The 66,665-nt window shown below is 46.2% G+C and overlaps 1 protein-coding gene across 1 annotated transcript; it reads left to right on the plus strand.

Annotated features, from left to right (window-relative positions):
* Window positions 1–42,577: 42,577 nt before the first annotated feature.
* Window positions 42,578–60,697, plus strand: LOC140406638 (immunoglobulin superfamily member 1-like; the record flags this gene model as incomplete). Its single annotated transcript, XM_072494643.1, has 4 exons — window positions 42,578–42,673; window positions 44,678–44,971; window positions 59,233–59,529; window positions 60,602–60,697. Coding segments are annotated over exons 1-4 (718 nt in total), but the record flags the coding sequence as incomplete, so codon positions are not given.
* Between the last annotated feature and the right edge of the window lie 5,968 nt (window positions 60,698–66,665).

The following is a 66,665-nucleotide window of genomic DNA, read 5'->3' on the forward strand; positions in this document are numbered from 1 at the left end:
GGTAGAGAATAACAGAGGGAAGCACATAGGACAGGCACACAGATAGTGACAGACACACAGAAAGACAGAGACAAACAGAGGTAAGCACACAGGGACAGGCACACAGAAAGTGACAGTCACACAGAAAGGCAGAGATTAACAGAGGGAACCACACAGGGACATGCACACAGATAGTGACAGACACACAGAAAGGTAGAGAATAACAGAGGGAAGCACACAGGGACTGGGACACAGATAGAACAGACACACAGAAAGGCAGAGACAAACAGAGGGAAGCACACAGGGACGGGCGCATAGAAAGTGACAGACACACTGAAAGGCAGAGACAAACAGAGGGAAGCACTAAGGAACAGACACACAGACAGTGGCAGACACACAGAAATGCAGAGACAAACAGAGGGAAGCACTAAGGAACAGACACACAGACAGTGGCAGACACACAGAAATGCAGAGACAAACAGAGGTAAGCACACAGGGACAGGCACACAGATAGTAACAGACACACAGAAAGGCAGAGAATAACAGAGGTAAGCACGCAGGTACAGGCACACAGATAGTGACAGACACTGAAAGGGAGAGACAAACAGAAGTAAGCACACAGGGACAGGCACACAGATAGTGGCAAGCACACAGAAATGCAGAGATTAACAGTGGTAAGCATACAGGGACAGACACACAGAAAGTGACAGGCACACAGAACGGCAGACATTAACAGAGGGAAGCACACAGGGACAGATACACAGTTAGTGACAGACACACAAAAAAAGGCAGATATTAACAGAGGGAAGCACACAGAGACAGGCACACAGAAGGGCCGAGACAAACAGAGGGAAGCACACAGTGACAGGCAGCCAGATCGTGACAGACACACAGAAAGGCAGAGAAAAACAGAGGGAAGCAATCAGTGACAGGCACACAGATAGTGACAGGCACACAGAAAGGCGGAGACAAACAGAGGTAAGCACACAGGGACAGTAACACAAAATGTGACAGACACACAGAAAGGCAGAGATTAACAGAGGTAAGCACACAGGGACAGACACACAGTTAGTGACAGACACACAGTTAGTGACAGACACACAGAAAGGCAGTGATTAACAGAGGGAAGCTCACAGGGACAGACACAGAGTTCGTGACAGACACACAGAAAGGCAGAGATGAACAGAGGTAAGCACACAGGGACAGACACACAGAAAGTGACAGACGCACAAAGGCAGAGATTAACAGAGGGAAGCACACAGGGACAGACACACTGATAGTGACAGACACACCGAAAGGCAGAGATTAACAGAGGTAAGCACACAGGGACAGGCACACAGAAAGTGAAAGACACACAGAAATGCAGAGACAAACAGAGGTAAGCACACAGGGACAGGCACACATATAGTGACAGACACACAGAAAGGCAGAGATTAACAGAGATAAGCACACAGGTACAGGCACACATATAGTGACAGACACTGAAAGGGAGGGACAAACAGAAGTAAGCACACAGGGACAGGCACACAGATAGTGGCAGGCACACAGAAAGGCAGAGATTAACAGAGGTAAGCACGCAGGGACAGGCACACAGAAAGTGTCAGGCACACAGAAAGGCAGAGATTAACAGAGGTAAGCACACAGGGACAGGCACACAGATAGTGACAGACACACTGAAAGTGAGAGACAAACAGAAGTAAGCACACAGGGACAGGTACACAGATAGTGGCAGGCACACATAAATGCAGAGATTAACAGAGGTAAGTACACAGGGACAGACACACAGAAAGTGACAGGCACACAGGAAGACAGAGATTAATAGAGTGAAGCACACAGGGACAGACACACATTTAGTAACAGACACACAGAAAGGCAGAGATTAACAGAGGTAAGCACACAGAGGCAGGCACACAGAAAGTGACAGACACACAGAAATGTAGAGATTAACAGAGGTAAGCACACAGGGACAGACACACAGAAAGTGACAGACACACAAAGGCAGAGATTAACAGAGGAAGCACATAGAGACAGGCACACAGTAAGTGATAGACACACAGAAAGGCAGAGATTAACAGAGGTAAGCACACAGGGACAGACACACAGTAAGTGACAGACACACAGAAATGCAGAGATTAACAGAGGTAAGCACGCAGGGACTGGCACAATGAAAGTGACAGACACACCGAAAGGCAGAGATTAACAGAGATAAGCACACAGGGACAGGCACACAGATAGTGACAGACACACAGAAAGTCAGAGACAAACAGAGGGAAGCACATAGGACAGGCACACAGATAGTGACAGACACACAGAAAGACAGAGACAAACAGAGGTAAGCACACAGGGACAGGCACACAGAAAGGCAGAGATTAACAGAGGGAAGCACACAGGAACAGGCACACAGATAGTGACAGACACACAGAAAGGCAGAGACAAACAGAGCGAAGCACACAGGGACTGGCACACAGAAAGTGACAGACACACAGAAAGGCAGAGACAAACAGAGGGAAGCACACAGGGACAGACACACAGACTGTGGCAGACAAACAGAAATGCAGAGACAAACAGAGGTAAGCACACAGGGACAGGCACACATATAGTCACAGACACACAGAAAGGCAGAGATTAACAGAGATAAGCACACAGGTACAGGCACACAGATAGTGACAGACACTGAAAGGGAGGGACAAACAGAAGCAAGCACACAGGGACAGGCACACAGATAGTGGCAGGCACACAGAAATGCAGAGATTAACAGAGGTAAGCACACAGGGACAGGAACACAGATAGTGACAGACACACAGAAAGGCAGAGACAAACAGAGGGAAGCACACAGGGACAGGCACACAGATAGTGACAGACACACTGAGAGGCAGAGACAAACAGAGGTAAGCACGTAGGGACAGGCACAATGAAAGTGACAGACACACCGAAAGGCAGAGATTAACAGAGATAAGCACACAGGGACAGGCACACAGATAGTGACAGACACACAGAAAGGCAGAGACAAACAGAGGGAAGCACATAGGACAGGCACACAGATAGTGACAGACACACAGAAAGGCAGAGACAAACAGAGGTAAGCACACAGGGACAGGCACACAGAAAGTGACAGACACACAGAAAGGCAGAGATTAACAGAGGGAAGCACATAGGACAGGCACACAGATAGTGACAGACACACAGAAAGGCAGAGACAAACAGAGGTAAGCACACAGGGACATGCACACAGATAGTGACAGACACACAGAAAGGTAGAGAATAACAGAGGGAAGCACACAGGGACTGGGACACAGATAGAACAGACACACAGAAAGGCAGAGACAAACAGAGGGAAGCACTAAGGAACAGACACACAGACAGTGGCAGACACACAGAAATGCAGAGACAAACAGAGGTAAGCACACAGGGACAGGCACACAGATAGTAACAGACACACAGAAAGGCAGAGAATAACAGAGGTAAGCACGCAGGTACAGGCACACAGATAGTGACAGACACTGAAAGGGAGAGACAAACAGAAGTAAGCACACAGGGACAGGCACACAGATAGTGGCAAGCACACAGAAATGCAGAGATTAACAGTGGTAAGCATACAGGGACAGACACACAGAAAGTGACAGGCACACAGAACGGCAGACATTAACAGAGGGAAGCACACAGGGACAGATACACAGTTAGTGACAGACACACAAAAAAAGGCAGATATTAACAGAGGGAAGCACACAGAGACAGGCACACAGAAGGGCCGAGACAAACAGAGGGAAGCACACAGTGACAGGCAGCCAGATCGTGACAGACACACAGAAAGGCAGAGAAAAACAGAGGGAAGCAATCAGTGACTGGCACACAGATAGTGACAGGCACACAGAAAGGCGGAGACAAACAGAGGTAAGCACACAGGGACAGTAACACAAAATGTGACAGACACACAGAAAGGCAGAGATTAACAGAGGTAAGCACACAGGGACAGACACACAGTTAGTGACAGACATACTGAAAGGCAGATACAAACAGAGGGCAGCACACAGGGACAGGCACACAGATAGTGACAGACACACAGAAAGGCAGAGACAAACAGAGGGAAGCTCACAGGGACAGACACAGAGTTCGTGACAGACACACAGAAAGGCAGAGATGAACAGAGGTAAGCACACAGGGACAGACACACAGAAAGTGACAGACGCACAAAGGCAGAGATTAACAGGGGGAAGCACACAGGGACAGACACACTGATAGTGACAGACACACAGAAAGGCAGAGACAAACAGAGGGAAGCACACAGGGACAGGCACACAGATAGTGACAGACACACAGAAAGGCAGAGACAAACAGAGGGAAGCACGCAGGGACTGGCACAATGAAAGTGACAGACACACCGAAAGGCAGAGATTAACAGAGGTAAGCACACAGGGACAGGCACACAGAAAGTGAAAGACACACAGAAATGCAGAGACAAACAGAGGTAAGCACACAGGGACAGGCACACATATAGTGACAGACACACAGAAAGGCAGAGATTAACAGAGATAAGCACACAGGTACAGGCACACATATAGTGACAGACACTGAAAGGGAGGGACAAACAGAAGTAAGCACGCAGGGACTGGCACAATGAAAGTGACAGACACACCGAAAGGCAGAGATTAACAGAGGTAAGCACACAGGGACAGGCACACACATAGTGACAGACACACAGAAAGGCAGAGACAAACAGAGGGAAGCACATAGGACAGGCACACAGATAGTGACAGACACACAGAAAGGCAGAGACAAACAGAGGTAAGCACACAGGGACAGGCACACAGAAAGTGACATATACACAGAAAGGCAGAGATTAACAGAGGGAAGCACACAGGGACTGGGACACACATAGTGACAGACACACAGAAAGGTAGAGAATAACAGAGGGAAGCACACAGGGACTGGGACACAGATAGAACAGACAATCAGAAAGGCAGAGACAAACAGAGGGAAGCACACAGGGACAGGCACACAGATAGTGACAGACACACTGAGAGGCAGAGACAAACAGAGGTAAGCACGCAGGGACTGGCACAATGAAAGTGACAGACACACCAGAAGGCAGAGATTAACAGAGGTAAGCACACAGGGACAGGCACACTGATAGTGACAGACACACAGAAAGGCAGAGACAAACAGAGAGAAGCACATAGGACAGGCACACAGATAGTGACAGACACACAGAAAGACAGAGACAAACAGAGGTAAGCACACAGGGACAGGCACACAGAAAGTGACAGTCACACAGAAAGGCAGATATTAACAGAGGGAAGCACACATGAACAGGCACACAGAAAGTGACAGACACACAGAAAGGCAGAGATTAACAGAGGTAAGCACACAGGGACATGCACACAGATAGTGACAGACACACAGAAAGGTAGAGAATAACAGAGGGAAGCACATAGGACAGGCACACAGATAGTGACAGACACACAGAAAGACAGAGACAAACAGAGGTAAGCACACAGGGACAGGCACACAGAAAGTGACAGTCACACAGAAAGGCAGAGATTAACAGAGGGAACCACACAGGGACATGCACACAGATAGTGACAGACACACAGAAAGGTAGAGAATAACAGAGGGAAGCACACAGGGACTGGGACACAGATAGAACAGACACACAGAAAGGCAGAGACAAACAGAGGGAAGCACACAGGGACGGGCGCATAGAAAGTGACAGACACACTGAAAGGCAGAGACAAACAGAGGGAAGCACTAAGGAACAGACACACAGACAGTGGCAGACACACAGAAATGCAGAGACAAACAGAGGGAAGCACTAAGGAACAGACACACAGACAGTGGCAGACACACAGAAATGCAGAGACAAACAGAGGTAAGCACACAGGGACAGGCACACAGATAGTAACAGACACACAGAAAGGCAGAGAATAACAGAGGTAAGCACGCAGGTACAGGCACACAGATAGTGACAGACACTGAAAGGGAGAGACAAACAGAAGTAAGCACACATGGACAGGCACACAGATAGTGGCAAGCACACAGAAATGCAGAGATTAACAGTGGTAAGCATACAGGGACAGACACACAGAAAGTGACAGGCACACAGAACGGCAGACATTAACAGAGGGAAGCACACAGGGACAGATACACAGTTAGTGACAGACACACAAAAAAAGGCAGATATTAACAGAGGGAAGCACACAGAGACAGGCACACAGAAGGGCCGAGACAAACAGAGGGAAGCACACAGTGACAGGCAGCCAGATCGTGACAGACACACAGAAAGGCAGAGAAAAACAGAGGGAAGCAATCAGTGACAGGCACACAGATAGTGACAGGCACACAGAAAGGCGGAGACAAACAGAGGTAAGCACACAGGGACAGTAACACAAAATGTGACAGACACACAGAAAGGCAGAGATTAACAGAGGTAAGCACACAGGGACAGACACACAGTTAGTGACAGACACACAGTTAGTGACAGACACACAGAAAGGCAGTGATTAACAGAGGGAAGCTCACAGGGACAGACACAGAGTTCGTGACAGACACACAGAAAGGCAGAGATGAACAGAGGTAAGCACACAGGGACAGACACACAGAAAGTGACAGACGCACAAAGGCAGAGATTAACAGAGGGAAGCACACAGGGACAGACACACTGATAGTGACAGACACACCGAAAGGCAGAGATTAACAGAGGTAAGCACACAGGGACAGGCACACAGAAAGTGAAAGACACACAGAAATGCAGAGACAAACAGAGGTAAGCACACAGGGACAGGCACACATATAGTGACAGACACACAGAAAGGCAGAGATTAACAGAGATAAGCACACAGGTACAGGCACACATATAGTGACAGACACTGAAAGGGAGGGACAAACAGAAGTAAGCACACAGGGACAGGCACACAGATAGTGGCAGGCACACAGAAAGGCAGAGATTAACAGAGGTAAGCACGCAGGGACAGGCACACAGAAAGTGTCAGGCACACAGAAAGGCAGAGATTAACAGAGGTAAGCACACAGGGACAGGCACACAGATAGTGACAGACACACTGAAAGTGAGAGACAAACAGAAGTAAGCACACAGGGACAGGTACACAGATAGTGGCAGGCACACATAAATGCAGAGATTAACAGAGGTAAGTACACAGGGACAGACACACAGAAAGTGACAGGCACACAGGAAGACAGAGATTAATAGAGTGAAGCACACAGGGACAGACACACATTTAGTAACAGACACACAGAAAGGCAGAGATTAACAGAGGTAAGCACACAGAGGCAGGCACACAGAAAGTGACAGACACACAGAAATGTAGAGATTAACAGAGGTAAGCACACAGGGACAGACACACAGAAAGTGACAGACACACAAAGGCAGAGATTAACAGAGGAAGCACATAGAGACAGGCACACAGTAAGTGATAGACACACAGAAAGGCAGAGATTAACAGAGGTAAGCACACAGGGACAGACACACAGTAAGTGACAGACACACAGAAATGCAGAGATTAACAGAGGTAAGCACGCAGGGACTGGCACAATGAAAGTGACAGACACACCGAAAGGCAGAGATTAACAGAGATAAGCACACAGGGACAGGCACACAGATAGTGACAGACACACAGAAAGTCAGAGACAAACAGAGGGAAGCACATAGGACAGGCACACAGATAGTGACAGACACACAGAAAGACAGAGACAAACAGAGGTAAGCACACAGGGACAGGCACACAGAAAGGCAGAGATTAACAGAGGGAAGCACACAGGAACAGGCACACAGATAGTGACAGACACACAGAAAGGCAGAGACAAACAGAGCGAAGCACACAGGGACTGGCACACAGAAAGTGACAGACACACAGAAAGGCAGAGACAAACAGAGGGAAGCACACAGGGACAGACACACAGACTGTGGCAGACAAACAGAAATGCAGAGACAAACAGAGGTAAGCACACAGGGACAGGCACACATATAGTCACAGACACACAGAAAGGCAGAGATTAACAGAGATAAGCACACAGGTACAGGCACACAGATAGTGACAGACACTGAAAGGGAGGGACAAACAGAAGCAAGCACACAGGGACAGGCACACAGATAGTGGCAGGCACACAGAAATGCAGAGATTAACAGAGGTAAGCACACAGGGACAGGAACACAGATAGTGACAGACACACAGAAAGGCAGAGACAAACAGAGGGAAGCACACAGGGACAGGCACACAGATAGTGACAGACACACTGAGAGGCAGAGACAAACAGAGGTAAGCACGTAGGGACAGGCACAATGAAAGTGACAGACACACCGAAAGGCAGAGATTAACAGAGATAAGCACACAGGGACAGGCACACAGATAGTGACAGACACACAGAAAGGCAGAGACAAACAGAGGGAAGCACATAGGACAGGCACACAGATAGTGACAGACACACAGAAAGGCAGAGACAAACAGAGGTAAGCACACAGGGACAGGCACACAGAAAGTGACAGACACACAGAAAGGCAGAGATTAACAGAGGGAAGCACATAGGACAGGCACACAGATAGTGACAGACACACAGAAAGGCAGAGACAAACAGAGGTAAGCACACAGGGACATGCACACAGATAGTGACAGACACACAGAAAGGTAGAGAATAACAGAGGGAAGCACACAGGGACTGGGACACAGATAGAACAGACACACAGAAAGGCAGAGACAAACAGAGGGAAGCACTAAGGAACAGACACACAGACAGTGGCAGACACACAGAAATGCAGAGACAAACAGAGGTAAGCACACAGGGACAGGCACACAGATAGTAACAGACACACAGAAAGGCAGAGAATAACAGAGGTAAGCACGCAGGTACAGGCACACAGATAGTGACAGACACTGAAAGGGAGAGACAAACAGAAGTAAGCACACAGGGACAGGCACACAGATAGTGGCAAGCACACAGAAATGCAGAGATTAACAGTGGTAAGCATACAGGGACAGACACACAGAAAGTGACAGGCACACAGAACGGCAGACATTAACAGAGGGAAGCACACAGGGACAGATACACAGTTAGTGACAGACACACAAAAAAAGGCAGATATTAACAGAGGGAAGCACACAGAGACAGGCACACAGAAGGGCCGAGACAAACAGAGGGAAGCACACAGTGACAGGCAGCCAGATCGTGACAGACACACAGAAAGGCAGAGAAAAACAGAGGGAAGCAATCAGTGACTGGCACACAGATAGTGACAGGCACACAGAAAGGCGGAGACAAACAGAGGTAAGCACACAGGGACAGTAACACAAAATGTGACAGACACACAGAAAGGCAGAGATTAACAGAGGTAAGCACACAGGGACAGACACACAGTTAGTGACAGACATACTGAAAGGCAGATACAAACAGAGGGCAGCACACAGGGACAGGCACACAGATAGTGACAGACACACAGAAAGGCAGAGACAAACAGAGGGAAGCTCACAGGGACAGACACAGAGTTCGTGACAGACACACAGAAAGGCAGAGATGAACAGAGGTAAGCACACAGGGACAGACACACAGAAAGTGACAGACGCACAAAGGCAGAGATTAACAGAGGGAAGCACACAGGGACAGACACACTGATAGTGACAGACACACAGAAAGGCAGAGACAAACAGAGGGAAGCACACAGGGACAGGCACACAGATAGTGACAGACACACAGAAAGGCAGAGACAAACAGAGGGAAGCACGCAGGGACTGGCACAATGAAAGTGACAGACACACCGAAAGGCAGAGATTAACAGAGGTAAGCACACAGGGACAGGCACACAGAAAGTGAAAGACACACAGAAATGCAGAGACAAACAGAGGTAAGCACACAGGGACAGGCACACATATAGTGACAGACACACAGAAAGGCAGAGATTAACAGAGATAAGCACACAGGTACAGGCACACATATAGTGACAGACACTGAAAGGGAGGGACAAACAGAAGTAAGCACACAGGGACAGGCACACAGATAGTGGCAGGCACACAGAAAGGCAGAGATTAACAGAGGTAAGAACGCAGGGACAGGCACACAGAAAGTGTCAGGCACACAGAAAGGCAGAGATTAACAGAGGTAAGCACACAGGGACAGGCACACAGATAGTGACAGACACACTGAAAGTGAGAGACAAACAGAAGTAAGCACACAGGGACAGGTACACAGATAGTGGCAGGCACACATAAATGCAGAGATTAACAGAGGTAAGTACACAGGGACAGACACACAGAAAGTGACAGGCACACAGGAAGACAGAGATTAATAGAGTGAAGCACACAGGGACAGACACACATTTAGTAACAGACACACAGAAAGGCAGAGATTAACAGAGGTAAGCACACAGAGGCAGGCACACAGAAAGTGACAGACACACAGAAATGTAGAGATTAACAGAGGTAAGCACACAGGGACAGACACACAGAAAGTGACAGACACACAACGGCAGAGATTAACAGAGGAAGCACATAGAGACAGGCACACAGTAAGTGATAGACACACAGAAAGGCAGAGATTAACAGAGGTAAGCACACAGGGACAGACACACAGTAAGTGACAGACACACAGAAATGCAGAGATTAACAGAGGTAAGCACGCAGGGACTGGCACAATGAAAGTGACAGACACACCGAAAGGCAGAGATTAACAGAGATAAGCACACAGGGACAGGCACACAGATAGTGACAGACACACAGAAAGTCAGAGACAAACAGAGGGAAGCACATAGGACAGGCACACAGATAGTGACAGACACACAGAAAGACAGAGACAAACAGAGGTAAGCACACAGGGACAGGCACACAGAAAGGCAGAGATTAACAGAGGGAAGCACACAGGAACAGGCACACAGATAGTGACAGACACACAGAAAGGCAGAGACAAACAGAGCGAAGCACACAGGGACTGGCACACAGAAAGTGACAGACACACAGAAAGGCAGAGACAAACAGAGGGAAGCACACAGGGACAGACACACAGACTGTGGCAGACAAACAGAAATGCAGAGACAAACAGAGGTAAGCACACAGGGACAGGCACACATATAGTCACAGACACACAGAAAGGCAGAGATTAACAGAGATAAGCACACAGGTACAGGCACACAGATAGTGACAGACACTGAAAGGGAGGGACAAACAGAAGCAAGCACACAGGGACAGGCACACAGATAGTGGCAGGCACACAGAAATGCAGAGATTAACAGAGGTAAGCACACAGGGACAGGAACACAGATAGTGACAGACACACAGAAAGGCAGAGACAAACAGAGGGAAGCACACAGGGACAGGCACACAGATAGTGACAGACACACTGAGAGGCAGAGACAAACAGAGGTAAGCACGTAGGGACAGGCACAATGAAAGTGACAGACACACCGAAAGGCAGAGATTAACAGAGATAAGCACACAGGGACAGGCACACAGATAGTGACAGACACACAGAAAGGCAGAGACAAACAGAGGGAAGCACATAGGACAGGCACACAGATAGTGACAGACACACAGAAAGGCAGAGACAAACAGAGGTAAGCACACAGGGACAGGCACACAGAAAGTGACAGACACACAGAAAGGCAGAGATTAACAGAGGGAAGCACACAGGGACAGACACACAGATAGTGACAGACACACAGAAAGGCAGAGACAAACAGAGGTAAGCACGCAGGGACTGGGACACAGATAGAACAGACACACAGAAAGGCAGAGACAAACAGAGGGAAGCACACAGGGACAGGCACACAGATAGTGACAGACACACTGAGAGGCAGAGACAAACAGAGGTAAGCACGCAGGGACTGGCACAATGAAAGTGACAGACACACCGAAAGGCAGAGATTAACAGAGGTAAGCACACAGTGACAGGCACACAGATAGTGACAGACACACAGAAAGGCAGAGACAAACAGAGAGAAGCACATAAGACAGGCACACAGATAGTGACAGACACACAGAAAGACAGAGACAAACAGAGGTAAGCACACAGGGACAGGCACACAGAAAGTGACAGTCACACAGAAAGGCAGATATTAACAGAGGGAAGCACACATGAACAGGCACACAGATAGTGACAGACACACAGAAAGGCAGAGAATAACAGAGGGAAGCACACAGGGACTGGGACACAGAAAGTGACAGACACACAGAAAGGCAGAGACAAACAGAGGGAAGCACACAGGGACTGGCACACAGAAAGTGACAGACACACAGAAAGGCAGAGACAAACAGAGGGAAGCACTAAGGGACAGACACACAGACTGTGGCAGACAAACAGAAATGCAGAGACAAACAGAGGTAAGCACACAGGGACAGGCACACATATAGTGACAGACACACAGAAAGGCAGAGATTAACAGAGAAAAGCACACAGGTACAGGCACACAGATAGTGACAGACACTGAAAGGGAGGGACAAACAGAAGTAAGCACACAGGGACAGGCACACAGATAGTGGCAGGCACACAGAAATGCAGAGATTAACAGAGGTAAGCACACAGGGACAGACACACAGAAAGCGACAGGCACACAGAAAGGCAGAGATTAACAGAGGGAAGCACACAGGGACAGACACACAGAAAGCGACAGGCACACAGAAAGGCAGAGATTAACAGAGGGAAGCACACAGGGACAGGAGCACAGATAGTGACAGACACACAGAAAGGCAGAGACAAACAGAGGGAAGCACACAGGGACAGGCACACAGATAGTGACAGACACACTGAGAGGCAGAGCCAAACAGAGGTAAGCACGCAGGGACAGACACACAGAAAGCGACAGGCACACAGAAAGGCAGAGATTAACAGAGGGAAGCACACAGGGACAGGAACACAGATAGTGACAGACACACAGAAAGGCAGAGACAAACAGAGGGAAGCACACAGGGACAGGCACACAGATAGTGACAGACACACTGAGAGGCAGAGCCAAACAGAGGTAAGCACGCAGGGACAGGCACAATGAAAGTGGCAGACACACCGAAAGGCAGAGACAAACAGAGGGAAGCACTAAGGGACAGACACACAGACAGTGGCAGACAAACAGAAATGCAGAGACAAACAGAGGTAAGCACACAGGGACAGGCACACAGATAGTGACAGACACACAGAAAGGCAGAGAATAACAGAGGTAAGCACGCAGGTACAGGCACACAGATAGTGACAGACACTGAAAGGGAGAGACAAACAGAAGTAAGCACACAGGGACAGGCACACAGATAGTGGCAGGCACACAGAACGGCAGACATTAACAGAGGGAAGCACACAGGGACAGACACACAGTTAGTGACAGACACACAAAAAAAGGCAGATATTAACAGAGGGAAGCACACAGAGACAGGCACACAGAAGGGCCGAGACAAACAGAGGGAAGCACACAGGGACAGGCAGCCAGATCGTGACAGACACACAGAAAGGCAGAGAAAAACAGAGGGAAGCACTCAGAGACAGGCACACAGATAGTGACAGACACACAGAAAGGCGGAGAAAAACAGAGGTAAGCACACAGGGACAGTAACACAGAATGTGACAGACACACAGAAAGGCAGAGATTAACAGAGGTAAGCACACAGGGACAGACACACAGTTAGTGACAGACATACTGAAAGGCAGATACAAACAGAGGGCAGCACACAGGGACAGGCACACAGATAGTGACAGACACACAGAAAGGCAGTGATTAACAGAGGGAAGCTCACAGGGACAGGGACAGAGTTCGTGACAGACACACAGAAAGGCAGAGATGAACAGAGGTAAGCACACAGGGACAGACACACAGAAAGTGACAGACGCACAAAGGCAGAGACAAACAGAGGTAAGCACACAGGGACAGACACACTGATAGTGACAGACACACAGAAAGGCAGAGACAAACAGAGGGAAGCACACAGGGACAGGCACACAGATAGTGACAGACACACTGAGAGGCAGAGACAAACAGAGGTAAGCACGCAGGGACTGGCGCAATGAAAGTGACAGACACACCGAAAGGCAGAGATTAACAGAGGTAAGCACACAGGGACAGGCACACAGATAGTGACAGACACACAGAAAGGCAGAGACAAACAGAGGGAAGCACATAGGACAGGCACACAGATAATGACAGACACACAGAAAGACAGAGACAAACAGAGGTAAGCACACAGGGACAGGCACACAGAAAGTGACAGTCACACAGAAAGGCAGATATTAACAGAGGGAAGCACACATGAACAGGCACACAGATAGTGATAGGCACACAGAAAGGCAGAGAATAACAGAGGGAAGCACACAGGGACTGGGACACAGATAGTGACGGACACACAGAAAGGCAGAGACAAACAGAGGGAAGCACACAGGGACTGGCACACAGAAAGTGTCAGACACACAGAAAGGCAGAGACAAACAGAGGGAAGCACTAAGGGACAGACACACAGACTGTGGCAGACAAACAGAAATGCAGAGACAAACAGAGGTAAGCACACAGGGACAGGCACACATATAGTGACAGACACACAGAAAGGCAGACATTAACATAGATAAGCACACAGGTACAGGCACACAGATAGTGACAGACACTGAAAGGGAGGGACAAACAGAAGTAAGCACACAGGGACAGGCACACAGATAGTGGCAGGCACACAGAAATGCAGAGAATAACAGAGGTAAGCACACAGGGACAGACACACAGAAAGTGACAGGCACACAGAAAGGCAGAGATTAACAGAGGGAAGCACACAGGGAAAGACACACAGTTAGCGACAGACACATAGAAAGGCAGAGATTAACAGAGGGAAGCACACAGAGACAGGCACACAGAAGGGCCGAGACAAACACAGGGAAGCACACAGGGACAGGCAGCCAGATCGTGACAGACACACAGAAAGGCAGAGACAAACAGAGGGAAGCACTGAGAGACAGGCACATAGATAGTGACAGGCAGACAGAAAGGCAGAGAAAAACAGAGGTAAGCACACAGGGACAGTCGCACAGAAAGTGACAGACACACAGAAAGGCAGACATTAAGAGAGGTAAGCACACAGGGACAGACACACAGATAGTGACAGACATACTGAAAGGAAGAGACAAACAGAGGCCAGCACACAGTGACAGGCACACAGAAAGTGACAGACACACAAAAAGGCAGAGATTAGCAGAGGTAAGCACTCAGGGACAGACACACAGTTAGTGACAGACACACAAAAAGGCAGAGACAAACAGTGGTAAGCACACAGGGACAGGCACACAGAAATGCAGAGACAAACAGAGGTAAGCACACAGGGACAGGCACTCAGAAAGTGGCAGGCACACAGAAAGGCAGAGATTAACAGAGGTAAGCACACAGGGACAGGCACACAGATAGTGACAGACACACTGAAAGTGAGAGACAAACAGAAGTAAGCACACAGGGACAGGTACACAGATAGTGGCAGGCACACAGAAATGCAGAGATTAACAGAGGTAAGCACAAAGGGACAGACACACAGAAAGTGACAGACACACAAAGGCAGAGATTAACAGAGGAAGCACATAGAGACAGGCACACAGATAGTGATCGACACACAGAAAGGCAGAGATTAACAGAGGTAAGCACGCAGGGACAGGCACTCAGAAAGTGGCAGGCACACAGAAAGGCAGAGATTAACAGAGGTAAGCACACAGGGACAGGCACACAGATAGTGACAGACACACTGAAAGTGAGAGACAAACAGAAGTAAGCACACAGGGACAGGTACACAGATAGTGGCAGGCACACAGAAATGCAGAGATTAACAGAGGTAAGCACAAAGGGACAGACACACAGAAAGTGACAGACACACAAAGGCAGAGATTAACAGAGGAAGCACATAGAGACAGGCACACAGATAGTGATCGACACACAGAAAGGCAGAGATTAACAGAGGTAAGCACACAGGGACAGACACACAGAAAGTGACAGACACACAGAAATGCAGAGATTAACAGAGGTAAGCACGCAGTGACTGGCACAATGAAAGTGACAGACACACCGAAAGGCAGAGATTAACAGAGATAAGCACACAGGGACAGGCACACAGATAGTGACAGACACACAGAAAGGCAGAGACAAACAGAGGGAAGCACATAGGACAGGCACACAGATAGTGACAGACACACAGAAAGACAGAGGCAAACAGAGGTAAGCACACAGGGACAGGCACACAGAAAGGCAGAGATTAACAGAGGGAAGCACACAGGAACAGGCACACAGATAGTGACAGACACACAGAAAGGCAGAGAATAACAGAGGGAAGCACACAGGGACTGGGACACAGATAGTGACAGGCACACAGAAAGGCAGAGACAAACAGAGGGAAGCACACAGGGACTGGCACACAGAAAGTGACAGACACACAGAAAGGCAGAGACAAACAGAGGGAAGCACTAAGGGACAGACACACAGACAGTGGCTGACACACAGAAATGCAGAGACAAACAGAGGTAAGCACACAGGTACAGGCAAACAGATAGTGACAGACACTGAAAGGGAGAGACAAACAGAAGTAACCACACAGGGACAGTCACAAAGATAGTGGCAGGAACACAGAAATGCAGAGATTAACAGAGGTAAGCACGCAGGGACAGGCACACAGATAGTGGCAGGCACACAGAAAGGCAGAGATTAACAGAGGTAAGCACACAGGAGCAGACACACAGTTAGTGACAGACACACAGAAAGGCAGAGATTAACGGAGTGAAGCACACAGGGACAGACACACATTTAGTGACAGACACACAGAAAGGCAGAGATTAACAGAGGTAAGCACACAGGTACAGGCACACAGATAGTGGCAGGCACACAGAAAGGCAGAGATTAACAGAGGTGAGCACGCAGGGACAGGCACACAGATAGTGGCAGGCACACAGAAAGGCAGAGATTAACAGAGGTAAGAACGCAGGGACAGGCACACAGATAGTGGCAGGCACACAGAAAGGCAGAGATTAACAGAGGTAAGCACACAGGAGCAGACACACAGTTAGTGACAGACACACAGAAAGGCAGAGATTAATGGAATGAAGCACACAGGGACAGACACACATTTAGTGACAGACACACAGAAAGGCAGAGATTAACAGAGGTAAGCACACAGAGACAGGCACACAGAAAGTGACAGACACACAGAAATGCAGAGATTAACAGAGGTAAGCACACAGGGACAGACACACAGAAAGAGACAGACACACAAAGGCAGAGATTAACAGAGGAAGCACATAGAGACAGGCACACAGATAGTGATAGACACACAGAAAGGAAGAGATTAACAGAGGGAACCACACAGGGACAGACACACAGTTAGTGACTGACACACAGAATGGCAGAGACAAACAGAGGTAAGCACACAGGGACAGGCATACTGAAAGTGACAGACACACAGAAAGGCAGCGACAAACAGAGGTAAGCACACAGAGACAGCCACACAGAAAGTGACAGACACACAGAAAGGCAGAGATTAACAGAGGGAAGCACACAGAGACAGGCACACAGATAGTGGCAGACACACAGAAAGGCAGAGACAAACAGAGGTAAGCACACAGAGACAGACACACAGACAGTGACAGACACTCAGAAAGGCAGAGACAAACAGAGGTAAGCACACAGGGACAGACACACAGACAGTGACAGACACATAGAAAGGCAGAAATTAACAGAGGTAAGCACACAGGGGCAGGCACACAGATAGTGACAGTCACACAGAAAGGCAGAGACAAACAGAGGGAAGCACACAGAGGCAGACACACAGACAGTGACAGGCACACAGAATGGCAGAGACAAACAGAGGTAAGTACACAGAGACAGGCACACAGAAAGTGACAGACACACAGAAAGGCAGAGATTAACAGAGGGAAGCACACAGGGACAGGCACATAGATAGTGACAGGCAGCCAGAAAGGCAGAGACAAACAGAGGTAAGCACACAGGGACAGTCACACAGAAAGTGACAGACACACAGAAAGGCAGACATTAAGAGAGGTAAGCACACAGGGACAGACACACAGATAGTGACAGACATACTTAAAGGAAGAGACAAACAGAGGCCAGCACACAGTGACAGGCACACAGAAAGTGACAGACACACAAAAAGGCAGAGATTAGCAGAGGTAAGCACACAGGGACAGACACACAGTTAGAGACAGACACACAATAAGGCAGAGACAAACAGTGGTAAGCACACAGGGACAGGCACACTGAAAGTGAAAGGCACACAGACAGGTAGAGACAAACAGTCGTAAGCCCACAGGGACAGGCACACAGATAGTGACAGGCACACTGAAAGGCAGAGTTTAACAGAGGGAAGCACACAGGTACAGGCACACAGATAGTGGCAGGCACACAGAAAGGCAGAGATTAACAGAGGTAAGCACGCAGGGACAGGCACACAGATAGTGGCAGGCACACAGAAAGGCAGAGATTAACAGAGGTAAGCACGCAGGGACTGGCACACAGATAGTGACAGACACACAGAAAGGCAGAGACAAACAGAGGGAAGCACACAGGGACTGGCACACAGAAAGTGACAGACACACAGAAAGGCAGAGACAAACAGAGGGAAGCACTAAGGGACAGACACACAGACAGTGGCTGACACTCAGAAATGCAGAGACAAACAGAGGTAAGCACACAGGTACAGGCACACAGATAGTGACAGACACTGAAAGGGAGAGACAAACAGAAGTAACCACACAGGGACAGTCACAAAGATAGTGGCAGGCACACAGAAATGCAGAGATTAACAGAGGTAAGCACGCAGGGACAGGCACACAGATAGTGGCAGGCACACAGAAAGGCAGAGATTAACAGAGGTAAGCACACAGGAGCAGACACACAGTTAGTGACAGACACACAGAAAGGCAGAGATTAATGGAGTGAAGCACACAGGGACAGACACACATTTAGTGACAGACACACAGAAAGGCAGAGATTAACAGAGGTAAGCACACAGGTACAGGCACACAGATAGTGGCAGGCACACAGAAAGGCAGAGATTAACAGAGGTGAGCACGCAGGGACAGGCACACAGATAGTGGCAGGCACACAGAAAGGCAGAGATTAACAGAGGTAAGCACGCAGGGACTGGGACACAGATAGAACAGACACACAGAAAGGCAGAGACAAACAGAGGGAAGCACACAGGGACAGGCACACAGATAGTGACAGACACACTGAGAGGCAGAGACAAACAGAGGTAAGCACGCAGGGACTGGCACAATGAAAGTGACAGACACACCGAAAGGCAGAGATTAACAGAGGTAAGCACACAGTGACAGGCACACAGATAGTGACAGACACACAGAAAGGCAGAGACAAACAGAGAGAAGCACATAAGACAGGCACACAGATAGTGACAGACACACAGAAAGACAGAGACAAACAGAGGTAAGCACACAGGGACAGGCACACAGAAAGTGACAGTCACACAGAAAGGCAGATATTAACAGAGGGAAGCACACATGAACAGGCACACAGATAGTGACAGACACACAGAAAGGCAGAGAATAACAGAGGGAAGCACACAGGGACTGGGACACAGAAAGTGACAGACACACAGAAAGGCAGAGACAAACAGAGGGAAGCACACAGGGACTGGCACACAGAAAGTGACAGACACACAGAAAGGCAGAGACAAACAGAGGGAAGCACTAAGGGACAGACACACAGACTGTGGCAGACAAACAGAAATGCAGAGACAAACAGAGGTAAGCACACAGGGACAGGCACACATATAGTGACAGACACACAGAAAGGCAGAGATTAACAGAGAAAAGCACACAGGTACAGGCACACAGATAGTGACAGACACTGAAAGGGAGGGACAAACAGAAGTAAGCACACAGGGACAGGCACACAGATAGTGGCAGGCACACAGAAATGCAGAGATTAACAGAGGTAAGCACACAGGGACAGACACACAGAAAGCGACAGGCACACAGAAAGGCAGAGATTAACAGAGGGAAGCACACAGGGACAGACACACAGAAAGCGACAGGCACACAGAAAGGCAGAGATTAACAGAGGGAAGCACACAGGGACAGGAGCACAGATAGTGACAGACACACAGAAAGGCAGAGACAAACAGAGGGAAGCACACAGGGACAGGCACACAGATAGTGACAGACACACTGAGAGGCAGAGCCAAACAGAGGTAAGCACGCAGGGACAGACACACAGAAAGCGACAGGCACACAGAAAGGCAGAGATTAACAGAGGGAAGCACACAGGGACAGGAACACAGATAGTGACAGACACACAGAAAGGCAGAGACAAACAGAGGGAAGCACACAGGGACAGGCACACAGATAGTGACAGACACACTGAGAGGCAGAGCCAAACAGAGGTAAGCACGCAGGGACAGGCACAATGAAAGTGGCAGACACACCGAAAGGCAGAGACAAACAGAGGGAAGCACTAAGGGACAGACACACAGACAGTGGCAGACAAACAGAAATGCAGAGACAAACAGAGGTAAGCACACAGGGACAGGCACACAGATAGTGACAGACACACAGAAAGGCAGAGAATAACAGAGGTAAGCACGCAGGTACAGGCACACAGATAGTGACAGACACTGAAAGGGAGAGACAAACAGAAGTAAGCACACAGGGACAGGCACACAGATAGTGGCAGGCACACAGAACGGCAGACATTAACAGAGGGAAGCACACAGGGACAGACACACAGTTAGTGACAGACACACAAAAAAAGGCAGATATTAACAGAGGGAAGCACACAGAGACAGGCACACAGAAGGGCCGAGACAAACAGAGGGAAGCACACAGGGACAGGCAGCCAGATCGTGACAGACACACAGAAAGGCAGAGAAAAACAGAGGGAAGCACTCAGAGACAGGCACACAGATAGTGACAGACACACAGAAAGGCGGAGAAAAACAGAGGTAAGCACACAGGGACAGTAACACAGAATGTGACAGACACACAGAAAGGCAGAGATTAACAGAGGTAAGCACACAGGGACAGACACACAGTTAGTGACAGACATACTGAAAGGCAGATACAAACAGAGGGCAGCACACAGGGACAGGCACACAGATAGTGACAGACACACAGAAAGGCAGTGATTAACAGAGGGAAGCTCACAGGGACAGGGACAGAGTTCGTGACAGACACACAGAAAGGCAGAGATGAACAGAGGTAAGCACACAGGGACAGACACACAGAAAGTGACAGACGCACAAAGGCAGAGACAAACAGAGGTAAGCACACAGGGACAGACACACTGATAGTGACAGACACACAGAAAGGCAGAGACAAACAGAGGGAAGCACACAGGGACAGGCACACAGATAGTGACAGACACACTGAGAGGCAGAGACAAACAGAGGTAAGCACGCAGGGACTGGCGCAATGAAAGTGACAGACACACCGAAAGGCAGAGATTAACAGAGGTAAGCACACAGGGACAGGCACACAGATAGTGACAGACACACAGAAAGGCAGAGACAAACAGAGGGAAGCACATAGGACAGGCACACAGATAATGACAGACACACAGAAAGACAGAGACAAACAGAGGTAAGCACACAGGGACAGGCACACAGAAAGTGACAGTCACACAGAAAGGCAGATATTAACAGAGGGAAGCACACATGAACAGGCACACAGATAGTGATAGGCACACAGAAAGGCAGAGAATAACAGAGGGAAGCACACAGGGACTGGGACACAGATAGTGACGGACACACAGAAAGGCAGAGACAAACAGAGGGAAGCACACAGGGACTGGCACACAGAAAGTGTCAGACACACAGAAAGGCAGAGACAAACAGAGGGAAGCACTAAGGGACAGACACACAGACTGTGGCAGACAAACAGAAATGCAGAGACAAACAGAGGTAAGCACACAGGGACAGGCACACATATAGTGACAGACACACAGAAAGGCAGACATTAACATAGATAAGCACACAGGTACAGGCACACAGATAGTGACAGACACTGAAAGGGAGGGACAAACAGAAGTAAGCACACAGGGACAGGCACACAGATAGTGGCAGGCACACAGAAATGCAGAGAATAACAGAGGTAAGCACACAGGGACAGACACACAGAAAGTGACAGGCACACAGAAAGGCAGAGATTAACAGAGGGAAGCACACAGGGAAAGACACACAGTTAGCGACAGACACATAGAAAGGCAGAGATTAACAGAGGGAAGCACACAGAGACAGGCACACAGAAGGGCCGAGACAAACACAGGGAAGCACACAGGGACAGGCAGCCAGATCGTGACAGACACACAGAAAGGCAGAGACAAACAGAGGGAAGCACTGAGAGACAGGCACATAGATAGTGACAGGCAGACAGAAAGGCAGAGAAAAACAGAGGTAAGCACACAGGGACAGTCGCACAGAAAGTGACAGACACACAGAAAGGCAGACATTAAGAGAGGTAAGCACACAGGGACAGACACACAGATAGTGACAGACATACTGAAAGGAAGAGACAAACAGAGGCCAGCACACAGTGACAGGCACACAGAAAGTGACAGACACACAAAAAGGCAGAGATTAGCAGAGGTAAGCACTCAGGGACAGACACACAGTTAGTGACAGACACACAAAAAGGCAGAGACAAACAGTGGTAAGCACACAGGGACAGGCACACAGAAATGCAGAGACAAACAGAGGTAAGCACACAGGGACAGGCACTCAGAAAGTGGCAGGCACACAGAAAGGCAGAGATTAACAGAGGTAAGCACACAGGGACAGGCACACAGATAGTGACAGACACACTGAAAGTGAGAGACAAACAGAAGTAAGCACACAGGGACAGGTACACAGATAGTGGCAGGCACACAGAAATGCAGAGATTAACAGAGGTAAGCACAAAGGGACAGACACACAGAAAGTGACAGACACACAAAGGCAGAGATTAACAGAGGAAGCACATAGAGACAGGCACACAGATAGTGATCGACACACAGAAAGGCAGAGATTAACAGAGGTAAGCACGCAGGGACAGGCACTCAGAAAGTGGCAGGCACACAGAAAGGCAGAGATTAACAGAGGTAAGCACACAGGGACAGGCACACAGATAGTGACAGACACACTGAAAGTGAGAGACAAACAGAAGTAAGCACACAGGGACAGGTACACAGATAGTGGCAGGCACACAGAAATGCAGAGATTAACAGAGGTAAGCACAAAGGGACAGACACACAGAAAGTGACAGACACACAAAGGCAGAGATTAACAGAGGAAGCACATAGAGACAGGCACACAGATAGTGATCGACACACAGAAAGGCAGAGATTAACAGAGGTAAGCACACAGGGACAGACACACAGAAAGTGACAGACACACAGAAATGCAGAGATTAACAGAGGTAAGCACGCAGTGACTGGCACAATGAAAGTGACAGACACACCGAAAGGCAGAGATTAACAGAGATAAGCACACAGGGACAGGCACACAGATAGTGACAGACACACAGAAAGGCAGAGACAAACAGAGGGAAGCACATAGGACAGGCACACAGATAGTGACAGACACACAGAAAGACAGAGGCAAACAGAGGTAAGCACACAGGGACAGGCACACAGAAAGGCAGAGATTAACAGAGGGAAGCACACAGGAACAGGCACACAGATAGTGACAGACACACAGAAAGGCAGAGAATAACAGAGGGAAGCACACAGGGACTGGGACACAGATAGTGACAGGCACACAGAAAGGCAGAGACAAACAGAGGGAAGCACACAGGGACTGGCACACAGAAAGTGACAGACACACAGAAAGGCAGAGACAAACAGAGGGAAGCACTAAGGGACAGACACACAGACAGTGGCTGACACACAGAAATGCAGAGACAAACAGAGGTAAGCACACAGGTACAGGCAAACAGATAGTGACAGACACTGAAAGGGAGAGACAAACAGAAGTAACCACACAGGGACAGTCACAAAGATAGTGGCAGGAACACAGAAATGCAGAGATTAACAGAGGTAAGCACGCAGGGACAGGCACACAGATAGTGGCAGGCACACAGAAAGGCAGAGATTAACAGAGGTAAGCACACAGGAGCAGACACACAGTTAGTGACAGACACACAGAAAGGCAGAGATTAACGGAGTGAAGCACACAGGGACAGACACACATTTAGTGACAGACACACAGAAAGGCAGAGATTAACAGAGGTAAGCACACAGGTACAGGCACACAGATAGTGGCAGGCACACAGAAAGGCAGAGATTAACAGAGGTGAGCACGCAGGGACAGGCACACAGATAGTGGCAGGCACACAGAAAGGCAGAGATTAACAGAGGTAAGAACGCAGGGACAGGCACACAGATAGTGGCAGGCACACAGAAAGGCAGAGATTAACAGAGGTAAGCACACAGGAGCAGACACACAGTTAGTGACAGACACACAGAAAGGCAGAGATTAATGGAATGAAGCACACAGGGACAGACACACATTTAGTGACAGACACACAGAAAGGCAGAGATTAACAGAGGTAAGCACACAGAGACAGGCACACAGAAAGTGACAGACACACAGAAATGCAGAGATTAACAGAGGTAAGCACACAGGGACAGACACACAGAAAGAGACAGACACACAAAGGCAGAGATTAACAGAGGAAGCACATAGAGACAGGCACACAGATAGTGATAGACACACAGAAAGGAAGAGATTAACAGAGGGAACCACACAGGGACAGACACACAGTTAGTGACTGACACACAGAATGGCAGAGACAAACAGAGGTAAGCACACAGGGACAGGCATACTGAAAGTGACAGACACACAGAAAGGCAGCGACAAACAGAGGTAAGCACACAGAGACAGCCACACAGAAAGTGACAGACACACAGAAAGGCAGAGATTAACAGAGGGAAGCACACAGAGACAGGCACACAGATAGTGGCAGACACACAGAAAGGCAGAGACAAACAGAGGTAAGCACACAGAGACAGACACACAGACAGTGACAGACACTCAGAAAGGCAGAGACAAACAGAGGTAAGCACACAGGGACAGACACACAGACAGTGACAGACACATAGAAAGGCAGAAATTAACAGAGGTAAGCACACAGGGGCAGGCACACAGATAGTGACAGTCACACAGAAAGGCAGAGACAAACAGAGGGAAGCACACAGAGGCAGACACACAGACAGTGACAGGCACACAGAATGGCAGAGACAAACAGAGGTAAGTACACAGAGACAGGCACACAGAAAGTGACAGACACACAGAAAGGCAGAGATTAACAGAGGGAAGCACACAGGGACAGGCACATAGATAGTGACAGGCAGCCAGAAAGGCAGAGACAAACAGAGGTAAGCACACAGGGACAGTCACACAGAAAGTGACAGACACACAGAAAGGCAGACATTAAGAGAGGTAAGCACACAGGGACAGACACACAGATAGTGACAGACATACTTAAAGGAAGAGACAAACAGAGGCCAGCACACAGTGACAGGCACACAGAAAGTGACAGACACACAAAAAGGCAGAGATTAGCAGAGGTAAGCACACAGGGACAGACACACAGTTAGAGACAGACACACAATAAGGCAGAGACAAACAGTGGTAAGCACACAGGGACAGGCACACTGAAAGTGAAAGGCACACAGACAGGTAGAGACAAACAGTCGTAAGCCCACAGGGACAGGCACACAGATAGTGACAGGCACACTGAAAGGCAGAGTTTAACAGAGGGAAGCACACAGGTACAGGCACACAGATAGTGGCAGGCACACAGAAAGGCAGAGATTAACAGAGGTAAGCACGCAGGGACAGGCACACAGATAGTGGCAGGCACACAGAAAGGCAGAGATTAACAGAGGTAAGCACGCAGGGACTGGCACACAGATAGTGACAGACACACAGAAAGGCAGAGACAAACAGAGGGAAGCACACAGGGACTGGCACACAGAAAGTGACAGACACACAGAAAGGCAGAGACAAACAGAGGGAAGCACTAAGGGACAGACACACAGACAGTGGCTGACACTCAGAAATGCAGAGACAAACAGAGGTAAGCACACAGGTACAGGCACACAGATAGTGACAGACACTGAAAGGGAGAGACAAACAGAAGTAACCACACAGGGACAGTCACAAAGATAGTGGCAGGCACACAGAAATGCAGAGATTAACAGAGGTAAGCACGCAGGGACAGGCACACAGATAGTGGCAGGCACACAGAAAGGCAGAGATTAACAGAGGTAAGCACACAGGAGCAGACACACAGTTAGTGACAGACACACAGAAAGGCAGAGATTAATGGAGTGAAGCACACAGGGACAGACACACATTTAGTGACAGACACACAGAAAGGCAGAGATTAACAGAGGTAAGCACACAGGTACAGGCACACAGATAGTGGCAGGCACACAGAAAGGCAGAGATTAACAGAGGTGAGCACGCAGGGACAGGCACACAGATAGTGGCAGGCACACAGAAAGGCAGAGATTAACAGAGGTAAGAACGCAGGGACAGGCACACAGATAGTGGCAGGCACACAGAAAGGCAGAGATTAACAGAGGTAAGCACACAGGAGCAGACACACAGTTAGTGACAGACACACAGAAAGGCAGAGATTAATGGAATGAAGCACACAGGGACAGACACACATTTAGTGACAGACACACAGAAAGGCAGAGATTAACAGAGGTAAGCACACAGAGACAGGCACACAGAAAGTGACAGACACACAGAAATGCAGAGATTAACAGAGGTAAGCACACAGGGACAGACACACAGAAAGTGACAGACACACAAAGGCAGAGATTAACAGAGGAAGCACATAGAGACAGGCACACAGATAGTGATAGACACACAGAAAGGCAGAGATTAACAGAGGGAACCACACAGGGACAGACACACAGTTAGTGACTGACACACAGAATGGCAGAGACTAACAGAGGTAAGCACACAGGGACAGGTATACTGAAAGTGACAGACACACAGAAAGGCAGCGACAAACAGAGGTAAGCACACAGAGACAGCCACACAGAAAGTGACAGACACACAGAAAGGCAGAGATTAACAGAGGGAAGCACACAGAGACAGGCACACAGATAGTGGCAGACACACAGAAAGGCAGAGACAAACAGAGGTAAGCACACAGAGACAGACACACAGACAGTGACAGACACTCAGAAAGGCAGAGACAAACAGAGGTAAGCACACAGGGACAGACAGTGACAGACACATAGAAAGGCAGAAATTAACAGAGGTAAGCACACAGGGGCAGGCACACAGATAGTGACAGTCACACAGAAAGGCAGAGATAAACAGAGGGAAGCACACAGAGGCAGACACACAGACAGTGACAGGCACACAGAATGGCAGAGACAAACAGAGGTAAGTACACAGAGACAGGCACACAGAAAGTGACAGACACACAGAAAGGCAGAGATTAACAGAGGGAAGCACACAGGGACAGGCACATAGATAGTGACAGGCAGACAGAAAGGCAGAGACAAACAGAGGTAAGCACACAGGGACAGTCACACAGAAAGTGACAGACACACAGAAAGGCAGACATTAAGAGAGGTAAGCACACAGGGACAGACACACAGATAGTGACAGACATACTTAAAGGAAGAGACAAACAGAGGCCAGCACACAGTGACAGGCACACAGAAAGTGACAGACACACAAAAAGGCAGAGATTAGCAGAGGTAAGCACACAGGGACAGACACACAGTTAGAGACAGACACACAATAAGGCAGAGACAAACAGTGGTAAGCACACAGGGACAGGCACACAGAAAGTGAAAGGCACACAGACAGGTAGAGACAAACAGTCGTAAGCCCACAGGGACAGGCACACAGATAGTGACAGGCACACTGAAAGGCAGAGATTAACAGAGGTAAGCACGCAGGGACAGGCACACAGATAGTGGCAGGCACACAGAAAGGCAGAGATTAACAGAGGTAAGCACGCAGGGACAGGCACACAGATAGTGGCAGGCACACAGAAAGGCAGAGATTAACAGAGGTAAGCACACATGAGCAGACACACAGTTAGTGACAGACACACAGAAAGGCAGAGATTAATGGAGTGAAGCACACAGGGACAGACACACATTTAGTGACAGACACACAGAAAGGCAGAGATTAACAGAGGTAAGCACGCAGAGACAGGCACACAGAAAGTGACAGACACACAGAAAGGCAGAGATTAACAGAGGGAAGCACACAGAGACAGGCACACAGATAGTGGCAGACACACAGAAAGGCAGAGACAAACAGAGGTAAGCACACAGAGACAGACACACAGACAGTGACAGACACTCAGGAAGGCAGAGACAAACAGAGGTAAGCACAGAGGGACAGACAGTGACAGACACATAGAAAGGCAGAAATTAACAGAGGTAAGCACACAGGGGCAGGCACACAGATAGTGACAGTCACACAGAAAGGCAGAGACAAACAGAGGGAAGCACACAGAGGCAGACACACAGACAGTGACAGGCACACAGAATGGCAGAGACAAACAGAGGTAAGTACACAGAGACAGGCACACAGAAAGTGACAGACACACAGAAAGGCAGAGATTAACAGAGGGAAGCACACAGGGACAGGCACACAGAAAGTGACAGACACACAGAAAGGCAGAGACAAACAGTGGTACGCACACAGGGACAGTGACACAGATAGTGACAGATACACAGAAAGGCAGAGACTAATAGAGGGAAGCACACGGGGACTGACACACAGGTAGTGACAGACACACAGAAAGGCAGAGATTTACAGAGGTAAGCACACAGGGACAGGCACACAGAAAGTGACAGATACACAGAAATGCAGTGATTAACAGAGGTAAGCACACAGGGACGGACATATAGAAAGAGACTGTCCCATACACAGAGACTGACAGACGCAGAGAAAGATAAGGGTAACACATAGAAACATTCACCGAGATAGCCAAAGAAACAAAGTTACACACAAACGGACAAATGGAGGTGGGCAAACATAAAGACTGAAACTAACCCACAGACTCACACAGACACATCCATGAGCACACAAAAAAGACAGAGGCACATAGACTGTCACAAAGACTGAAATATAAAGGCACATCAGCGCAAACAGAGACAGATACACAGGAAGACTCATAACAAAGTATAAAGAACAAAGAAAAGTACAGCACAGGAACAGGCATTCGGCCCTCCAAGCTCGTGCCGACCATGCTGGCCGACTAAACTACAATCTTCTACACTTCCTGGCTCCGTATCCCTCTATTCCCATCCTATTCATGTATTTAGCAAGATGCCACATAAATGTCATTATCGTCCCTGCTTCCACCACCTCCTTCGGCACGAGTTCCAGACACCCACTACCCTCTGTGTAAAAAGACTTGCCTCGTACATCTCCTCTAAACCTTGACCCTCGCACCTTAAACCTACGCCCCCTCGTAATTGATCCCTCCATCCTGGGAAAAAGTCTCTGACCATCCACTCTGTCTATGCCCCTGGAGACCTCTATCAGGTCGCCGCTCAACCTCCTTCGTTCCAGTGAGAACAAACAGAGTTTATTCAACCGCTCCTCAAAGCTAATGTCCCCTATACCAGGCAGAATCCTGGTAAATCTCGTTTGCATCCTCTCCAAAGCCTCCACATCCTTCTGGTAGTGTGGCCACCAGAATTGAACACTACACTCCAAGTGTGGCCTAACCAATGTTCCACGCAGCTGCAACATGACTTGCCAATCTTTATACTCAATGCCCCAGCTAATGAAGGCAAGCGTGCCGTATGCCTTCTTGACTGCCTTTTCCACCGGTGTTTCCCCTTTCAGTGACCTGTGGACCTGTACACCTAGATCTCTCTGACTGCCAATACTCTCGAGGGTTCTACCATTCACTGTAAACTCCTTACCCGTATTAGACCTTCCAAAATGCATTACCTCATATCTGTCCGGACTAAACTCCATCTGCTTTCTCTCCGCCCAAGTATCCAAATGATCTAAATCCTGCTGTATCCTCTGACAGTCCTCATCGCTATCCGCAATTTCCAAAACCTTTGTGTCGTCCGCAAACTTACTAATCAGAGCAGTTACATTTTCCTCCAAATTATTGATTTCTACTGTGAACAGCAAAGGTCCCAGCACTGATCTCTGCGAAACACCACTAGTCACATCCCTCCAATCAGAAAGGCACCCTTCCATTGCTACTCTCTGCCTTCTATGACCTAGCCAGTTCTGTATCCAACTTGCCAGCTGATCCCGATTGACTCACCTTTTGTAACAGCCTGCCATGAGCGACCTTGTCAACTGCCTTACTAAAGTCCATATAGACAACATCCATTGCCCTACCTGCATCTATTATCTTTGTGATCGCCTCGAAAAACTCTATTAACTAATGAGACACGACATCTCCTTCACAAAACCGTGCTGCCTCTCGCTATTACGACCCCTTGCTTCCAAATGGGAGTAGATCCTGTCTCGAAGAATTCTCTCCAGTAATTTCCCTATCACTGACGGAATAGTTCCCTGGATTTTCAGTGCTACCCTTCTCAAACAAAGGAACAACATTGGCTATTATTCAGTCCTCCGGGAGATCACCTGAAGACAGTGAGGATCTAAAGATTTCTGTTCAGGGCTCAGCAATTTCCTCTCTTGCCTCCTTCAGAATTCTTGGGTAGATCCCATCAGGCACTTAGTATTATTAAAGACGCCCAACACCTCGTCTTTTTTGGATCTCAATGTGACCCAGGCTATCTACTTATCCTTCTCCAGACTCAACATCCGCCACTTGAAATGAAATGAAATTGCTTCTCTTACGATGCAAAGTATTCATTTAATACCTCACCCAATTCCTCTGGCTCCACATATCGTTTCCCTCCCCTGTACTTCAATGGGCCAACCCTTTCCCTGGCTACCCTCTTGGTTTTTATGTACTCATAGAGCTATATGTACAGAACGAGAGCGAGTCAACTACAATCACACAGGCTAGCAGAGACAGATGCGCAGATAGAGATACACGCACAAAAACGCACAGACAGGTCTGAAGCTGGGAAACGTTTCTCCGAGAAAATGGTGCTCGAAGGTTGGAACCTGTTGCTGAAAATTGGAACTGTTCCACGATTAATTATTAATTCCAAATCTCACACTGGGAGACGTACAGGCACAAACACACAAAGACAGACTCATACAGAGAGACTGCGACAAAGGCAGAGACAGAGACACATTACAGAGAATGATCCAGCCCAACATTATTGACGACATAGAGAGCGTATACAGGAAGGAACTTTCCCCACGAGTAGAGGGGCACATATCTAGGGGGTATGACGTAAGGAATATGTCATTTCGAGGCAATTTGAGGGAATACCACATTCACACAGAGGAAGGTGGGAATCTGAAACTGACTGCCTGGAAGGATGGAAGAGGTGGGAATCCTCACAACATTGAAGAAGTATTTAGGTGAGCACTTGAGACTTCATAACATACAAGTCTCGGGACCAATTGCTGAAAATGGAATTAGAATAGATATGTGCCAGACGGCTGCTACAGAACCTCTGGACCGAATGGTCTCTCTGTATCCTGTAAAACTCTATGGCAACTCTGTTCCCTCAGCTACTTGACTTCTTATATCTAAAGACATGGTAATACATTTAATTTAGAAAAAAAACTCCTGAACTGAGATTTACAATTAGTATTTGACAGTGGATCAATTGCAATTTGTCGGGGAAAGTTCCAATCTTTGGGTACCGTTTCCCCGGGAAAAATTATCCCGATCTTTCCGACTGAAGGCATTGGCACTCGAGTGTCTTTTATTCCCCAATATCCGCACTGCAGTGTTGGAGCCGCTGGGCTTGTCTTCCCCCGAGCAGCGAACATCCAGATGAGCTTTAACTCAAGTTTTCAAAATCATAATCGATATTTATTGATTGCATAAGGATAAATCATCTTTATGTGCAGAATAGTCGGTAGCCAGAGGATACTCAATAGAACCTGATTGGCACAAGAAACAAACGGGCATAAGAGGGACTTTTTTCTCCACAGCGAGCTGTTTCACTGAAATGTACGTCCTGACATGTCAACAGCAAAGCTGAAAATAAAATCAGATGCTTACCTGCCGTCAAAAAGGAATGCCTGGATATCAGGGAATTCGGGATGTGTGTTTAGTAACAAAGCCTCTGAAACGGGCACTTTGGCGCTGCATTGGAACAGGCATTGTTTCGAGAATTCTAGGAATGGTGTTGATGCTCCTTTTATTCATTCTTATTTTCTCAATTTCAGTGATTTTCCTGATTGAAATGAGCGTTTCACAAAGTAAGTGGCGACATATCTCTCCAATTTCATAAACTGCCTTGAACAACTAATTCTTGTCCTGTTTAATCAATCCTTTTTTTCCATGGTAATTGATCTGAATATTGTAACCCATCGTGCTACAACACTGACAATGATAATGCAGGACCTGATTGTCAATGCGACCGGAAATTCCGTATTTTCTGTTGACACGTCACCCATTCACACACACCGGGGGAGGATGACGAGGGAGGCATGTCGTTTTCAAGTTGGCAACAGCTGAAGTTCTGTAAAATATGAGTATTCATTTTATGTTTGCAGTTACAATTCCAAGTATATGTACAGCATATTCAAAGGTGTCATTGCATGTCTTCGAACTGCTCCACTGTCCAATTGAGGCCTATCCTCGGAGTACCTAATAAACTGCAAAACCGATAACCCTCATGTCTGAAATTAACAACTAACTCAGATGCTCTAGCAGATCTAAAACACTCACCCAGTGAGTAATTGCTTGTTAGAATCGCCCATGAAATGGGCTTCTTCTACTCCTGAGATTTTCTCACATGCCATCTGAGCAGAAATGAAGGGAAATAGTCTCACTGTCAAGTGCATGACAAAGGTGATAATTGTCCACCAATATCATTCCCATCCAAAGGCCTCACCAAACATGATTTTATTTATACAGTGGCAGTACTGCAGTAACTCGTCCTAAACGCCACAAGGGAGCAAATATCAATTGAACACCGAGCATGGAGATGGCATTGGAGATTAGCAAAAACTGTGACGAGAAGGAGGTCTTCAAGGGGGAGTGACTCAAGCGGAGAGTTTTAGGGGGCGAACCCCAGAGCTCAGGGTCCCAAAGCAGCTGCAGGAGCTCATTACAGGGTAATGGAAAGTCTAAGTGAGCTCTAAGGCACACAATTATATTGGTGTAGAGAGATCAGCGGGTTTCAGGAGCTCGGGAACAGAACACAGATAGGGATGACACATGGAGAGTTCCGGAATATAATTATTTTCCTCTTTAATGCAGGCAGTTTTCAATTCATTGGCTTTCGTTTAGAGGAGCACAATTTTGTTCTTAGAGAATGGAGCTCCGACATTAATGGGCCTTAGGTTGCATTGGGGCTGAGGATACCGGATATTCTGTTACATTCATTCTGATGCAGTGTGACAGATGTGTTCTCCACCGGGTGAGAGTTGAAATACACATGTGCGGAGGCAGGAAAGACAGGTGGGCTGAGACAGGGGCGGAGTCAGCGGATGTCATGGAGATTGACGTTTTTGGTCTGAGCAATGATGCATTAATGGGGGCAGAAATCAACGTAGGGTCAAATATGATATCAAGATGGTGAAGAGTCTCTGTCAGCTCAGGCGGATATCAATGAGAAGGATCCAGTTCGTGTCTGGGGAACGAGTTTACAGGGTGCCAAGGGCGGACTGGTGTTTGGGACGACGTTATTAACATAGACACTGAAAGCAGATTCATAGGAAGGCCATCAAAGTACGGTTTTCCTCCATTTCGCAACAAATCCAAACTCGGAATATGTCAGTGGTCCTTAACTAATAGCTGGCTCCAACTGCTGCCTTCCTTTTGTTTTTAGATTAACATCACACCATGGAATGCATCGCTTCGCAGAGTATCCCCAGCAGATTCTAAACGGCCCATTCGTGAGGGCAGTAATTAGAACAAACAAATAACATATCAACACAGGAACAGTTCCTTCGGCCCACCAAACCTGCGCCAATCCAGATTCCTGATTATCACTTAGCACTTATTGCCCAAGCGATCTGCGTCCCTCCATTCTCAGTCCGTTCATGTATCGAGCAAGATATGTCTTGAACGTTGCTATCGGCCTGGCACCACTACCTCCACTGGCACCGTGTTCCCGGCGCCCAACCCCGTCTCCGTGAAAAACAATTCCCCTGAACGTTCCCCCTCTCACGTTGAGCCTCTCGGCCTTGTAATTGAGCCTTCCACCCTGGGAAAAATATTCTGACTATTCACCATGTCTATACCTCTCTTACATTCGTAGACTTCAATCAGGTCACCCTTCAGCCTCCGTCTTTCAAACGGAAACAATCCGAGTTGATGCAACCTCTCCTCAGGGATAACTCCCTCCAGACCAGGCAATACCCCAGGACACCTTCTTTGCACTTTCTCCAAACCAACCACGCCCATCTGGTATAGTCGCGAGCAGAACTGCACATAATATTCCAAATGTGACCTAAATAAGGTTTTATATAACTGTAACATGATCTGCCATCAATTGTACTCAATACCCCGGTGGATGAAGGCAAGCAGACTGTCTGTCTTCTTGACCGCATTGCCCACCTGCATTGCATTTTTCATAGAAATATGGACCTGAACGCCCAGATCTCAGTGTATGTCAATGCTCTGAAGGGCTCTGCCATTTACTCAATAATTCACACCTGAATTTGATTTTCGAAAATGCATCGCCTCGCATTTGTCCGGATTGAACTGCACCTGTCATTTCTCTGCCAAACTCTCCGATCTATCATTATTCTGTATTCTCTGACAGACCCCGTCACTATCTGCAACCCCGTATATCGTAGTGGTCCCTGAAAACTTGCTAAACAGAGCACCGAAGTTTTATTCCACATCATTTGCATATATTAAAAACAAATATAGTCAAAGCACTGATCCACGTGGAACACCACGAGTTACATAACTCTATTCTCAAACACTCCCTTGCACTACTACTCTCTTTCTCCTGTTGCCAAGCCAGTTCTTTTACAATCTAGCTAGCACACCCGACTCCCACGCAACTTTATATTTTTTAGCAGTCTGCCATGAGGGACATTGTGAATCGCCATACTAACGTCCATGTAGACGACATCTCCACCCTGTCCCTCATGAATTAATTTTGGCACCTCCTCAAAAAAACTAAATTAAGTTGATAAGACAATACTGCTCCCGGACAAAACTATGTTGCCTGTCACTAACAAGTCCATTCGGTTCCAAATGCGAATAAATCCTGTCCCTCGGGAGTTCTCCAATAGCTTCCTCGCCATTGACGTCAGGCTCAACCGGCGATAGTTACCTCGTTTATTATTGCTTACCGTCTTAAACAAAGGGATTTAGCTATTGTCCAGTCCTCTGGAACCTCGCCTGTGGTCAAAAATAATGCAAAGCTTTCAGTGGAATACCCCGGTTTTACCTCTTTTGACTCCCATGACCCTGGAATATATCCCATCCGGCAGAGGGCACATGTCTAACAGTGCATTGATAGATATCCAGCACTTGCTCCTTCGTTATGCTGACGCGTCCTCTATTATTCACACACCCTTAGAATCATATAATTTACAGTGCACAAGGAGGCCATTCGGCCCATCGAGTCGGCACCGGCCTTTGGAAAGAGCACCATACTCAAGGCCACACCTCGATCTTATCCCGATAACCCAGGAACACGTCCTAACTATTAAGGCAATAAGGGGCAATGTATCATGACTAATCCCTCTAAACTGCACATCATTTGCTTGTGGGGAGAATGCAGAGCACACGGAGGAAACCCATGCAGACACATGGAGAATGGGCAGACTCCACACGAACAGTGACCCAAGCGGGAATCTAACCTGGGACCCTGGAGCTGTGAAGCAATAGTGCCGGCCACTGTGCAAACTTGCCACCCAAACACTGTACTGCTGTGCCACCCATCCGCAACCCCAACATCCGTCATGCTCCTGTCCTTGGTGAATACCGATGCAAAGTACTCTTTGAGGATATCAACCACTTCGGCTGACTCCACGGATGCCCTCCCTCCTTTGTCCTGGAGTGGGACTACTCTTTCCGTAGAAACCCTCTTGCTCCTCGCATATGTATAAAATGCATTGGGATATTAATAAACCCAATGGCAATGACATTTCAAGCCCACTTTTAGCTCACCTAATTCCCCGCTTGAGTTTGTCAGTCTTGACAGAGTCAGGCGCCGCTGTAATAATTGTATGTACTTATTTCAGCGAAGAGAATCTATTGTTTGAAATTGCACAGATTAAAATAGATTTTCACACTTTTAAATTACATTTTTAAATCAGTTGTACTTAACATAAATATTGACGTCAAAATAAATCTTCACTTCCAGGGAAGTATTTCTGATCAAACATCTCACTTTGGTAAAGGGTATTCCACTGATTTATTATATTTATTGTTATTTTATTTACTACTTTCAGATCTAGTTACATTTAAATATCTGTATCACGTGCTGAGCTGAGCTACTGAAATGTATTCTGCAATTTCAAATATCTCACTGTTTCTTTGCAACCAAACTCCTTAAAGTAAGATTGGTCAACATGAGATGCCGGAGCAAACATTTCCCTCCAGCACAGTTCAGCAGTTACTGAGTTATCACATTCTCACTGTACATGAAGTCCTGATGATCTATTTAACAGTCATTTCTGTTCCGGTCAACACAGTTCACCGGACAAAGGCAAATATATCACTTGATCAACCGACTGGAGTGTATTTAGAAACAGAGAATGTCACCATTACCTGCACCGGCCAGACATGTGATTCTGATAAAACCTTCTCCGTTTACAAAGATGGTCAACATTTTAACGGTGCTGGAATTACCACACAGGACATCTCTGCAACTTTCTCATTTGCTGCAATCGGCAATAGAGGACATTTTGCGTGTTATTCTTATTGTGTGCATGATCAGGAAACATCCGCAGTGAGCGAATCTGTGATTGTGACAATAGCAGGTGAGGGACTGAAAACAGTGTTTTTTTTAAGATAACTGCTTCAGTTCATTGTTATTTTACAAAGCCTGTTTCATCTAATGTAAGAACATTTTCGGTCAGATACTGAGAGGGAGCATTTTAATTGAATAAAATCCTGACAGAATCTATGAACGTTTGGGGCCTGGATACTTGATCTATAACTATGAGCCAGAGAAGACCACACGAGCCAATCAGGAGGAGGTGTGAAGTATCCAGTCCACAGATGATGTGGTCTGGAACTGAACTGCAGACTGTGATCATTGCCACATGATGGCGCAGTCACTCCCACGCTGCGTGAGTATTTAGAGAGTGCTGCACTGTCAGGGGCTAGATATAAAGAATTTAGGGTTTGAGGTCGATAATCCGGAGCAGAACTCCTTCTACAGCCCGTCCGTTTCCGCTACTGCGGAGGTGCTGCACTCTTGGAGGTAGATGTAAATAATTCAGGAACTGAGATCCATAACACAGGCTGACACGAACCTCGATGCCTGTACTGAAGAAGGCTGCACTGGGCGGGGTAGATGTATATGCTTTCAGGCTTGAGCTTCATAATCCACGCCGACACTAGCCCCCACCCCAAACCCGTGGAAAGAATGAGGGAGGGCTGCACCGGAGGTAATACGTGAATGAGCCGATTTAAGCAGATTTGATCGCACTCTCATGAGGCAGAGGAAAGCACATTTAACTCCCACTCCATGCAACCCCTTTTTAAATTCTTATTTCCCAGATGTTGGTTTCGCTGGCTGGGCCACAATCTATTCCAAATCCCTAATGTCGCTGCAGAATGTGTTGGTGAGTTGCCTTCTTGAAGCGCAGTCCCTTGTGCTGCACACACCGTTAGAGAGGAAATACCCCGGTCTTCACACTGGGACAGTGAAGAAACAGCGATATATTTCCAACTCTGAGTTATTTGCCACAGGATTCCTAGTCGCCACAGTGTTTGTAAGGCTCGTCCAGTTCCGTTTCTGGACTTAGTACGCTACCCTGAGGAACTGCTGCAGTGATGTCCAGACAATTATGTGAGTGACCTTCAACAACCACAACCATCATACACTGCGCTTTGTATGACTCGAAACAGAGGACAGTTTCAGAACTCATTCCCATTGACTCCAGTTTTGCTAAGGCTCCTTGAAGCCATATTCGACCTTCGATATCAATGAAAGTGTTAGCTATCGTTTGGGTTCCAGCTCGTCTTTCCTTGTTTGACCCTAGGCTGTAATGATGCCAGCAGATGAGTAACCGTGGTAAACCGGATCTAAGCGGCAGTGAGCAAGTTATGGCTTAGTAAATTCCGCTTGATAGCACTGTTGATTTAGTCAGGGAGCAGCTCAGTGGACTGTGAGACCGGTTTGTTTTCCGGAGAGACGCCATCAGTGGGTTGTACTCCTCGGGCAACCTACGGTATCCATGTGACCTCTCCCTGTCAGTTGTTCCCCCCTGCCTGCGGTGTGGTGATCGGCAGGTTAAATCCCAACAATCAGCTCTCTCTTTGATCTGTGGCTGTGAACCTCAGAGACTCAGGGTGCTTTGAGACAGATCAATGGAGATTTTTGTCCTAACAATGGCCCTAATATGTATTCTTCTGATACATTTAGAACTAATCTATCCACTTTCTCTTTACTATAGATCGGCTGGCAAAGCCAAGGGCAGTCCTTGATCAATGGACCGGAGTGTATGTAAGAGGAGAGACTCTCACTGTTACCTGCACAGTGACTGGAGATAATCGAGAAAAATACTTCAAATTTTACAAAGATAAACAACGTTTGTCCACCCGTCGAATTGACAGAAACGTCAAAATTGGATCAATCCGGGTCACTGATAGAAGAAGTGAAGGGCGATATGCCTGTCAATATGGAATTTCCGTCGGTGGTAGGCAGCTAATATCCCCAATGAGCGAGACTGTGGAGGTGACCATTTCAGGTAAATAACATAGAAATGAAACTTCTGTTTATTCTGTGGGCTTTGATTATTGATTATTTCCGCTCCGGTTCACGGCAATAACAATGTAACTTTCATTTGGGGTGGCTGCCCGTCACCGGGGTGGCACGGTAGAAGCGACAGTATTTCTAAATGAGTGTCCATTTCATTCCTCAACGATTGATTCTCTAAATGACAGAATGTGGCATGAATTCACCGATGGTGCATCGGCTGTGGCTCTGGGGACTCAGGCGCCGGTATGGGGAGGAGGTGGTGGTGAAATGAGGGGCGGAGTGTGAGAGGTGTGCGAGTGGGGAAAGGTTCATTCACCTGGGGGAGATATTCAGCTAGCTACGGTGAAATTACAGTCCTGTGATTTCGGAGTTTATGACATAATATTGCTTGAAAGGAGCGGACTCTGCCATTGATTTTCTGCACCAACGAATGACCAATTCCGATCCTACAGCCCCCATTGAGAGCTCCATGTTGCTTCGTTAAACACCCGTCTCCACCTTCCAGCCACCCACCTCGTCATTCACTCTCTTTGTTGGTGTGACCAAAAGTTCAACTTCTTTTGGATTGTCTCAATGCAAATCCTCAGTCCATAGAATTCTGGCTTTGTCTCAGAGATATACATCTATATATTCACCATGTTAATCCAGACTGACACATATATATATGAGCTAGGTTAATCCAGACTGACACTCCAGTATTGAGTGATGCACTATTGGAGCTAGATACATATAGTCTGGGACAAGAGCTCTATAATCTAGTCTGACAAATCTCCCAGTGCCAGTATTGAGTGTGCATTTCATTATTGGAGGTGGCTGTGTACACACTGGGACTTGTGCTTCATAACTCAGGCTGACAATAGCGCCTGTAACAGCCCTGTGGCTTGAGTGAGGGAGCAGCTCAGTTGGATGTGAGGCCAGTTTATGGTACGGAGAGACGCCAACAGTGGGTGTTACCACACGGGCAGCCTACGGTATCCATGTGACCTCACCCTGTCACCCATTCCCCCTGCCTGCGGTGTGGTGAACGGCAGGTTAAATCCCATCAATCAGCTCTCTCTAAAAAAGGAGATGGTGGCCTGTGATCCTCAGAGACTCAGGGAGCTTTCAGACAGATCAATGGAGATTTTTTTATCACAAAGGCCCTAAAATATGTTCTTCTGATACATTTGTAACTATTATATCTACTTTCTCTTCACCATAGATCCGCTGGCAACGCCAAGGGCAGTACTTGATCAATCGACCGGAGTATATGTAAGAGGAGAGACTCTCACTATTACCTGCACAGTGACTGGAGATAATCGAGAAAAATACTTCAATTTTTACAAAGATAAACAACGTTTGTCCTCCTATCAAATTGACAGAAACGTCAAAACTGGACGATTCGGGGCCACTGACAGAAGAAGTGAAGGGCGATATGCCTGTCAATATGAAATTTCCGTAGGTGGTAGGCAGTTAATATCCCCAATGAGCGAGGCTGTGGATGTGACCATATCGGGTAAATAACATAGAATAGAAAATTCTATGTTTATTCTGTGGGCTTTACGTTTGATTATTTCAGCTCCGGTTCAGGGCAATAACAGTTTAACTTTCATTTGGGGTGGCTCCGTGTCACCGAGGTGGCACGGTAGAAGCGACAGTATTTCTAAATGAGTGTCCATTTCATTCATCAACGATTGATTCTCTAAATGACAGAATGTGGCATGAATTCACCAATGGAGCATCGGCTGTGGATTTGGGGACTCAGAGAGCTGATATGGGTAGTGGGTGGTTGTCAAATTTGATGCATGGTGTGAGGAGTATATTAGTAGGGAAAGGTGCATTCACTGGGAGATATTTTGCTAGCTCCGATGAATTCACAGTCCTGTGATTTCGGAGTTGATTACATAATATTGCTTGAAAGGAGCGGACGCTGCCATTGATTTTCTGTACCAACGAATGACCAATTCCGATCCTACCGCCCCCATGGAAATCTATATGTTGCTTAGTTAAACGCCACTGTCATGTGAGAGTACCTTTATGAAATGGATGTTTATTACTGCAGTGATGTCAGAGAGTTGGTGGAGATGGCCTGTCTGTCAGCTTTTTACTTTCGCTTGAGGCTTTTGCTGCAGGGTGGATTTGGTTTAATTTTAGTTTTGGAGACACTGAAATCACACCAGGATGCGTATGAATCCCTGCAAGCTTATGAATGTTTATTTGGGGTTTTCAAAGTGGTAACTGCTCTCAGTACTGAATTTAAACCTGATGTGCTTCTGTTAAAAAATGTTTTAAGTCGTATGGGTGTTGAAAGGAAAGCATGGATTACTTAGTGTTGTATTCTTTGCGGGTTGTATTTGAATTAATGGTTGCTAAGATGTTCACTTTGTTTTAGAAAGCTTAACTTGAGTTCATAGAATAAACATTGTTTTGCTTTCAAATTCCTTTTCCATTTCTGCTGTACCGCTCCTGTCGAGTGGGCAGTGTGCTTCCCTTACCACAATCTATTAAAAGTTGTGGGTCTGGTAGGGCAGCACCGTGGCGCATTGCTGCCTCATGGCCCCGAGGTCCCAGGTTTAATACCGGCTCTGGGTCACTGTCCGTGTGGAGTTTGCACATTCTCCCCATGTTTGCGTGGGTTTCGCCCCCACAACCCAAAGATGTGCAGTGTCGGTGAATTTGTCACGCTAAATTGCCCCTTAATTGGAAAAATGAATTGGGTACACTAAATGAAAAACAAAAAGTTGTTGGTCAGGTGAACTCCATGATGCACTTTGGGGTTCTCTAAACCATGCCCAGAAGACCACTCTTCAACCTCCAGCTCTCCAACTGGTCATTCACTCTCTTTCTTGGTATGACCAATAGTTCAACTTCTTTTGGATTGTCTCCATGCAAATTCACCGGACATATAATTTTGGCGTAGTCTCGGATATATATATATATATATGTATATTCACCAGGTTAATCCAGACAGAAACGCATATATATATTATCAAGTTAATCCAGACTGACACTCCAGACGTTGCCAGTATTGAATGCGACACTATTGGAGCTAGACACAGATAGTCTTCGACCAGAGCTCGATAACCTAGTCTGACACATCCCCCTGTGCCAGTACTGAGGGTGCATTTCACTATTGGAGGTGGCTAGAAACACACTGGGACTTGTGCTTCATAAATACTACCTGTAACAACCCTGTGGCTTTAGTCAGGGAGCAGCTCAGTGGACTGTGAGACCGGTTTGTTTTCCGGAGAGACGCCATCAGTGGGTTGTACCCCTCGGGCAACCTACGGTATCCATGTGAACTCACCCTGTCAGCTGTTCCCCCTGCCTGCGGTGTGGTGAACGGCGGTTAAATCCCAACAATCAGCTCCCTCTAAAAAAGGAGATGGTGGCCTGTGATCCTCAGAGACTCAGGTTGCTTTCAGACAGATCAGTGGAGATTTTTGTCCTAACAATGGTCCTAATATGTATTCTTCTGATACATTTATTACTATTCTGTCCACTTTCTCTTTACCATAGATCCGCTGGCAAAGCCAAGGGCAGTCCTTGATCAATGGACCGGAGTGTATGTAAGAGGAGAGACGCTCACTATTACCTGCACAGTGACTGGAGATCATCGAGAAAAATACTTCAATTTTTACAAAGATAAACAACGTTTGTCCTTCCGTCAAATTGACAGAAAGAACAAAATTGGACCATTCCGTGTCGCTGATAGAAGCAATGAAGGGCGATATGCCTGTCAATATGGAATTTCCGCCGGTGGGAGGCAGTTAATATCCCCAATGAGCGAGACTGTGGATGTGACCATATCAGGTAAATAACATGGAATAGAAAATTCTATATTTATTCTGTGGGCTTTACGTATTGATTATTTCAGCTCCTGTTCCGGGCAATAACAATTTAACTTTCATTTGGGGTGGCTCCGTGTCACCGAGGTGGCACGGTAGAAGCGACAGTATTTCTAAATGAGTGTCCATTTCATTCATCAACGATTGATTCTCTAAATGACAGAATGTGGCATGAATTCACCAATGGTGCATCGGCTGTGGATTTGGGGACTCAGAGAGCCGGTATGGGGAGTGGGTGGTTGTCAAATTTGATGCAGGGTGTGAGGGGTATATTAGTATGGAAAGGTGCATTCACTGGGAGATATTTAGCTAGCTCCGGTGAAATCACAGTCCTGTGATTTAGGAGTTGATTACATAATATTGCTTGAAAGGAGCGGACTCTGCCATTGATTTTCTGTACCAACGAATGAACAATTCCGATCCTACAGCCCCCATGGAGAGCTATATGTTGCTTAGTTAAACGCCACTGTCATGTGAGAGTACCTTTCTGAAATGGATGTTGATTACTGCAGTTATGTCAGAGAGTGGGTCGAGCTGGGCTGTCTGTCAGCTTTTTCTTTCGCTTCAGGCTTTTGCTGAAGGGTGGGTTTGGTTTCATTTTAATTTTGGAGAAGCTAAAATGACACTAGGATGTGTATGAATCCCTGCAATCATATGAATGTTCATTTGGGGTTTTCAAAGTGGTAACTGCTCTCAGTAGTGAATTTAAACCTGATGTGCTTCTGTTAAGTTTTTTAAAATGTCTTATGGATGTTAAAAGGAAAGCATGGATTACTTAGTGTTGGATTATTTGGGGGTTGTATATGAATGAATGGTTGCTAAGATGTTCGCTATGTTTTATAAAGGTTAACTTGTGTTCATGGAATAAATATTGTTTTGCTTTCAAATTCCTTTTCCATTTCTGCTGTACCGCTCCTGTAGAGTGGGCCGTGTGCTCCCCTTACCACAATCTATTAAAAGTTGTGGGTCTGGTAGGGCAGCACCGTGGCGCATTGCTGCCTCATGGCCCCAAGGTCCCAGGTTCAATCCCAGCTCTGGGTCACTGTCCGTGTGGAGTTTGGACATTCTCCCCGTGTTTGCGTGGGTTTCTCCCCCACAACTCAAAGATGTGCAGGGTCGGTGAATTGGTCACGCTAAATTGCCCATTAATTGGAAAAATGAATTGGGTACACTAAATGAAAATCAAAAAGTTGTTGGTCTGGTGAACTCCATTATGCACTTTGGGGTTCTCTAAACCCTGGCCCAGAAGACCACTCTCCAACCTCCAGCCATCCAACTGGTCATTCACTCTCTTTCTTGGTATGACCAATAGTTCAACTTCTTTTGGATTGTCTCCATGCAAATTCACCGTGCATATAATTTTGGCCTTGTCTCGATATGTATATTCACCCGGTTAATCGAGACAGACGCGCATGTATATATGATCTAGATTAAACCAGACTGACACTCCAGACGTTGCCAGTATTGATTGCTACACTATTGGAGCTAGATACAGATAGTCTTGTACCAGATCTCTATAATCTAGACTGACACATCCCCCGGTGCCAGTATTGAGGGTGCATTTCACTATTGGAGATGGCTTTATACACACTGGGACTTGTGCTTCATAATTCAGGCTGAAAATACCACCTGTAACAAACCTGTGGATTTAGTCAGGGAGCAGCTCAGTGGACTGTGAGGCCGTTTTGTTTTCCGGAGAGACGCCAACAGTGGGTTGTATCCCTCGGGCAACCTTCAGTATACATGTGACCTCACACTGTCAGCTGTCCCCCCCTGCCTGCGGTGTGGCGAACGGCAGGTTAAATCCCAACAATCAGCTCTCTCTAAAAAAGGAGATGGTGGCCTGTGATCCTCAGAGACTCAGGGTGCTTTCAGACAGATGAATGGAGATTTTTGTCCGAACAATGGCCCTAATATGTATTCTTCTGATACATTTATAACTATTCTATCCACTTTCTCTGAACCATAGATCCCCTAAAAAAGCCAAGGGCAGTCCTTGATCAATCAACCGGAGTATATGTAAGAGGAGAGACTCTCACTATTACCTGCACAGTTACTGGAGATAATCGAGAAAAATACTTCAATTTTTACAAAGATAAACAACGTTTGTCCTCCCGTCAAATTGTCAGAAACGACAATTTTGGAACATTCCGGGCCACTGGTAGAAGAAGTGAAGGGCGATATGCCTGTCAATATGAAATTTCCGTCAGTGGTAGGCAGCTAATATCCCGAATGAGCGAGACTGTGGAGGTGACCATATCAGGTAAATAACATTTAAATGAAACTTCTATGTTTATTCTATGTGCTTTACGTATTGATTATTTCAGCTCCGGTTCACGGCAATAACAATGTAACTTTCATTTGGGGCGGCTCCCTGTCACCGAGGTGGCACGGTAGAAGCGAACAGTATTTCTAAATGAGTGTCCATATCATTCCTCAACGATTGATTCTGTAAATGACCGAATGTGACATGATTTCACCGACGGTGCATCAACTGTGGTCGTGGGGACTCGGAGCCGGTCGGGGGAGCGGGTCGTGGTGATATTGGTGGTAAGGTGTGATGGGTATGTTAGTAGGGAAAGATTCATCCATTCGGGGGCGAAATTGATATGCTAAGGTGAAACCATAGTCCTGTGGCGGATGGGGTTTATTACAGGCATAAAGTACCGGACTGTGCCATTGATTTCCTCTATCAACGAATGCCCAATTCCGTACCCCCTTCCCCCTGGAGTGGTATCTACTGCATATACTGTCAAATATCACCCGACAACCTGCACCCACCGCGTCATTCATTCTCCTTGTTCGTATGACCAGCAGTTCGACTTCATTTCGGTTATCTCCAGTTGAGATCTCCGGACCGATAATTGTAGCTTTGTCTCGGAGGTCGGCATGTTGTCATATCATAGAATTTACAGGGCAGAAGGAGGCCATTCGGCCCATCGTGTCTGCACCGGCTCTTGGAAAGAGCACCCTACCAAAGGTCAACACCTCCACCCTATCCCCATAACCCAGTAACCTCACCAACACTAAGGGCAATTTTGGACACTAAGGGCAATTTATCATGGCCAATCCACCGAACCTGCACATCTTTGGACTGTGGGAGGAAACCGGTGCACCCAGAGGAAACCCACGCAGACACGGGGGGGACGCGCAGTCTCCGCACAGACAGTGACCCAAGCCGGAATCATACCCGGGACCCTGGAGCTGTGAAGCAATTCTGCTATCCACAATGCTACCGTGCTGCCCCTGTAATATCCTCAATATCAAGCAACATAATCGTAAACTCACTGTACCCCCTCCAAAGCCTCCATATCCTTCAGGCTCAATGCCGTGGATGAAGGAGAACCTGACACATTCCTTCTTTCCGAGTTTCTCGACCTGCGTTTTCACTTTTAGTTACCTGTCGACCTGTACACTCAGGTCCCTGTGCCTTTCACTACCTCGGAAGTTCTGATATTTATTGCTTATTTCGCACTCGTATTAGATGTTTCAAAATGCATTACCTCACATTTGTCCACATCAGACTCCATCTGGCATCTCTCTGCCGAAGTCTCCAACCGATCAGTATCCTGCTGTGCAGACCCGATGGGCCGAATGGCCTCCTTCTGCACTGCATGCTCTATGTTTATGTTCATCAATTGCAAATATATATCCAGCTCTCTTCGGCAAAGTCCTATGCAATCCACCTCCAACAGTAGGCAGCGCATTCAAACCCCAAAAACATATCACTCATAGCTCTCTTGATTGCCGTCTTGTAATTGTGACCGCTAGTCACTGACATACCAATTAGTGGAAAAGGAATATCCTCTTGACCCTGTCAAAATTGTTCAGAATATTCGCCGCTTAATGTTCTCTGATCCAAGGAAACCTGTCCAAGGAGGAGGGGCCGCATCTCACCTGCAGGGGCACTAATATCTTGGCTGGTAGGTTTGCTAGAATCACTAGGGAGGATTTACCGTAGTATGTCAGGGGTTGGAAACCACTCAACGTTAGCGTAGAAAGTGTAATAACTGAAGGGGAAACATAGAACAAAATAAGAGAACGACATTACCCGCAGGCACAGCAAAGAAGGTGACAAGTTTGGGAAGGGCGGAGTCAATGCAGGACTCAGGATGTTGTATGTTAATGCACACAGTGCACGGAACAAGGTAAATGAGCTTGTTGTACGCATTGAAATTGGCCGGTACGATGATGTGGGCATCACAGAGATGGGGCTGCAGGGGGAATCAGGACAGGAATCTCCATATACAAGGATGTGTCCTATGAAAAGGGCAGGCAGGTGGTCAATGGGGCGGGGTTGCATTGTTGGTAAGAATGAAGATAAATCGATAGCAAGGAGCGGTATGGGATCAGAAGGCATAGAATCTCCAGGTAGGCTGAGGAATCGCAAAGGTAAAAGTACCTGATGGGAGTTATGTACATGCCCCCTGGCACTGGCCAGGATGTGTGGCAGATAATAAATCAGGAGACAGAAAAGGCAAGTCAAAAAGGCAATATCGTGTTATGGGCGAGGCGTTTTCAGAACCCAAAATGTATCATGGAGTTCAACCAACCTCTTCCTTTAATGGATGTGTTGCTTTTCCTAGCACACGGCTTTTTTCTTTGGTGTGGGATTACAATTATGGACACGTGGGTTTTTAAACACAAAACAATGTTTATTCCATGAACTGAACTTAACATCTGAAATAAACATTGGATCTCTTAACACCCCTTACTTCAAAGATAACTCAGAAAATATTGCAACAGTCAATAACTCCTTAAAATGTTCCTTCAACTTTCAAGAGACTTAACACCTTTAAACAGTATGACATCAGGTTAAAGGATAGACATTATTTCTGTAGAATGGCAGAGATATAGTTGCTCGGTTGACTTCAGCTCCAGCACCTTGCTTTCTTCCTGAAAACTCTCTGGAAACACACAGACACACACAACCTCCAGTCTCACACTGGCTTTCTCCTTTTAATCAGCTCACAGCAAAACCAGCCAGTCACTTTTCAAACTGCAAAACCAAACTGCCAAATGGCTGAACTGAACTGAGCTCCACCCACTCTATGACATCACTGTTTTCTTAAGGGCACATTGCTTAAACATCCAGTTCTTAAAGGCACTCTCGCATGACAATTGCAATAATCATGGGCGACTTCAATATGCTGATGCACTGGGAAAATCAATTCCGTTGTGGATCCCAAGAAAAGGAATTTATGGAATGCCGAACAGATTTTTTTTAAGAGCAGGTTGTGACAGAGCCTGCTCGGAGACAGGCAATTCTGGATTTGGTGATGTGTAATGAGGTAACTTGATTAGGAACTTAAGGTGAAGGAACCCTGAGGGAGCAGTGACCACAATATGTCAGAATTTACCCTGCAGTTTGATAGGAAGAAGTTGGAATCAGATGTAACGGTATTAATATTAAATACGGGAGACGACAAGGACACGAGGAAGGGGCTGACCAGTGCTCATTAGAAAAGAAGCCTAGCAGGGAAGACAATGGATCAGCAATGGCAGGAGCTTTGGGGGATTATTCGGGAGGCACAACAGAAATTCATCCCATTGAGGAGGAAACATGCTCAGGGGAGGACAAGGAATCCATGGCTGACGAGGGAAGTCAAGGACCAGATAAAAACAAAAGAAAAAAGGTTGCAAAGTGGCGAGGATTAGTGGGAACCCAGGGGATGGGAAGCCTTTAAAAGCAAGCAGAGGACTACTAAAAAAAACAGAAACGGTGGAGAACATGAAATATGAGGACAAGTTAACTAGCAATATAAAATACATAAAAAAGGTAAGAGAGGCAAAAATAGATATTGGGCCATTGGAAAATGTGGCTGGAGAAGTAATAATAGGAAATAGAGAAATGACAGAAGAACTGAATGCTTACATTTATTATGGGCCAGGGTTTAGACAACTCCAAAGTATATCATGGAGTTCAGCTGATCCACGACGTTTAATAGTTTTGCTTATGGGGAGCACAAGGATCCACTCTCCAGGAATTATGCAACAGAGACCATAAGTATTTTTTAAAAAACAAAACAATGTTTATTCTATTAACCCAGTTAACATTTTAAAAAATACACTGGAAACATCTTATCAACTACAAACATACGTAACCCCAGAGATACAATACTCTATAGATAGCCCTTAATGCCTTTCCGAGCAACATCCATAAGTTAACCCTTTTAACAACGACAACAGGTTTGAATTCTCTCCATAAACAGGTATTACTTTGAAATTATCAACTGAGCTGAAGACGCTTTAGCTGGTCGAGAGAGGTCATTACACATTTGTTTGCTCTGAAGATAGCTCTATGGAATTCCTTGCCCAGTGAATCAGTAGAGGCTCCTTCATTAAATGTTTTTAAGTTAAAGATAGATAGTTTTTTGAAGAATAAAGGGATTAAGGGTTATGGTGTTCGGGGCAGAAAGTGGAGCTGAGTCCACAAAAGATCAGCCATGACCTCATTTAATGGTGCAGCAGGCTCGAGGGGCTATATGGCCTACTCCTGCTCCAAGTTCTTATGTTCTTATGTACACGTCTGACAACGAAACCAAAAACAGAGCCACAAAGCATATTTTCAGCTCAAAACGAAGTAAAAGACTGAAAGACAGCACAGCTACAGCCACACACTGACATCACTGGAGCTATTTGCTAAACACCCATTTCCTAAAGGTACATCCACCTGACACCTCACACCAAGAATAAAAAAATAAACCATCAACTTTAGGACGGTTTCATTTTTCACCTTTTTATTTTCCGTTTAAGATATACTGACAGTAAAATATCTTTACGTTTCACAAAACAAAAGACACAAACAGGTATAACAACATAGTCCATTTTACTTCTTCTTCATCCACCGAATCTGCTTCTCTTCATCACATTCGTGACAAAGCATCGGCTATCACGTGTTCTCGTCCTGCCACACATATTATTCCACATCACTCGCATCAACAGCGACTTTGAATGGTTTGGTATAATTTGAGATGGCTAACACAGGAGCAGTGGCTAACACAGACTTCAAGCCGTCAAATGCCAGTTCACACTCCACTGACAAAAGAAATTTCCTACGTTTCTTTGGCAAATCCGTCAGTGGAGCGACCACACTGCTAAAATTCGGCATAATTTACCGGTAAATTCCACTCATGCCAAGAAATCGCATCATTTCCCTTCGTGCTGAGGATACTGGGAACTCCCCAATAACGTTTGTTTTCACAGCCCGTGGCACCATTCGACCCTCTCCGATTGTGTGGCCAAGGAAAGTGACTTGGGTTTTCCAAGTTCACTTTTAGCTATGTTTACAACCAAACACGGCTCCTGAATTCGATCGAATAACCCCAACAGACGCTTCAAAATGGTCTCTGCATGTCTGGCTGAAAATTACCAGATCGTCGATGTACACCGCACAATTGGGTAATCCTGAAACAACTTTGTGAGGTAATCGTTGAAATGTGGCTGGGGCGTTTTTCATGCCAAATGGCATAACCTTGAATTGGTATATACCATCTGGAGTCACAAAACCTGAAATCTCCTTCGCCCTTTCGGACAAAGATACCTGCCAGTAACCTTTAAGTGTTTGGAAATAAAAGCTGATTGTCCCACTTTCGCATTCCTCTGAGCGTGGGATAGGATAAGAGTCCGTTCTTGCAACTGCATTCACCTTTCTATAGTCCGCACACAACCGTTGGGTACCGTCCGGTTTCGGTACTATCACTATGGGTGAGGTACATTGGCTGCAGCCCACTTCAGTTGTGCCATTTTAAAGCATACTTTCAATCTCTCTGTTATGCAGTGCGTATTTTAAACGATTAAGTGGACACGGATGTTGTTTAATTGGAAAAGCATTTCCCACATCTACATCATGTATAGCCATTTTAGTACTTGCTAACCTATCTCCACAAACCTGCCCATGTGATATCAATAACTCTTTCAGGTCAGTTAGTTTTTCCTCTGGAACTTACTCAACAATTTATCCGAATTTTTAAGAGCATCCTCGTTTTCCAATTTAATTGGAGGAATGTCAAATTCAAAGTATCTGGATTCAGTTCTTCACTTTAAAACCTCCTCCTTTTGCTCTCCTTCCCTTTCAAAGTACCTTTTAAGCATATTCAGATGACACACTCGGTGAGTATTCCTTCTATCTGGCGTTCCTCCCACATAATTCACCTCACTTAATTTCCTTTCAATATGATAAGGTCCACAAACCTAGCTTTTAAAGGTTCACCTACCACTGGCAATAATACTAAATCGTTGTCTCCACTGGGAAAACTGCGAACTTTTGCTTTCTTGTCCGCTACCCGTTTCATCACATGTTGTGCAACCTTTAAAGATTGTCGAGCCAATTCCCCTGTTCTATTTAATCGTTCAGGACAATTTGACACGCAGTCCAATAATATAAGTTCCGACTGCTTACTCACCAATTTTCCTTAATCAATTTAAGTGGTCTTCTTACCTCATGACCAAGCATTAGTTCAAAAGGACTGAATTTGGTTGACTCATTAGGTGCATCCCTAATTGCGAACAGTATGAATGGAATTCCTTTATCCCAATCCTCTGTATAATCTTGACAATAAGCCGTCTTTAATGTCTGATGCCACCTTCCTAAAGCTCCCGGCGATTCTGGATGGTACGCAGTTGACTTAAATTGTTTTATTCATAAACTATCCATAACTTCTTTGAATACCCTTTGGGTAAAACGTGATCCTTGATCCGATTGTAATTCTGTGGGTTGTCCATCTACGGTAAAGAATGTAAGTAACTCCTTCACATTCATTCTAGCTGTAATATTGCGTACTGCAATGGCCTATGGAAACCTAGGAGGCACATCCATTATAGTCAAAATATATTGATTCCCACTTTTCGTTTTAGGAAGCCGTCCTACGCAATCAATTAAGACCCTTGTAAAAGGTTCCTCAAATGCTGGAATGGGTATTAAAGGCGCTGGTTTTATCACTGCTTGATGTTTCCCTATCACATGACATGTGTGACATGACCGTCAAAATGTAGCTACATTTTTATGTAGTCCAGGCCAATAAAAATATTTTTGAATTTTAGCTTGAGTTTTCCTTACTCCCAAATGCCCTCCCACTAGGACCTCATGTGCAACTCGCAACACCTTCTTTCTATACACTTCCGGCAATACCACTTGCTGAACTCCTTTCCACTTTTCATCCGCCTGCATATGCAAAAGTCTCCATTTTCTCATCAAGACATCATTTATACGGTAATAACATTCTGATATACACTCAGATTCCTCTTCCGCGTATGCTTTCTGATACATCCGTTTTATTTCTTTATCTTTCTGTTGTAACTCCGCCAATTTTCCTGAACTAAAAATATCCGCCTCATCCTCCACCTGTTCTTATCCAACCATCTGATCAAAATTCGTTTCTGATAATTGCACTTCAACTTCATCTTTACTCTTTGATTTCTCCTCTTGTCTTATCCTATGACTTTGCGACCTTGTTACTACACAATCCGGAAACATCACAGGGTATTCGTCCTTCAACACGTCAGTTGTCTGATTTTCCACTGGTTTATCAACCACAGTAGACACCACTCCCACCTGCGATCCAGCTTTATCATTACCTAAGATTAACTCTATTCCTGGACACGATAGTTTGGCTATTACTCCTACTACCACTTCACCACTCATCGCTGCGCTTTCCAACCTTACCTTATATAATGGAACACTACTTCTCTCACCCTGAATTCCACATATTACCACCTTTTCTTGCAATATTCCTCGCAAACTACATAATTCCACATCTCTTACCATCAAAGTTTGACTAGCTCCCGTATCTCTTAAAAATGTGGCTTCTTTACCTGCTTCTACTGATACACATGAGTAAATTTTAATCACACAAGTAAATTATTTAAAGAGATCTGGCACCTTCTTATCAACTACCTCTTGATCAGGCACATCCTTCGCTTCACTGGGGCTGTTCTTTCCCACGTTAACACACCTCATTCTCTTATCCTGTTTTACCACACCAGTCTCCCCAGTGCTTTTCTTCAACAACCAACAATGTGACTTTATATGGCCTAGCTTATTACAGTGAAAACATTTGAAACGTTTCCTGACTCTTCCAACCTCCTGGATTTATTTCTTAATCTGAGGTACACTCTCCTTATTATCTCCCGTCAGATTCCTTTACCTTTACCGCTTGAGTATTTCTCTTTTCCCCAGTTTCTATCCCTCACAGGCTGAAACTGATGTCGGAAACCAAACATTGATTGATGAACTAATTCATAATCATCTTACATTTCTGCTGATAAAATTACAATTTTAACCTTCTGTTCTTCCACGTGAGTTCGCACTACATCCGGAATTGAAGATTTAACTTCTCTAAATGTATTATTTCTCTGAGAGCGTCATACGTTTGATCTGTTTTCAAAGCCCCTATCCACCTATCAAAAGTACTCTGTTTGATCATTTCAAACTGCACATATGTTTGACCAGGTCACCTCCTTAAATTTCTAAACCTTTTGTCTGGCTTCAGGCACGAGTTCATATGCACATAAGATGGGTTTTGTCACCTCCTCATACGTTCCAGATACCTCCTCCGGTATGATGAAAACACTTCACTAGCTCTACCTACCAACTTCGTTTGAATAAGTAATACCCACATGTCCTGTGGCCATTTCAGTTGTTCAGCTGCCTTCTCAAATGAAATGAAAAAGGCTTTTATCTTCTTCTCATCAAACCTTGGCAATGCGTGGACATATTTAAATAGATCCACACCGAGCCTTCGACTATGACGCTCAAGCTTATTATCCTCAGTACGATCCTGAAACTGTACGTGTCCCTTTACATCTGCCAATTTTCACTGACTGGTGTTTCATGGCCATTTTCCGAAGTTCAAACTCTCTCTCTTTTTCCCTTTCCTCTCTCTCTCTTTCTCTCACATTTCCTTTTTCCTCTCTATCTCTTTCTCTGTCATTTCATTTTTCCTCTCTATCTCTTTCTCTCTATTTTTCTTTTCCCATCATTGCGTTTTCAAGCTGCTTTCATTCTTTCTCATGTTCCAGTTGTTTAAACTATAACTGAAATGTTGCCAGTTCTAATACGTCCGACTGTATCTCAGGCTAGTTTAAATGTTCAGCTACCGCCGTATGTACCTCGCCTTTTCGTACGCTGTCAGGCAACATTAACTGCAATGTCTTTGCCAGTCTAAAAGCCTTTTTTTTTGTCTCTGTTCGTCAGGTACTGCGTGTGACCTTCTCCAACCCCCAATACACCCGAGCCTCTGAATGAGCCATTGTCTAACACACACTGCCTTCTGAAACTGGAATACCACACCTGAAAAGCAAACTCAAATATGGTCACCCCTCACTGTCTTTCAGTTTACTAAGTCAACCCAATCACGAAAGATAGATCTTCATCCCGGACGAGCCCACAATTAATTATGGCCCAGGGTTTAGAAACTTAAAATATGTCATGGAGTTCACCTGAGCCACGATTTTTAATAGATTTTGGTTATGGGGAGCCGACGGATCCACTTTCCAGGTGCTATGCAACAGAGACCATAAGTATTTTTTGAAACAAAACAATGTTTATTCTGAGAACAAAGTTACAAATCATCAAGTGAGCTGAAGACATGTTTTAACTTGTTGAGAGAGACATAATTACACATCTGTTTGCTTTGAATACAGCCCTACAACTCAAAGCCAAACTAAACAGAGCCAAAATGCAGCTTTATAGCTCAAAATAAAAGTGAGAGACAGAAAGACAGCCCAGCTCCACCACACACTGACATCGCTGCAGCTATTTGATAAACACCCATTTCTTAAAGGCACATCCACCTGACACTTTGCATCAGTCATCACGGTGGTAGGCGCCAGTGGGATGTCAGAGCTTCAGGGGAATCAGGGTGAAGGGGTGAGTGCAGTGGCCATTACTAAAGATAATGTTCTGGGGAAACTGAAAGGTCTGAAAGTGGATAAGTCCCCTGGACCGGTTAGATTACTCCCTAGGGTCCTAAAAGAGATAGCTGAGGATATTGTGCAGGCATTGCTGGTGATCTTTCAGGCATCACTGGAGTCAGGAACGGTCCCAGAGGACTGTAAAATGGCTAATGTGATACCACTGTTTAAGAAGGGATGGAGGCAAAGACGGGAAACTATAGGCCGGTTAACCTGACTTCGGTAATTGGTATGATTTAATAGTCCATTATTTAAGATGAGATAGCGGAGTACTTGGAAGTGCATGATAAAATAGGACTGAGTCAGCACGGCTTTGTCAAAAGGAGGTCATGGCTGAAAATACTGTTCTTTGAGGATGTAACAAGGAAGTTAGGCAAAGGAGAACCAGTGGTCGCGATTTATTTAGATTTCTAGAACGCCTTTAACAAGGTGCCGCATAGCAGACTCTTCAAAAAATTAAGAGCTCATGGTGTTAAGGATACGAACCCGGCATGGATAGGGGATTGGCAGACTGGCAGAAGGCTGAGGGTCAGGCAAAAGGGATATTTTTCGGGATGGCTTCCAGTGACTCGTGTGCCTCAGGGATCAGAGCTGGGAGCACAGCTTTTCACACGATACATTGACAATCTGGAAGAATGAACTGTTGCTAAGTTTGCAGATATGCAAAGATCTGCAAAGGGACAGGTAGTATTGAGGAAGAAGGGGGCTGCTTAAAGACGTAGACAGGCTAGGAGAGTGGGCAATGAAGTGGCAGAAGGAGTACAATGTGGAAAGGTGTGAAGGTATGCAACTTGGAAGAAGGACTGGAGGGTCGACTACTTTCCACATGGGAAAAGCATCGCAAATCAGAAGCAGCAAGCCACTTGGGAGTCCGTTTTCACGATGTTCGTACGTTTAACGTGCAGGGTCATTCGGCAGTTAGGAACGCAAATGCAATGTAGGCATTCATATGGTGAGGGCTAGGATTCAAGCCCAGGAATGCACTTCTGAGGCTGTAAAAGGCTCTGATGAGACCCCCATTGGAGGATTGTGAGCAACTGTGGGCCCCGCATCTAAGGAAGGATGTGATGGGCCTTGGAAAGGGTCCAGTGGAGGTTCACAAGAATGATCCCTGGAATGAGGAGTTGTCGTACGAGAAACGGTTTAGGACTCTGGGTATGAAGTCGTTGGAGTTTAGAAGGATTAGGGGGGATCTTATTGAAACACAGGATACTGCGAGGCCTGGATATAGTGGATGTTTCCACTTGTAGGAAAAACAAGATCCAGAAGACTCAATTTCAGACTAACGGCATAGGCAGCACGATAGGACAATGGAAAGCAGTGTTCCTTCACAGCTCCAGGGTCCCAGGTTCGGCTTGGGTCACTGTCCGTGTGGGGTCTGCGTTGGTTTCCTCCGGGTACTCCGGTTTGCTCCCACAAGTCCCGAAAGGTGTGCTGTTAGGGAAACTGTCCATTATGAATTCAACCTCTGTGTACCCGAACAGGCGACGGAATGTGGCAACTATGGGATTTTCACGGTAATTTCATTGCAGTGCTAATGTACGCCTAATTGTGATAATAAAGAATAATATTATGAAAAAAGAGATAGGAGAATTTTCTTCAGCTCGATGGTGGGGATGCTGCGGAGACCAAGTCACTGAGTGTCTTTAAAACAGAGATTGATAGGGTCCTGATCAATAATTGGATCAGGGGTTATGGGGAGAAGGCAGGAGAATGGGGATGAGAAAACTATCAGCCATGATTGAATAGCGGAGCAGACTCGATGGGCCGAGTGGCCTACTTCTGTTCTTGTTCTTAGTCTTATGGAGAACAAGCCCAGTTTCTCCGATCTTTCACTGTATCTAAAATCCTTTATTGCTGGTATAATTCTAGTAAATGCTCTCCGCACCCTCTCCATGCCTTCAACATCCTAAAATAAGGTGCCCAAAACGGAACACAATACACCAAATGGAGTCTGACCAATGATATATAGAGGTGTAGCATCACTTCCTTGCTTTTATACTCTATGAGTCTTTATGACCCCCGAGGATTTTATCAGTATTCTTTACACAGTTCAATGCCAGTCCACCTTTAGAGAATTATGCACTTGAGCCCCGAGGTCCGTCGGCTCCTGGATCTGCGAAAAGTTGCACCATTGAGCCTATATTGTCTTGCCATCTTTCTTCGACCAAATAACCTCACAATTGGCTACATTGATGGGATTGTTGTTTTTCTGATAAGAAGCCTTTGGCCAGCAACGTCCCACAGGGATGAATGTTTTTTACATACATCAATGACGTGCATGTTAATGTCGCAGGCGCAATTGGTAGTTTTGCAGGGTACAGGAACACTGGGGATGTCCCTGACAGTGAGGAGGGCAGTATTGGACTGGGAATGATACGGATCAACTCGTAGTTGGGCACAACAACAGCAGACGGAATTTACTCCTGATAATCTGCGGGGATGCATTTTACGAGGTCTAATAATGATAGGATAGACAGAATGTCCGGTAGTTTCCTAGGGAGTATGGAGGAGCAAGGGGAATTTGGTTGAAAAGTCGATGGATCCCGAAATGTGGCTAGATAGGGCAGTGCAGAATGCACACTGAACGACTTCCTTCATTACGCGGCGTATAGAGTAAAGGAGCAAGTTGTATTGTCCAAATGTATATAACATTGCTTTGGCCACAGATGAAATACCGTGTGCAGTTCTGGTTGCCACACGATTGGAAGGGCACTAATGCAATGGCGAGGGTGCAGAGGAAATTTAGAATGATGCCGCCTGGATCACTGCCCTGGATCACTGTCCGAGTGGAGTTTGCACATCCTCGCCGTGTTTGTGTAGGTTTTACCCCTTCAACCAAAAGATGTGCAGGGCAGGTGGGTTGGCCACACCAAATTGCCCATTAATTGGAGGGAAAAAAAATAGGGTACTCTAAATGTATCTAAAAATAATAGTGATATTTAGGGGCAGCACGGTGGCACAGTGGTTATCACTGCTGCCTCACGGCGCCGAGGTCCCAGGATCTGGGTCACTGTCCGTATGGAGTTTGCACATTCTCCCCGTGTTGCGTGTGTTTCGCCCCCACAACCCACAGATGTGCAGGGTAGGTGGATTAACCACGCTAAATTGCCAATTAATTTAAACAAATGAATTGAGTACGCTACATATATATTTTTTAATGATATGTCATGGTCGACATAGACGTGTTGGATGGAAGGGTCAGTTTGCCTGCTCTATGACTGTATCGTCACCGACTCCCCAATTACTTCATCGAAACAAATAAGTGGTGTGTTATATTTCCTGTAAATGTTGCCCTAAAATTTCTTGCACTGTCCAGAAAAATCCCAGATTCTCCAGTCTCTATATATAACGCATTTCCCTCAGCACTGCGACCATTCGATTGATGTACTCCAAGGCTATTTCCAAGGCCTGGCATTCCTTAACAGTCTGGTGCACAGCATTGGAGACAAGTTAGAACTATTGGTGCACAAATATTCAGCAGAACTCCCTTTGTTAGTCCATGTACTTATTACAAGAACACATATCAGTTATCTGTCTCTTTCGAGGATGTCTTGCCAACGCGCTTTAAGGTCCAACTCCTTCTGCGCCTCATTTTTCTACTCCATTTACTTTACATTCAAAACACTGTAAACTTGCCAATTCCCTGTCCAGTTCAACAGATGAGGATACCTTATTGAATGTTGTGAAGGAAACGATAGGTAGGTTTTTGAACAGTAGAGGAACTCAGGGTTATGATGAGCGGGCGCCTAAGTGGAACTAAGTCCACAAAAAGATTAGCCGTTATCTTATTGAATTGCGGAGCAGGCTCGAGCGGCCATATGGCCCATTCCTGCCTCTAGAACATAGAACATAGAAAAATACAGCACAGAACAGGCCCTTCGGCCCACGATGTTGTGTCGAAACGTTGTCCTAGATTAAGCATAGATTATCACCGAATCCACAGTGCAGAAGGAGGCCATCCAGCCCACCGAGTACGCACCGGCCCCCGGAAAGAGCACCCTACCCAAGGTCAACACCTCCACCCAATACTAAGGGCAATTTTGGACACGAAGGGCAATGTATCATGGCCAATCCACCTAACCGGCACATCTGTGGACTGTGGGAGAAAACCGGAGCACCCGGAGGAAACCCCCGCACACACAGAACTGTGGGTGTACGTACACCACATAGACTGCACTAGTTCAATAAGTTAGCTCTCCACCACCTTCTCAAGGGGTAATTCGGGATGGGTAATGAATGCTAGTTCAAGACGTCAGCTCACCACCATCTTGTCAAGGGGTAATAAGGGCTGGTAAGGAGCCGAGCCAGCGACACCCACATCCCATGAATGAATGAAAAAAACTCTTGTTCTCCTCATCCTTCCAACAGAAACGACTCAATTCATGTTCTCCTGCATTAAAATTAATCAGTTGTGTTTCCTTCGCATTATACATCTCTGTGTCGTCTGTAAGTGCATCCCTCCTCGCTCCTCATTACACTCTCCTGCTTCCTCGCATCTGTGATTGTATTCATTTTAATTGTGCCGTTTTTTCAGATTATAATCCACTCCCGACAAGTCAGTGTTGAGTTTGCAATCAGTCGTCACTGTTCCTTTGTTTCTAATTGCAGATTTACATAAACCACATCTCTCAGTTGATTTGGATGGTGTTAGTGAGGGTGGAGATATCACTTTCAATTGTACAAGCCCCCTGGAGCGTCCTGGCATTGCATTTTACTTATACAGGCAAGAAGAACCTCCTTTAGTCAGTGTCAAACCCCCTGATGAAGACAGACATGCTGTCACCTTCGCCATCAAGAATATCGACCACTCGAAAATAGGAAACTATACCTGTCAGTATGAAGCAAACATCAATGGAAGAAACCTATCCTCGCCTCATAGTGACGCTGTCAGGATCACTGTTAGAGGTAAGTGAGATTGGCTATCAATATATCCATTCAATTTTACTGAAGGTTTTCCCCACAATAATTTCGATCAGCGATCCTGGTGACACTAACTACTGTAATTAACAATTCAAACGTATGTGGGCATGGGACAGATTTTTTCCCCTCCGCAGGTTTCCAGTATTGACCCAATGGATTGTGAGCATCACAGGTGTAACACACATACAGGTGGGAATAATGGAACATCTGTCTGATAGTTGGCACACGGTGGTATCTCATGAAAATTCTCATGACTTACAGCCAAAATGAGCAATCGGTCTGGTGTAAATGAAAGGTAAGACTTCTTAAAATCAATGGATTGATTTGAACCCCATTGCTGATTAGCAGTTTTCACTGTGGACCACTTTTCAAAAACTCGGAAAAACGGACTGATACAATCAAATTATCCAAATAATGTTAAACCAAAATAAAAACATTATAAAATATACCACAAGGCCGGAAAATGCTGTATCATGTTACATGCAGAAGTGAAACGGCCAAATGGCGTTTTAACTGCGTTTTCAAAATAATGATGAGCTTTGATTGGTTACATAAGCAATAGATCTGTGCAGTGGCGAGGGAATGTCTAAACAGGAGATGTTGGTTGAACATCATTGACGAAACGAACAGAGCTGAGATTATTATAGTGTCTTCTCTGTAGGCATTTTTTGTGACGTGGCGAATGCAGCTTGAAATCTTGGTAGAAGCATATTCAGTAACTTTCAAATGGTAACTGGAATATATACTGAATTAAAAGTTAATGGAGGATGAAGAACGAAAAGGTTTGGTGGGAGATAGAGACTAATTGAATATGAGATTAAATGTGACAGCACAGATGTTATGGATCGAAGGATCTCCTCCTCGTTTGGATACTTGTGTGTTCCTACATCTAGTTTTCAACTTCTGTTTATTTTCTCTCCCTCTGGCCTGGAGAAACTGTTTGTGCCTGCAGTATTCCCGTCTCAATTAGTGTCCCAACAGCAGTACCACATTGTTGACCTTGGGTAGAAGATGCTCATTCACAATGTTCTGTTCTTTCTCCCATTGTCTCATTCAGAAAGTAAGTCTATTGCTCCCCTAGCGGCTGGTGTTGGTTCTGCTGCGGGTCTAATTCTCATCCTGGCTCTCCTGGGCGCCTGCCTCTGGCGGAAAGGTAGGTCATACTCGGTATAACAACAGGTCATCGTACATGCACCGACCAAGGTGAATGTCGCCTCTTCGTGAACACTATGACCCAATTCGGTAAACAATCCAGCCAATTAGGCACCACGGTAGCACAAGTGGATAGCACTGTGGCTTTGCAGTGCCAGGGTCCCAGGTTCGATTCCCCCGCTGGGTCACAGTCTGTGCAGAGTCTGCACGTTCTCCCCGTGTCTGCGAGGGTTTCCTCCGGTTGCTCTGGTTTCCTCCTACAGGTCAAAGACGTGCAGATTAGATGGATTGGCCATGATAATTTGCCCTTAGTGACCCAAAAAGGTTCCAAGGGGTTATTGGGTTACGGGGATAGGGTAGAAGTGAGGGCTTAAGTGGATCTGTGCAAACTCGATGGGCCGAATGGCCTCCTTCTGCACTGTATGTTCTATGTTCTATATAATTGTCTCTGACACGTAGTGCATGTCGAACATCACATAAAGGATGAGATAGCCAATGACGAATCTTGAAGAATCATAGGCAGAAAATAACCTTGGGCAGATGAGTAAATATCAACTGTTACTCGAAACTTCAGTGGCACTGTGTTCACAAGAGCTAAACGAGTGGCTGGGCTTGTGACTCACAACCATACAGCTGATTTTGCACAGGTATTACTTTGCTATCACTTGCGACAGAACGTGCAGTATCGCTTTGGAGGATTACAAAAAAAGCAAATGTCTACCCCAGCACTGTCAGATTACGAACAATGGAGCCTGGGTTCAGAGAGGTGATTTTAAACACGGTGTTCAAAGAAGACATGATATGGAATCTGCAACATGACAGAAAAGACAAAGGAAGACAGCAACAAGTTGGTAAAATATAATCTTGTACATATATATGCAAATTGTTCAATCAGTGTTCAGACTAAGGAATGACTGCCATGGACTATACTGGTGACGAATGGTTTGGCATCATTCACCCAATATCTGGATGTTGCAATGGGCTCAGGGCACCGCAGCGACAATCTGGGGGATGTGTGAAATTGACTTCCTTGTCTAAGGTACAGCTTCTCCACACGATTCTTCAATCCACTGATTCCAACCCCACTGCCATCGGCCATTGTGTAACTCACATCAATTGAAATGGACATTGAGTTTGATATCACCACACGCCCCACGTTTAGACCCATCCACTACATTAGACGCACCAACTGCTCAATGGACACTTGCCCATAGAAACCCCCACCACACTGGAATTTTCCAGGTCATTCCACTGAGTCACACACTGGTTTCAGTTCGCACAGTGGACGCTCATGCCAACACCTCTGTCGGGAAGAAATTCCCTCACTTTGCAAACTTCCCCACATATCAAGACAATATTCTTTTGCAAGTGTTTAATTAAAGGTCTTCTCCTTGAATGTTTTCTATTGCTCATAGATCTTACTGCTCAAAGTCTCTTAAACAATCTACCATCCCAACAAATATACCAGAGTTTTCTTTGCTGAATGCTAGCCGGGATGTTATCATTTTTTTAAACCCGACATCTCTCAATTCCATTAATTCTTTATTCATTCCTCATACCGCTGACCTAAATGGACTTCCAAACAGGAACTATTCTTTCTCATCCCCACTTCCAATCGCACCCTCGACATAGCTTTGAATCCAATGACTTGCTCTCCCTTGTCTGCATAGCCACCTCTGCCAAGTTCTGAATTCAGTCCGTCAACACCTTCATTTTCATTACCCTCACCCAAACTCCAAACGAAACTGTTTAGTCGTGTAAATTCAGCTTACACCGTCGTAATAATCACACACAGTGCCATCCACTAACACGACAGTGGGAATCACTCTGGATGGGACGTGAACTACTTCTTCAGGGCACTTTTTATAGCATCCCTACTGTTATGGGCTAGGCGTTTTCAGAACACCAAAATGTATCATAGAGTTCAAACAACCTCCCCCTTTAATGTATTTTTGGCTTTTCCGAGCACACGACTTGTTCCCTAGAAATAGGACTACAATTATGGACACATGGGGTTTTAAACACAAAACAATGTTTATTCCATGAACTCAACTTAACATCTTAAATAAACATTGGATCTCTTAACACCCCTTACTTCAAAGATATCTCCGAAAATATTGCAACAGTAAACAGTTCCTCTAAATGTTCCTTCAAACTTCCAAGAGACTTAACACCATTAAACAGAATCACATCAGGTTAAAGGCTTTACTCTTATGAGTTTAAATCACCCAAATGATCCAGAGATAGTCTTTCATGGCAGAGATCCAGCTCACTGCAAACACAGACACTCCCAATCTCTTTTCAAACTGCAAAACTAAACTGCAAAAAGGCTGAACTGCTCAGCTCCACCCACTCTCTGACATCACTGTTTTCTTAAAGGTACATTGCTTAAACATCCATGTCTTAAAGGTACTTTCACATGACACTGCAGTGCGGAAAGAGACCATTGGGCCCATCAAATCTACTTCGGCCCGTAGGAAGAGCACGCTACTTAAGCCCATGCCTCCACCCCATCTCTGTAACCCATTCATCCTATCTAACCTTTTGGATAGTAAGGGGCAATTTAGCATGGCAAACCCACCTGACCTGCACAGCTTTGGACGGTAGGAGGAAATGCGGAATATCCGGAACAGCCCACGCAAAACGAGGAGAAAATGGAAACCCCATGCAGGCAGTCCCCGAAGCCGGAATTGAACCTGGGTCCCTGGCGCTGGGTGGCAGCAGTGCTAACCGCTGTGCTACAATGCCGCTAAGATTCAGAATCAGCAGTCAAACAACCTGAAATTCTCCTTTCATGTTTAGATTGGCACTGGCGTCTCAAAGAGCCTCACTGCTCTTTGAAATTCCATGAAACTTCCATTCCTGCAGACGCAGAATTGGTTCGCGGTTTCTAACCCGTGTGTTTCCTTCACAGAGAAAATAAAAGAGAACAGTCAAACCAGGTGAGACCATTCCCGCTAATACTCAGTGACATGGGTCAGCCTAATGCTCAGAACGATTCGATGATTAGAAGAATGTGTGCTCTCTGGGTGCAGTGTGAATTGTGTCTTTAAGATACGAGATCTAGCAACTTACATGTAAATAAGCATCTATCAGACACACGCACACTGGAAAACACAAATACACATGCAGAAACACAAAGAGACACGATTCACAAATCATAGATGCACCCACACACGTGCAAACATTCGAAATGAAGCACTTACCTTCACACTCATTCACTGTCATTCACTCATGGCCAAGGGCGGACATGTAACACAGCACTCAGGCACACAAAAGCACAAGAACGCCTACATTCACACACGCACACACTCGCGCACACCCTCACACATTCTCATGCACAGTCACATTCACCCACACGTACCGACATGACACACACGCTTTCAGAATCTCAAATTCGCTCACACACATTTACACACGCACTCACAAATCAGATACTCACACTCATACATGCAGGATGTAAATACAATCCACACTCCTACATACACACTCACACCAATCTCGCACGTGCACTATCACACACATACATTCTCTCACAGTCACAATTGCAGACTCAGACACGATCCACACACTCACATTCACACACTCAGACCATCAAACGCACCACATACTCACTCACACAGGCATCCATTGACACACAGACTCATATGCAAGATAGGAGGGATGTGAATGAACTGAAAATGGTGTGGAGGAAATTGACCATGATGAAAGCAAATTACTGCGGATTCTGGGACCGGAGACATAAATAGAAAATTTAGTGACACTCTCAGCAGGTCTGACAGCCTCTGTTGAGAGAGAAGCAAGTTGATGTTTTGAGTCTGGATGACTCTTTGTCAAAGCTGTGGGGAACTGGGGATAGGGTCAGATTTATACTCGTATTAGTGGAGGGGCGGTGGTATTTGAGCTGGACAGAGCCCCAGCTTTATGTGGAGATTGAGAGAGATGTCATGGGAAGTAATATCAAAGAATGTAAAAGGGTTGACCAAGGTTAATAATGGTGCTGACAGTGACACACTGAGAGATTAGAATACATTAATGGTAGAACACAGGTATGTGGCGTGTGAAAGCGCAATTAGGAACACGTTGCATAGGCCCAAGTTGGATAGGCAATGGGGGGGGGGGGGGCAATGGTGAGGAAAAAACATATCGATGGAAGAATCGAAAATACGTTATATAATTTGTTTTTAAGTAGTTGAAGGTGCAGGAGAGAGGTCGTAGTCTTAAGATGTTAAACTCAGTGCTAAGTCCGGGAGGCTGTAACGTTCCTGATCAGAAGATATGTTGTTCCGCCTGTTGGCGCGGGGCTTCACTGGAACATAGCAGCAGGCCAAGGACGGACATTTGGACGTGAGCGCAGGACGGTGAGTTCAAATGGCAGCGATAGGAAGGTCTGGGTTCTGCTTGTTGGCGGACCCATGGTGTTCTGCAAAGCGGTCACCCAGTCTGCGTTTAGTATCTCCAATGTAGAGTAGGTTGCATTGGGGGCAGCAAAAACAATTGGCCAGTTACACGTGAGCGCTGCATCACTTGAAAAGAGCGTTTAATCATTTGTGTGCATGCAGAGGTGCAGTGGGAAGAGAATGAGATATTTAGGGGTTGGGGGAGTAGACTACGGTCTCCCGGATGGAACGGGCCCTCCGAAATGCTGACATGGGGAGTAACGAAACATGTGTTTGACGGTGGCATAATGCTGGAGTTAGCAGAACTGGCTGATGATGATCCTTTGAATGTGGAGGGTGGCGGACTGGAGGGGGGAGTGAGGACAAAGGAAACTTGTCATTTTTCTGGGAGGGAGGGGATTTACCAGGCTGTTGCTTGGGCTGGGGAGTTTTAGTTATGAAGAGCGAGAGACGTGGGTCGTGTTCCATGGAACTGATTGGACTGAGGGAGGAATAAATGTAAATACGTTGATATAAATCAAAATAAACGTGAATGAAGTTGCAAGAAAGAGCTCACAGTCAGAAGATGTTAAGTCCAGAAGGCTGCAACGTGCCTAATCGTAAGATGGTGTTGTTCCTCCAGTTTGCGCTGGGCTTCAGTGGACATTGCAGCAGGCTAAGGAAGGGCATGTGAATGTATAGAATTATGAGGGGTGCATATAGTGTAGACAGGAAGAAACGTTCCCCCTTGGTTAAGGCATCAATTGCGATGGGGTATAGTTTAAAGTAAGGGGCATGTGGTTTATAGGGGATGAGAGGGGAAAAACATTTTTTCCCAGGGCGTGGTCGGAGTTTTGAACTCATTGACTGAATTTGTGATGGTGGCAAAGACAAATGGAACAGAAAATGAATATTTAGATGAACACTTGCGATTCAAGGAGACAAGGTTATGGGCCAAGTGGTGGAAAATCTGATTCGAAAAGATAGGTTTGGCCACCGCAGATGAGATAGGCTGAAATGCCTTTCTGTACTGTATAACTTCATGATTCTATGGCTATGCACACTCATACACCACTCACACACTCACAAATCACTGTCACACACATACACACACGCACATGCGCAGTCACACACCAGTCCCACATCCGCACAGGACCCAAACGCACAGACCACTGACATAGCGACACGCACACATCACTCAAACACACACTCTCTTTCTCACATACACGCATACCTATACACACACAAACAGGCCGTCATAATCGCAGGCAGAGATTCAAAAACGCACAAAACTTTCACAAAAACACCCGCATTTAAATACTGACACAGGGACACACCCACGGAAACACGCACATGCACACACAGTAGCACTCAGACTCACCACAAGACACACAAACCCGCCAGTGCGCGTGCGCGTGCACAAACACACACACACACACAATTCAATACAATCTCAGGCTCTCACTCACACTGAAACTCTTTTTGCACACAACATGCACACCCTCAAGCACCGACACACATGCACATTCAAAAATGTTTTCGCGCACACATGTCCAAACACAACCCTTCAACTGATGTATTTAAATTTCA

The sequence above is a fragment of the Scyliorhinus torazame genome, unplaced genomic scaffold, assembly GCF_047496885.1.
Source record: "Scyliorhinus torazame isolate Kashiwa2021f unplaced genomic scaffold, sScyTor2.1 scaffold_737, whole genome shotgun sequence".
NCBI lineage: Eukaryota > Metazoa > Chordata > Chondrichthyes > Carcharhiniformes > Scyliorhinidae > Scyliorhinus > Scyliorhinus torazame.